Source organism: Cynocephalus volans, chromosome Y (genome assembly GCF_027409185.1).
Source record: "Cynocephalus volans isolate mCynVol1 chromosome Y, mCynVol1.pri, whole genome shotgun sequence".
Taxonomy (NCBI): Eukaryota; Metazoa; Chordata; class Mammalia; order Dermoptera; family Cynocephalidae; genus Cynocephalus; species Cynocephalus volans.
The window spans coordinates 2,130,115-2,202,203 of record NC_084479.1 but is presented as its reverse complement, the minus strand read 5'-3'; the positions used below and the strand labels follow the sequence as shown (position 1 = coordinate 2,202,203).

Below are 72,089 nucleotides of genomic sequence, written 5' to 3'. Positions count from 1 at the left end.
TGGTTATGTCCAAATGTTCAAAATCAGAGATCTGAATGGAGGTCTTTTACTTTTTGGAAAGGCTGCCAATAGCTTTTTTGAAGAAATTTGCTACCTACACATAATATTATTTTCATCATCTACTCATTTGAAATAAAACATATTCATTTGGTGTCTCAGGGCGTGTCTAAAGCTTATTCTCGTATTCTCCTCTTCTGCTCCAATCTGCAAATCTATTCCTTTCTTTGAAGCTTTTTACTTGCTGAAATCTGGAGGCGAATATCTTCTATACACACACTGTCAAAATTCAGAGGCAGGGAAAGTACTGGTATAATTCAGGTCCGCATCAAGAAACACAACCAACTCCAAGATGAATGAAAGTTTAGAATAAGCTCACATGTACACACAGGAGAATATTATAGTCATGTTTAGGGCTTAGAGATCTTTAAGACCTTATATTTGGTTAGGTTGGAGCGTGGTTTCTTAAACTCAGCGCTATGGACGTCTTGGGCTGAGTTCTTCTGGGGGTAGGGAGGCTCTACGGGGCACTGGAGGATGTTTGCAGCATCAGGGGCCTCTACCAACTGGATGACAGTAGCATCCCCTCTTCTCTCAGTGGCAACAAACAGAAATGTTGAGACTTTTCCACGTGGCCTTTTCCAAAATTGCCCCCAATTGAAAACCACTGGGCTAAATGTAGTCAATGACCCAGACTAATGGATGTTATGGTATGTTGAGAGGATTGTGAGAAAAACTTTATCAACTAAAACTGAATAAGCTCAATACAGCACAGCATTTATGTGCCTGGGTCAGTGGCTGCCTTTAACTCGGTGGCCTACTGGAGGTGATTTTGCTTCGTTTCCTAGGGGACATGTGGCAATGTCAATGTCAATGAAAAATGGAATCTCCAAAGTGCTGAAGGAAAGTAATAATAGACCAGTAATTTCTATATCTACTAACCGATCACTCAAGAATAAGGACAAAATGAAAGCAGTTTCACATCAAGAACTTACAGAAAAGAGACACTTGGAAAAGAAAATAATTGAATCGGGAATGAGGTTGGATCCAGAAGCAACGATGAGCAAAGAAACTGATATGCTGGTAAATCTAAACCAGCACTGATTATAATTTGTAAGTGTCTGTGTTCCACGTTCACATATAACGTGTAAAGTAGGAGAGGGATAATCAGGGCCAAAGCTTTTTAATGCCCTTGCTTATTGTGGGCCATTCATCGTCTTTAGATTTTAGGTGAATAAATATGTTAAAAATTTAATGGTAACCACTAAACAGACACAAAGAGAATGAAAAGAAATTGAAGGTGGAAGGATGAAAAAGGAAGAAGCAAAACGATAATTTCTCAAAGGCAACATGATTGTCTCTGTAGAAAACCCACAAGAAGACTCCAGAGTCATGATCCCTTTCTAAGAATCTTCTAGAAAAGGCAGCATGACACAGACAGAAACCGAGCAGTGATGGCCTGGTGCTGGGAGTGGAGGGAGCACTGAGCTCGAGGGGGCACTAGGAGACATTTGGGGGGACAGGCACGTTCTAGAGCTGGAATGTGGTCGGGGTCCCACGATAATGCAGTTTACTAAAACTCTTCAAACCGTTACATCAAAGAGACACCTGCACTCCCATGTTCACTGCAGCATTGTTCACAATAGTTGAGATATGGAAACAACAGAAGCGTCCATCAGCAGAGGAATGGACCAGGAAAACGTGGTGTACACGCACGATGGGCTACTAGTCAGCCTGAAAGACAGAAGTGAATCCTGTCATTTGCAACAACGCGGATAAACGTGAAGACGTTATGTGAAGTGAAATAAGCCAGGTACAGAAAGACAAATTCTGCACGATCTCACTCATCTGTGGAATCTAACAAAGTGGAACTCATGGAAGTGGAGAGTAGAATGGTGGTCACCAGAGGCTGGGGAGTCAGGGTGGGGATGTTGGTCAAAGAGCACAAGATTTCGGTTAGGACGAATCAGTTCAAGACATCTGTCTACTGTACAACGCGGTGACTATAGTTAATAACAACAGGTTGTATTCTTAAATATCACTGACAGGGGGCGGGCCAGTTAGCTCAGCTGCTTAGAACGGGATGTTACAACACCAAGGTCAAGGGTTGGATGCCAGTGCCCACCAGCCACAAAAAAAGAAACAGGAAAATCACTGAGAGTAGATTTTGGGTTCTCACCACACAGAAAAAGTGATAAATATGTGAGGTGAGGCCTATGTTACTTACCTCCTGTTAGCCATCCCACAAGTTATACATATTTCAAAACAACATGTTATACATAAAATTTTTGTCAGTTAAAATAAATAATGAAAGAACGACTCGGAATTGAACACACACACACACAGCCCTTGAATTCCACCTCGCAGATATATCCACTCTTAATTTGGGGGCACAAATTTCTTCTCCACTCTTTTTAAGATATACACACATGCACATTTTTACAGAAATGAGATCACAGCATGGAAGCAATTATGCACTTAATCCTATATCACACACACACACACCCTGCACATTTTCCTGTTAGTTCATATACTTTCATTTCATGCGTATTAACAGCTGAGTGGAACTCCCATGCACGTGGTTCCCAGTGGGCTTGGGATCAAACTGGCCGTGTTCAAATGCTGGCTATGCCACAGTGGAAACAGAAACAGTAAATGTAAAAACGTTTGGCTTCAGCCTTGGCTTAGAGCAGGTCTTTCAACCTTGGTACTATTGACATTTGGGGCCAGAGAATTCTTATGGGGGCTGTCTTGTGCCTGATGGGATGTTTAGCAGCTTCCCTGATCCCCACAAACTAGATGCCAGTAGCACCCCCCAAGTTGTGATAACCAAAAAGGTCTCCAGACATTGTTCAATGTCCCCTGGGGTGGGGTGGGGACAAAGTCATCCCTGGTTGAGACCAATGCCTTAGAGTCAAAGGGGCTGCAAGTCACAGAGCTATTTGAGAAAGCCTCGGAGAGAAGCAATATTATGCTGAGTGTTTGAAGTCAGGGCGGGAATCTGAAGAACTGTCACATGTCAGGGACAGAAGGACCGAATAATGACATCCCTGGGAATGGAGTTATCTAGATATACAATGTACGTGGCTCTCTCTGTTCTGATACAGAAACGCTTCCCAAGATGGGCCCAGGTTTCTCCCAAACTGTGCAAGACGGAGGTCTTGCTGGGGTCGTCATTCCATGCTGAATTCAGAGGTCCTGGGATGTAAACTTCTAGTTTCGAAGCCACAGACAACATTCAGGGCTCATTTGTATAATATGCGGTAGAAAATGGAAATCCCATGTTAGGGAGGAGGGAAGTGTTTGGGAAGGAATAGGTCACGCAAAGGGCATAAAGAAATATCACGATTTGTAAGAATGAATACGCTAATAATAAATATTAAAAAAAGAAATCCCACGTTAATGTTGTAAATGAAGCGTAGCAAGCAGACCCACGGTTATATAACCTGCAAAACCCTCTGACAAGCAGCGGTGGCCTGCACCCCAGCGCCACCCACGGCCGGGGTCTGTGGTGTTTCCTGCTGGCACGTGCATGAAGTGAAAGGGCACCAGACCCCGACATAGGGCGGAGCTTGGGATCTTCAACAGCCACGAACGTGTCCTCTTGGCTGCTTAACTCTGTCCCTCGCTTTCTCCATTTGCAGAACTGGAGTAGTAATTGTTTTGTCTGCATAAGATTGCTGAGAGACTAAATGAAATGACACGTAAAGTTCTTCAACACTTCATGGCACATGCGAAGCTCTCGACGCATTTTTGTTTGTGCTACTGCCACCCTCGCCACTGCTACCACCTGGACTGTTACCATCATTTATATACCCAATCTTCTATCCATAGATATTTAATGGTTTTCACTTCTCCTTCATGAACAATGCTGGCCGAGCATCCTTTTATTTCACCTGCAAAATATTAGGATGTGATAGTAGATACACAATGTATGAAGTCCTAGAATCATAGCAATCTTCAGGATCCTACATGAATTTTCTAGGAACAATCTAGCTAATGAGGTTTTACTTTTCCTTTAGTGTACCTGCTGCTTAGCAGGACTGGCTTTGCAGGCAGAGGGGGTTGCAAGGCATTCTGGGGTGCGGTGGCTGTACCACTGGGGAGAAGGGAGGAGACCAGCCCCGGCAGAGTGAGGGCTGGGAGTGGGGTGCAGTCCCCAAGGCCAGCTTTGGTGGAGTCGGCAGAATTCTGTGAGGTCACTCTGTTCACCCAACAATGCAGACCTGTGGCCAGAAAAGAGCCCCCGGGAAGAAGCCTGTCACCGCACAGGGAGGTGTGGCAGGGCCATGAAATGGCGGTGCATGGCTGCAAGGCTGCCTCGGGCCCTACTGGCAGTGGCAGAAGCTGCCCTGTGAGTCCCCATATCAGGACTTGCTTCCACTTTCAGAGCGGCAGCCCTTGCTCCTGCTTGAGAATCATGACCCCTCGGATCCTCGACAGGAATTGCTGTGAATGTCACCCTCAGACCGAAATATGGCTGGAGTGTTTTAGATGGAAAAGTTACTGCCCAGCCAATTTTGAGACCCTCCTGAGTAAGAGAATCGTGTCTCCCAGAATCTCTGGGGCATGCAAGGGACGTTGAGACTCTTAATTACAAATAAGCCAAACCAACTTGAGTTAGGCTGTCAGTGGTTCTCAACTGGAATGATTTTTGTCCCCCCAGGGGACATCTGGCAATGTCTGCAGACATTTTTTGTTGCTACTGCTTAGGGGGTGGGGTTGGTACAGGCGTCTAGTGTACAGGGGCCAGGGATGTTACTAAACAACTTCTGAAAGGACAGGCAAAGGACAGCTCCCACCACTAAGAATTATCCAGCCCAAAATGCCAACAGTGCCTGTTTGCGAAACCCTGGCCTAAGCCAGAGAAGTAAACAAACTAAACGGCACCTATTACAGGAATCCTGGGGTACTTCACAGAACATAAGGAGAAGTCGAATCAGTCTCTGTAGCGGATTGAATTATGTCCCCCCAAAACTCCCTGCAGCTTGAATTGTGCCCCCTAAGTTTTATGTATTAGAAACTTAGCCCCCACTGTAACTGGTAAGAGGGTGGGAAATCCTGTTACAGTTATTGGAAGGTGGAGCCTTGAAGAGGTGACTGGATTGGAGGGCCGTGCAGTGGTGGATGGATTAAAAGTAGTGGTCAGGGGTGTGTTTCTGAGGGCTTTAAAAGAAGAGAGAGGAAAGCCTGTCTTTCTCTCTCTGTGCTCTCTCTGCTTCCACCATCTTGCAATGTGACCCCTGGGTCACTTTCACCACCACCAGACGGACTTTGGACTTCCGAGCCTCAGAAACTGTAAGCAATAAATTTCATTTTCTTTAGAAATCACCCAGTTTGGCTGGCCCGTGGCTCAACTGGGAGAGCATGGGTTAAGTCAAGGGTTAAGATTCCCTTACTAGTCATCTTTAAAATAAATAAATAAATAAAATAAATCACCTAGTTCAGTGTACTTTGTTAAAAGCAAAAACAGACTAATAAAAAATTTTTTAAAAGAACCAACAGACTAATACAGTCTCCAAAGAAGAATATTTTTTTATATTTCCATTCCTTATCCATGATCCTGGGCAATAGAAGAAGTTCACGGACATTGACCAAGTTCTCCTGTATTGTATATATGACTTACCTCCCCAATTCCCAGTCTCTCAGGAAAGATTAGATACGTCCAGCTCTGGTCAGAGCCTACTCCTAGGCTGTGGCCAGAAAAGCAGGGTCATGTGGAACAAAGTTGGCACACAGAAGACACTCAATAAACATCTCCTACGTGAATGAATGACCATGGCTGCCGGCGGCCACTCCTGTGAGGTGTGATTGTGTTTGTAGGGAGGGGGTGGAAACCCACAAAGAATCCCTCACATACGGCCTGCACGGTTATCTGGTGTTAATTCAGGCTCATCCTGTCTGCTTGGTCACTCTCCCCTGCCCTCCGAGCATTCCCGTGAACCCCCTGCACCAGTCATACAGGCAGCCAGGAACACAGGCTGTTTGTGCTAGTCCATTTCTGTTGTTCATAACAGAATATCTGAAACTAGGTAATTTATAGAGAAATGAAATTCATTTCTTAAAGAATTGGAGGCTGAGAAGTCCACGGTCCAGGGAGCACATCTTCTGAGGGCTGCCTTCTGTGTGGGAACTCTACAGGGTCCCGTGGTGACCAGGGTGTCACATGGCAAGAATGGGCTAAGCAAGAGAGAGCTGACCTGCTCACTTGCTCTCCTTGTAGAGCCATCAGAACCGCATCTCTTACTCCATGAACAGCTCAATTCATTCACAAGGGTACAGCCCTCACAATCTAATCATGTCTTAAAGGCCCCACCTTTCAAATATCACAATTGGATTTCCTATACTCAGCACTGTTACAATAGGGGTCAAGTTTCCAATACATGAACTTTTGGGGAACACATTTAACTCGTAGCACTCTTGTCTCCTGCAATTTCAGCAACCCCCTGATCTCCTGAAAGCCAGTAGCCATGTTCTTTGACCTTCATTCCCCCAGTCAGCCCATTCTTCCAGCACCTAATTCCCTGTATTAAATCCTCCCTGTTTGAGACCCCCAGAGTTTTCCTGATTAAAACTGACTGACATAGCAGAGATGGTTTCTGACACTCCTGATTACACACTTGATGATCTCATGTGTGATGACCTGTTGGAGACTACCTCAGATCCCAAAGGCCTATCTGCTTCCTGCCAGGCCTACAGTCTCTGCAAAGCAGGGCTTCTCAACCTCAGTGTGCATCCGCATCCCCTGGAGGGCTTGGTACAACACGATGTCCTGGGCTCCAGTCCAGCGTTTCTGATTCAGCAACTGTGAGCTTGGAATGTGCATTTGGAACAAGTCCCCGGGGACCAACTGCTGGAAATCATTCCTAACTAGAGTCTTCCCACTTCTACCTAAAGCACAATCACTTTAAATACCTGAAGGAATTATCAGTACTTTAAAAAAACAAAACACTAACTCTTCAGTGATTACAGATAAAGTTTGCATCAAGACTGCTACAACTAAGGCAGCAGTGCCGTACCTTCCCATTTCCTAACATGCTACCAGCGCCGATGGTTTTCAACATCGCCTTTGCACCTCCCGTGTTAATGATGGCATGGGAACATTTGCAGGCACAGGATAAATGGACTTTTCAAAGTCAAGTGTGATACTTGATTTTGAAGTAGGAAAATTCAGCATAAATTCACCCCATCCAGGCAACTTTTTAGTTGATATTTAATGGAGAGCAGCAAGAGGATAGAATCAGGCCAATCCATGGTGGGAGAAACAAGAAGGTTGAGATGAGGCGAGAAAGAAATTCAGTTTCTAGTAAATGAGCAGAACAAGCCCTGCACTGGAAACACTGTATGGAAGCTTGAGATCAATGGTCCATGTTCAAACAAAGTCTACTTTACCACAAGGCACTTTTCTCAAAAAGCCTGGTTTTGGAGGCAAAGAGGTTGGTTTCTCAGCCAATCTGTTGGCATAAAGCTGTGACATGATCAAAAGAAGACGTCCAGTCAAAAGGGAAAATCCACCAATCCAACCGCTAAACATGGCATTGCCGTATCCCCACTGGGACACGTAGGTGGGGAGGTCAGAGCCCCAGGACCTCTGCACAGTGGCATGGGCATGTAGGACACGGGCACTAAAGTGGTGAGACTGGCCAGGAAAAGCAGAGCTCCCCAGTGACAGTTGTGCTTCTCCCCAAGAACTTCCTCGGTGGCCCCAGTACCCCAGCCACGTCAGTCCCAGGAGGCCAGCCACAAGCCCCAGAGAACCAGCAGCCCCGGTGATACACAGGAGGATGCGAGCCATGAAGAGTCAGCAGCCAGTTTCCATGGGCTGCTGTGGCACACACGGTCACCTGTGTCTTGAGTCACACGTGTTTCCCAAAGGCCCAGCGTGTACCTCTCACTCTCCAGGAAACCCAAGGAGGAAGTCAGCTTCTGAGGAATGCACAGAGTCACCAGGGAATAGACGTGGCCAGCCACGGAGACCGAGAGCCCCGTGTTTTGAACCAGGTGAGCACCCCACTTCCCATCTTGCTCTCCAGGCCCAAGTTATTCTGGCGGAAACGTGTCTCTCAGCGAAGACAGAGCTGTCTTGGTAGATGGAAATCTTGAAGGATTTGCCACAGGTCATGCCAGCCCAACTGCAAACATGAGTTGACTCCTTTGTCAACCAAGCAGAAGACAGCTGCTTGCTAAATCGGGTCACTTGATAACTGGGCTGCAATTTTTCACCCTTAATTAATGCAGACGAATACCTACCATTAAAGTATGCCCGACAGAAACCTGTGGCAAATGCAGGGCCAGGTGGGATGACCGGCACGTTGTGACAGGTATGTGGGTGTTGGAAAATTCTCGCCAGTTGGAAAAGTATTTATTTTTGCAATTTTATTTTCAAAAGGTAAACAGTTTGAAATATAAAATTATTTGGTATTAGAGTCATTGATCAAGGGTTTTTCAAAGCAGTATTTCTTCATTTTCAGTTATTTTAAGTTCTCCATAGCACTGTCTCTTACAAGCCTTGGCATCCGGTTCCGTCATTCCTAAGCCTCTCTGCGTGGGAAACCTCCCATTACCCCCACCTTCCGTTAACACAGGAAATTGGGATCTTCCTGAATAAAAGAGATGGACGCTTATGATCCAGCACTTGTGCTCCTTGGTATTTATCCAAACGAGCTGAAAACTTATATCCACACAAAAACCTGCACATGCATGTTTAAATCAGCTTTATTCATAGTTGCCAAAACCTGGAAACAACTGAGACGTCCTTCGGTGAGTGAATAGACACACCGTGGTACACCCGGACAATGGAATGTCGTTCAGCGCTAAGAAAAAATGAGAATGAGCTCCCAAACCATGAAAACACATGGAAGAACCTTACATGCGTATTAGTAGGTGAAGGAAGCCATCTGAAAAGGCTACATACTGTATGATCCCAACTCTAGCACATTCTGGAAAGGGCAATATGTCTGGTCTGGAGTGGTGAGTTACCTCAGTTGTGCACAGTCAGTCTCAGATCAAACTCCTTGCTCTACTCTTTACCCCCTTCTCACTACTGCACTTGAGCCATCGAAAAAAGAATGGAAAAGGCAAAACTATGGGAAGAGAAAAAGATCAGTGGTCGCAGGGGTGGGGGGAGGCAGGGATGGACAGGTGGGGCACAGAGGACTTTTAGGGCAGTGAAACTGCTCGGCATGACACTGTAAACGTGGGTACATGTCATTATGCATTTGTCCAAACCCAGAGAATGTGCAACAGCAAGAGTGACCCTCATGTCAACTATGGACTTTGAGTGATGATGGTGGGTCAACATAGGGTCACAGATTGCAACTAATGTCGCCCTGGTGGGGAACGTTGATAACTGGGGAGGCTGTGCATGTGTGGGTGCAGGGAGTCTGAGGGGACTCTCTGTACTTTCTCCTTAATTTTTCTATGTACCTAAAACTGCTCTAAAAAGGAGTCTATATTTAAAAGAGAGAGAGAGGCAGACAGACAGACAGATGCCGTTATCTGTCACTCCAGCTCCCAATCAGGCACGCCATAGCAAATCCAAAGGAGAGTCATCCAGGACCTCTCTGTCGGGTCACAGTAACGTTCAGAGCGCTACACCGGCCACTGCGGCCCTTCATGACGCGCTGCCAGCGCCCCTTCCTGGGCTGGATTCTCTGCACTCCGCCATGCGTCTCCTCCGCACCAGCCAAGCCCAGCCTTCGGGTCTGCAAGTTCTCCACTCTGGGGCTCGTCCACACACCGTCCTCTCCTGGAATGCTTCACCCTCATCTCTGCAAGCGGAAACCTTGCCCGTTCTGAAAACCCCTCTCAAAGGCCACCTGCTCCAAGAGATGCTTCCTGCTCTACCTCACCCACCGCATCACCCTTCACTGGGAGGGTCCCTGCACATGTCACATTTTATTCTACAGAATTGTGATGAGCGTCCCTGTGCCCTGGTCTGTGAACTCCTCCAATGCTGGCAGCACAAAGCACTCATGTTCCCACATGCGCACCTTCTTGCAGCCCCTTTGCATTTCCAGGACTTTCCTGGCTAGCCCCACTGCTCGCACAAAACCCTGAAAATACGCCAGCATTTGGGAGGACAGCCAGCAGCGAGTGGGAATGGCTGGGGGCCTCAGCCGTGCCCCCTGACACCCGCCACCAGTCCCAAGGATGGGAGGTCTTGGGCCTCGGCCACGGCCCACAAGCACCCACGACCAGGCAGCGACCACCACTGAGTCGCCACAGGAAGCACCCCAGGCTCCCAAGCTGGGGCAGTGGGAAGTGAGGGCTTCAGCTACACCCCTCTGACATCTGCACCCAGCTCAGCAATGACTGGGCCACCGCTGGAAGCCCCCTGGTGTCCCCAGCATGAATGACGGGGGTGTCACAGGCCTCAACTCTGCCCCTCCCCCTTCCACCCTCTCCCACCTCATTTCCTTCCCCTTTCCCCTCTCCCCCTCCACCCAGCTGCTCCACAACAACATTATAGAATGTAAAAAAAATAATAATATTAATAAACTTAGTGGGGAAAATCAATCAATAAATAAACGTTTTTCTTATATTAAGTGATATTTATCCAGAAACTGAAAAGGAAAGATTGACACATTTTACCACATATTAATTTAAAATTACTGCACAGTAAAACAGCAAACAAACAAAAACAAAACCTTAGAGTGATACCATCAAGATGGTGGAATAGATGGTTCCCAGCATTGCTCTCCATGCCCCCCACAGGAGATCAACTTACAACCATTAAAACACGAAAACTGCCATCTTGAGACCACTGGAAATTGGGGGAAGAGGAGGGCAGACCCACTGAGTCCATGAAGGCATGGAAAGCCACAGTGAGTGGCAGGAGAGGGTCACTTGAGTCAGTCCCAGCCATTCTCTGGGCCGGTGTGGCACAGCACACAGAGCAGCTACCTGGAAATGACAAAGCCACCGCAGTGCCCTTTGCATAAAGCTCCTTGGAGTCTGCAGGGCAGAAGGGTGCCATGACTGTTGGGGGGAAAAAGTACGTGTGAGTGTCCACACACACACACACACACACACACACACAAACACACACACATCTCACTTTGGAGTGCCCCATTCCACTTCATAGTCCAGCAGAGCAACTCATAAGCTTCCCCTGCACCCACACAGGAAGGAGGGGCTGCAGCTGACAGGAGAAAGGAGTCACTTCAGAGAGTGCCATCTCCCACCTTCAGGACAAGCACAGCACCGTACACTGACAGAGCCACTGGATCTGCTGTCTCATAGGTGAGAGGAGAGAGTAGGAGGTGGGTGTCTAATTTGCCCAGAGGTCTGTGAGTGTTTGCAGGGGACTCGTGAAGGGCCTGCCCCATGGGAAACATTTGGAGTGCCAGGGCATGGGGGGTGGTGATCAACCGGGGGAGCATTGGGGTGCGGCATTGGCAGCTGATCTGCCTCCTGATCAGCATGGGCACCACAAAGTGGACACTCGTCAGTGTGATAGAACTGCAGGGGGCACAGATCCTGGGAATGACTCAGTCCCAGACTGGATTTTCCACACAGTCCAGTTGGGTTAGTGGAGACCCCACATGACCTGGAAGTGACTAAAACACTGACAATTAAAATCCAGTTTGCATGAAAAATTTCCCCCAGTCTGAGAAACAACAGCAAGAGAGCCATTTAGCCTAAGCACAGCATTCAACTACTGGTCCCCTAAAGGAGTTTCCCCCAATCTGGGACTTAACAGCATGTATTAGTCCATTTATGTTGTATATAACAAAATACCTGAAACTGGGTGACTTATAAAGAAAATGAAATTTATTGCTTACAGTTTCTGAGGCTGGGAAGTCCAAACTCCATCTGGTGGTGGTGACAGTGACTCAGGGGTCTCACATTGCAGGATGGTGGAAGCAGAGAGAGCAGAGAGAGAGAAAGACAGACTCTCCTCTCCTTTTTTTAAAAAAGATGACCAGTAAGGGGATCTTAACCCTTAACTTGGTGTTGTCAGCACCACACTCTCCCAGTGAGCCAACTTGCCATCCCTATATGGGATCCAAACCCATGGCCTTGGTGTTATCAGCACCACACTCTCCCAAGTGAGCCATGGGCCAGCTCACTCTCCTCCTTTTAAAGCACCCAGAACAACACCCCTCACCATCATTTTTAATCCATTCACTACTGCATGGTCCTACAACCCAATCACCTCTTCAAGGCCCCACCTTACAATTACCATAATAGAATTTCCCACACTGTTCACAGTCACAGTGGGGGCTAAGTTTCTAATACATAAAAGTTGGGGTATACCATTCAAGCTTCATTGAGTTTTGGGGAGATGTAATTCAATCCACTACACAGCAGGACAGCAAATTAGTTCCAGTGCAGTGATGAAGTGGTGATGGTTGCTATTGATTCACCACAGAACAGAAAAAACAGATGAGAGGCAAAATTCTGATACTGAGCAGTAAAGGTATAACACCACCTAAAGAACACCTTTAAAACCTGAAAGAGGTAGCTGTCTCCTCAAATGTGCAGACATCAATGTAGAGACACAAGGATCAAGAAAGGACACAGAAATATGACACCCCAAAGGAAACCAACAAAGTTCCAGCAATGGACCCAGAAGAACAGAAGATTTATGAAATGTCTTGATAGAGAATTCAGAATAATCCTCTTTAAAATGTTCAGGGAGTCACAAGAAAATACAGATAGAAAATTAAATAATATTTGGAAAACAATCCAGGAGCAAAATGAGAAATGTGACAAAGAAATAGCATCAATCTTTAGGGCTGGCTGATTAGCCCAGTTGGTTAGAGCACTGCCTTGTAACTCCAAGATCAAGGGTTCAGATCCCTACCAGCCAGATGCCAAAATAATAATCATAATAATCATAATAGTAATAATAATAATAATAAAGTAAATAAATAAATAGAATCAATTTTTAAAACCAAATAGAACTTCTAGAAATAAAGAATATGCTATCTGAATGGAAAAACTTGATAGAAAGCTCTGACAGCAGACTTGATCAAACACAGGAAAGAATCAGTGAGCTTGAAGACAGAATCTACAAAATACCCAATCAGAGGAGTAAAAGGAAAAAAAGAATAAGAAAAAAATGAAACAGAATTACAGTCACTACGGGACACCTTCAAGCAAAATAACTTCCATATGCTAGGTGTACCCAAAGGAGAGGAAAAAGAAGGAGACTTAGGAAGCATATCTAAGGAAATAATGGCTGAAAACTTCTCAAGTATTGATAAAGATGACAGCATCCAGATACAGGAAGCTCAGAGGTGACCAATCAAATTCAATCCAAAGAGGAGCAGCACCCCAAGGCACATCATGGTCAAATCCTCAAAAACCAAAGATCAAGAAAGAATACTGAAAGTAGCAAGAGAAAAGGAATCTATAACATTCAGTAGAGCCCCAATACAGCTCTTAGAAGATTTCTCAGTAGAAACCTGCAGGCCAGGAGAGAGTGGAATGATATATTCAAGGTGATGAAGGAATAAAAGCTGTCAACCAAGAATTCTCTGTCCAGCAAAACTAAACTTCAAATATGAAGGAGAGAGAGGCGGGGCAAGATGGTGGAGCAGAGGTGCCCAGGGTGCATTCCCCCAACAGGAAAGGACCAGAATGACTAACAGCTAAACATTGATGGGCACATCTGTGGGAGAGTGTAGGAGTACAGCAGAGACTGGTGAGATCCACATTGAGCATGAATTCCCAGAATGGCAGCAGAGAGAGCAGAGAGAGGCACATGGCCGCAGCTGCCATGTCTGTGACACAGGATGAATTTTCCCTTGTGGGAAAATCATAGGCAGAGGACCCACACCAACCCCCACCCTTACCACAGAGGCCAGAAGATCCTTTGGCAGGAAAAGCCTGGAGCCAAAATGTAGAGAGCTGCCTAGAATACACACACTGCATCACTGTAGAACACTAGCACAGACTGTGCTCTCCCACCCCATCCTCATGACCCAAGCCAATGCCAGACAGCAGCATCTTGAAACCAGAACCCTAATGAGAGCACAGCCTGCCCTGGGGCCAGTAGCCACAGAGCTTTCCCAGCCTTAAGGCTCTGCCCTTGTCCCAGAGCACTCACAAGAGAAGCTACAATGCCCTGATCCTGGCTTCAAGACTGGGCTCACAATGGCGGTGACTCTAGTTCTGCAGTCGGAGATGCCAGCCCTAGAACTGCTGAACGGATCCACCCCCACATCACCAGCCAGAAATAAGATGGGCAGACCCTCCTCAGGTGTACCATCCCCTATTTCTCCCCCTCACCCCCAGCCCTGCCAGCTGATGGAGTTGTGTGCATCTGAACCCCCAACCTGGAAAACCAGCTCATTGATCTCTACCCTAATGAATATGCCCTTGGGCTGGTGGAAGTAAAGTGCATCCATGCCCTCCCAGAAAAAGTGGCCAGGCAGTTCTTTCCTGAATAGTCTCACCCAGCAGCCTTGCCAACAGTTCCAAAAGCAGCTGGATGAGCCCCTTCACTGCAGGCCATCCTAGTGGCCCCACCAACCACCCAGGAAGCAGCTGGGCAGGCCTCCTCCCTGCAGGCCTGCCTAGCGGTCCCACCCACCACTTGAGAAGCAGCTGGTTGGGTCCCCTTGTTGCAGGCCTGCCTAGAGGCATTGCCAATTGTCTAAGAAGTAGCTGAATGGGCCCCCACAGCAGCCCGAGTTACTGGCCTCGCTCACTTTCTGAAAAGCAGGTCAGAACCTCCACCCTTGGCAGACCAGCTCCTGAACCACCGAGGGAAGCATGACCTCACATCAGGCCCCAAGAAATGACATGGCAGAAGAACCAATGGGAGACCGACATTCAGCTAGTTGAGGCAAAGCACATCCATGCCCCTGACTGAGAGAAACAACTCAGCTGTCATGTCCCTGGAAGATCCACTCCTGAGTCTTTGAGCCATCACATGCACGTGCATCTGACTGACAAACAGTTGGCTGACATGCCCCCTGTGGGCCCACCCTGGGTCAGAGAAGAAGCACAGAGACCCTGCCACTGGCAAACCAGTGTCAGAAACCCTGACACACCCTATGCCCACACCCCCATCCTGAGAATCAATCCAGCAACTACATCCCCAGTGAGCCAGCTCCTGAGACAACTGCCCCACAGGGTGCATGTGCACACCCCCAACCTGTGAACTAACCCAGTGATATCTCCCCAAATAGCCAAAGCAATCCCAAGCAAAAAGAACAATGTGGGATGGATCACACTCCCTGACTTCACAATATACTCCAAAGCTATAGTAATCAAAACAGCATGGTACAGGCACAAAAACAAACACACAGGCCAATGTAACAGAATAGAGAATTCAGAAATAAATCCATGTACCTACAGCCAATTGATTTTGACAAGGGAGCCAAGAACACACATTGGGGAAAGGACAGTTTCTTCAATAAACGGTGCTAGGAAAATTGGAGGTCTATATGCAGAAGAATGAAAACTAGACACCTCTCTCTCACCATATACCAAAATCAACTCAAAACAGATTAAAGACTTAAACCAGAATCAACAAAACTTCTAGAAGAAAACATAGGGAAAACACTTCAGGACACAGGTCTGGGTAAAGATTTTATTAAAATACTTCAGAAGCACAGGGAACAAAAGCAAAAATTAACAAACGAGATTATATGAAACTAAAAGCTTCTGCAGAGCAAAGAAAATAGTCAACAAAGTGAACTGACAACCTGTAGAATGGGAGAAAATATATACAAATTAGGCATGCAATAAAGGATTAATATCCAATATACAAAGAGCTCAAATGACTCAAAAGTAAAAAAATAAAGAATCGGATTTAAGAATGGGCAAAGGAACTCAATAGACCTTTTTTGGAAAGAAGATATACAAAAAATGCTCAACATCACTAATCATCAGAGAAATGCAAATCAAAACTACCATGAGATATCATCTTACCCCAGTTAAAATGGCTACTATCAAAAAGACAGAAAATAAAAAATACTGACTAGGATGTGGAGAAAGGGGAACTCATTCATTGTCGGTGGGAATGTAAATTAATACAACCATTATAGAAAACAGTATGGAGATTTCTCAAACAACTACAGATAACGCTACCACACAATCCAGCAATCCCACTGCCGGATATGTGCCCAAAGGAACGGAAATGAACATGTTGAAGGGACACCTACACTCCCGTGTTTATCGTGGCTATATTCACAACAGCCAGGAGTTGGAACCAACCTAGATGTCCTTCAACTGATGATTAGATAAAGAAAATGTGGAATATATACACAATGAAAATCTACTCAGCCATAAAAGAGAATGAAATTCTGCCATTTGCAGCAACATGGATGAGCTTAGAGAAAATTATATTAAGTAAAATAAGCCTGGCCCACAGAGAGAAAAAAATACCACATGTTCTCACTCATATGTGGAACCACAAGTTGATCTCACAGAAGTAGACAGTAGAACAGTGGTTACTAGAAATTGATGGGGAAAAGGGTCAGGGGGAAGGGGAGAGGGTGGTCAGTGGATACAAAATAGTATAGAGTTAGGAAGAATGGGATCTAGTTTTCTATGGTAATATAAGGAGACCATAGTTAACCACAAAGCAGTGTGCATCCTTGAATAGCTAGTCAAGCTGATGCTGAATGTTCCTAACACAAAGTAATGACAAATGTCTGAAATGATGGATATACTAAGATCCTGATATGATCATTGCCCACAGTATGAATGCACCCAAATATCATTTTGTATTCCATAAATATATTCCATTATCTTGGATCAATTAAGAAAAATAAATTAAGGAGGCTGGCTGGTCTGCGTATTTGGTTAGAGCATGGTGCTGACAACACCAAGGTCCAGGGTTCCATCCCTGTACCAGCCAGCCACCAAAAAGAAAAAACAATATTTTAAAATAAATAATGAAAACAAAAAATTGAAATAATACCAACTATTTTGTCCAACCACAATGGATTATAACAAAAAATCAATAACAAAAGGGGCCCTGGAAACTGTACAAATACATGGAACTTAAACAACTTGTTCTTAAACAACAAATGGGTCAAAGAAGAAATTAAAGAAGACATTAAAAAATTCCTGGAGACCAAGGAAAATGAAAACGCAACATACCAGAACCTATGGGATACAGCGAAAGCAGTTCTGAGAAGTTTTCAGCCAGCAGCCAACAAAACAAAACAAAAAAAGCAGACTTTATACTGAAAGAAGTACTGTACCTGCCCAGGAGTTCAGAATCTTGAGTTAATGGTAAAGTGACATTTGGGTGGTTTTGTTCTTTCTTTGTATATTTATGGATTTTCTAATTTTTTTAAATGATGAGCATGTATTCATTTTTACAAATAATAGTTATAAATATCTTTAAAGAACACATCTGAATTTTATAAATTACTCTACATTCATAAAACATTCTTCCATTTTTCCACCAGGTGACAGCATAAGCACATCAAATAGTAGCAAAAATACTTTCAGAGTATTTGGTCTGGAATTGAATACTGCTGCTAATTGCTCACATGTTTATTTTGACATGTTACTGCACAAATGATTCACTGGATTGTTTATTTTTCTGGTAAAATGACTATATATTCATTGTAAACTTGGTATATGGGAGAAAAACACAAATCACCTATGGTGGCACTACTCAGGTATAGCCGAGGTTAACAATTTGACATTTACCGTCATGGTTATAGATATGTGATGGAGAGCTGGCTGGCTAGCTGAGCTGCTTAGAGCACAGCATTATAACACCAAGGTCAAGGGTTCAGACCCCATACTGGCCAGCTGCCAATAAATAAATAAATAATATATATATATATATGTATATGTATATCCTGATGGATAAAGAAAAATATCCTGCAGGACAGCGGTAGGGGAGTGGGAAATACCTGCAAAGGATGCATGGTGTTCCATCCTGTGGGCACATTGTAACTTGTTTAACTGATATAAATAAGTACTTTCAGGTGTCTTTATAATTTAACTGTCTTTAAATTATAAAAGATTTCGCATATAGAAAATATACAGAGAAAAATGTTATAGTCACTCAACTAATCACTACCCAAAATTGATACTTGTTAATTTTTTGCCATCTTTGCCTCAGATATTCTAAAGAAATCATGGTTTACAGGCAGAATTGAAGGGTCCCTCTATTCAACTAATTCCTATCCTTCCTTTCCAAAAGTAAAATATGAAGTTGGTATTTATCCTTCCTATATTTGATCTCAGATTTTAACTAAAAAATATGTTCCATAAACAATAGAGTATTGTTTTGAGTTTTAAAATTCCACACGTAATCATAAGTGTATATCCTTTATTCACTTAACATTATGATTTCGAGATTTACCCATGATCATATAGATTTAGTTAATTTTACCTGCTCTAAGGTAAATTCATAAATATAATTTATTAACACATTCCCCAGTTGCTAAGCATTTAGGTCGTTTCCAGTAGTTGGAGATCAGTGCTCTTGTGATGGAGCAGTGCGGGCGCGTTCCTCTAGGGGGCGCGCCTAGAGAAGAACTGAATGTGAAGGCCTGAGGCGTTGGGATTCTCAGGAGTGACTGATGGAAAAGGATGAGGCTCCTCGGTTCTATGAGATACGGCCGAGTTGTCCTCCCACATCACCCCGCTTTCCAATTCGGCCAGTAGTAAACGAGAGTCCCACTTCCTCACATCCTGGCCACCACTGTGTGGTAGGAGACGTGGCTTAAGCACCTTTGAGGTTGAGCATCTTTTCGTGCTCACTGGCCAGCAAGGTTTTGTCTTTTGTGAATTTCCTCTCCAAAGCCTTTGATTATCATCCCGTTGGGTTCTTTGTGTTTTTCTTATTGATCTGTACATTTTTTGTACATTTTGATTCAGATAGGGTTTCTACAGGAAGCACGTGGCATGCCCAAACCAGGTAATTTAAGAAGAGCTTAATAAAGGGACTGTTTCTAAAAGCATGGGCAGGTTCGGTACCTAAGGCTGGCAACAGTGGCAGTGCTCAGCACCACAGGCCTGAAGTGGCAAGGAGTGTGTGGGGTGACAATTCTCCCTGGATTTGTCAGCATTCCTGCAGGGTCTGGGTGTTTGGAGCAAAGGCCACTAACGAGCTTTGCTCGAGGCACAACCAGCCTCGGGAGCTAGACATAGGGACCTAATAAAGATAGGGACAATCTCCCTCTTCAGAGGCATTCCAAGCCTCTAAAGCCTGCTCCTTCCCCTCCCGGGGAGACTTTGGCTTGCCTTCCAGTGATGCAAACCTAGAGACCTTTCTCCTCAGCCCCTGAGGGGTTTAGTGGCATTCCAGGTAATGAGTCCTCTCTGGAGGGAAGGACCTGCAGGCCATTAGTAGCCCTGACAAAAGCTCAGTTCGGGGTTCTTCTCCAGTGGGGCAACCTGTGCTCCTGCAGGTGAATGCCTGGCCCTCCTGGCATGGCCTGTGGGAACTGGGATGTTGGGTACCAACCCAAGACGTTGCTTGGGCTGCTGCTTTTTGCTGTGAATAATAAACAGTCTGCGTCTCTGACCAGGGCTACAGGGTCCGGACTCTGGACATGAACATGAAACCGGGCCAGGCTACCTTGTTAGCTGGCAGGTGGGGAAAAGCCTCAGCCCTTCACAATTTCTGACTTCACGGGACTGAGCAGAGCCCTGGAAGTGAATGTACTAACAGGAGCTAAGCTTTGATGGAGGGACATAGCCAGCAACAAGCTCATTTTTATGAATCCGGCAACACCCTGATACCAAAGAGAATAGAGGTTACCAGGGCTGGGAGGAGGGAGAAATAGAGAGATGTTGGTCAGGGGGTGCACAGTTCCAGTTATGCCAAATGAGTAAGTTCTGGAGATCTAATGTACAGCATGGTGACTATGGCAACAATACTGTACTGTACACTTGAAATTTGCTAAGAGGGTATATCCTGAGTGTTCTCACCACACAGAAAATAAAGTATGTGAGGTGATGAATATTTAATTAGCTTGATTGTGATTATTTCACATTATGAAATTTCGATCACAATGTGATTATTTCACAATGTATATCAAATCATCAAGTAGTATACCTTAAATATATACAATAATTTTTTAATACAAAAAAGCTTTTAAAAATCTCCCAAAGAGTGGGCAGCACTTTTTCAAACAAGACTACAAAGGCACAGGCAACTAAAGAAAAAATACATAAATGGGACTAATCAAACTAAAAAGCGTCTGCACAGCAAGGGACACAATCAACAAAGTGAAGAGACAACCTAAAGAATGGGAGAAAGTGTTTGCAAATTGGAACATATAAGGAACCTTTAAACAACTGAACAGCAAAAAACCCAAATAACCAATTAAGAAATGGGCAAAGGACCTGAACAGACATTTCCAAAAGAAGATATACAAATGGGCAACAAGCACATGAAAAAATGCCCCAAATCACTAATCACCAGGGAAATGCAAATTAAAACCACAATGAGGTATCATCTCAAACCAGTTAGAACAGCTATTATCAACAAGACAGAAAATAACAACTGCTGGCAACGATGCAGAGAAAAAAAAAGTCTCCTACATTGTTGGTGGGAGTGTAAATTGGTACAGCCACTGTGGAAAGCAGTGTGGAGGTTCCTCAGAGAACTGAAAATAGATCTGCCTGAGCACCCAGCTACCCCACTACCGTGTATATACCCAAAGGGAATGAAATCAATACATCAAAAAGACACCTACACTCCCATGTTCATCACAGCACTATTCACAATGCTCAGAGATGGAATCAACCTGAATGTCCATCAGTGAAGGAATGCATAAAAAACAAACAAAAAAACCCTGTGGTATACCCACAATGGATTACTACTCAGCTATTTTTAAAAAATGATATCCTATCATTTGCAGCAACATGGATGGAACTGGAAACCATCACTTTAAGTGAAGTCAGGCACAAAAAGATAAATACTGCTTGATCTCACTCATGTGGAGTTTAAAAAAAAGTGGTTCTCATAGAAGTAGAGAGTAGGATAATGGGTACCACAGGCAGGGGGGTGGGGGGTGGAGGAAGAAAGGAAAAATGGGGGACTAATGGGTACAAAACTATGCTGTCTACCGTAACTGAATCATTGTGTGGTATATGCGTGTATTGAAACATCACACTGTACCCCAGAAATATGTACAAATAAATGTTTAAATAAATAAATAAATAAAATATGCAAAAAAAAAAATCTCCCACACGTCATTCTTTTGCATTTAAATGTTGATCAGCCTAGAGTTTACTTAGCTGAGAAGTGAGTTAGGAATCTATGTGAGGTAGAGTGAAGGCTAGCCTGTTTTAGAAATGAGATTCCAAAAATTCAGTGACTTACATTACAGATCTCACAAAGGGACTAAGAGGGACATTCCAGACCAATGGGTGCCATGGTTCCAGTCACTCAGGGATTCAGGTGCCATCTTGTTTCTCCTCTGTCTCCTAGGGTGTTGTCCTTGTCTCTAGCTTGATGCTGGGGTGCCCCACGTGGAAAATACATTCGCACTCCCGCTTTATCACATACCAATTCCTCAAACTATGTACAAATTTGAGTCCATTTCTCCTTAGTCCATCTGCTTATTAATGCTTGACTGATACACTTTTAAGATTATGCTAGCTTTGCAGTGTGTTTTAATATCTCACAGACCGAGTACTCCTTCCCCCACTTACTCTTCTTTTTCAAAATGTTTTCTGACGCTTTTGCATCTTTCATTTTCCACATGAATGTTAAGATAGCTCATCTATTGCAGAAAATATGTTTTCAGATTTGAGATTTTGTAAAATTTGTAGATAAATCTAAGGATTTCGTATTCAAGCTTTTCCATCCGTTCAAGATTTCTTTGAGTCTCCTAGTAGTGTTTTAAGTTTATTAAATATACATTTTGCCTATTTCTCCTTAAATTTTTAAGTGCCGATTTATCTGTGTACAGAATTTTATATGATCAGGTATTTCCTCTTAGCTGGTAGAAGATATTATTTCACTGTTTTTCTGCTTTTTTTTGTTGCTTATGTGATTCCTCTTGTCAAACAACTTCATTTTCTTCTGTAGGTGATTCTATTCTCTCTGTTGCTGTTAAATTTTTCTCTTGACTTTTGTGTTCTGAAGTTCTAATATGATATATACAAGTGCATATTTGTTTTTGTTTATCTACTCTGAGAATTCACATCTTTCATCAACTCAAAAAATCATCAGCTGCCATCTCTTCTCTATTGCCACTTCCACATTCTCCCCATTCCTTCCTTTGGAACTCATTAGACATGCATTGGAACTTCTCATTTTATCCTTTAAGTCTCTTCACTTTCATCTTTCCCACTTTTTAATCCCTCTGCAGTACATTCATGGTAATTTTCTCTAATCTATGTTTCTAGTTCACAAATTTTCCCTTTAGCTCTTTAACCCATTCATTGAGTTTATTTCAGTGACATACTCTTTTCCCCTGCTAAATTTCTCCTTATTGTTTTGTTGCTGTATCCTGTTATTTTATTATGGTTTCCATTCCTTCTTTCATGTTTGGAATCAACTCAAACCATTTATTTTATTGTCCTTTTCAGATGGTTTTATTATCTTAATTTCTCAGGCTACTAATCCTCAGGTGTGTTTTGGCCTAACTCTCCCTTATGGTAAACCATTTCTTAATTTCAGCAGGACTCTTCCTCTTGTGGGAGCCCTAAATGACCTGGGTCATGGAAGAGCCCTTGCTATGGGTCAAATGTGGACCCTCAAAGTTCATGTATTGTAAATTTGATCCCCATTGTAACAATGCTAAGACAGTGGGAAATCCAATTACGGTATTTGAAAAAAGGGGCCTTTGAGAGGGGTTAGATCATGAGGACTGTGCCCTTGTGAATGGATTGATCCATTTATGGAGTGATGGGTGTGGTTCTGATGGCTTTATAAGGAGGGCAAGTGAGCAGATTAGCTCTCTCTTGCTCAGCCTATTCTTGCCATGTGACACCCTGCATTGCTGCAAAGAGTCACCACCAAGTAGAAGGCCCTCACCAGATGTTTTTCCTGGACCCAGGACTTCCCAGCCTCCAAACTATAAGAAATAAATTTAAATTCTTTAGAAATTATCCAGTTTCCATAAAAACAGACACACTGACCAATGGAATAGAATAGAGAATCCAGAAATCAACCCACACACTTACTGCCATCTGATATTTGACAAAGGCACCAAGCCTATTCACTGGGGAAGGGACTGCCTATTCAGCAAATGGTGCTGGGATAACTGGATATCCATATGCAGGAGAATGAAACTAGATCCATACCTCTCACCGTATACTAAAATCAACTCAAAATGGATTAAGGATTTAAATATACACCCTGAAACAATAAAACTTCTTAAAGAAAACATAGGAGAAACACTTCAGGAAATAGGACTGGGCACAGACTTCATGAATACAACCCCAAAAGCACGGGCAACCAAAGGAAAAATAAACAAATGGGATTATATCAAACTAAAAAGCTTCTGCACAGCAAAAGAAACAATTAAAAGAGTTAAAAGATAACCAACAGAGTGGGAGAAAATATTTGCAAAATATACATCTGACAAAGGATTAATATCCAGAATATATAAGGAACTCAAACAACTTTATGAGAAGAAAACAAGCAACCCAATTAAAAAATGGGCAAAAGAGCTAAGTAGGCATTTCTCTAAGGAAGATATACAAATGGCCAACAGACATATGAAAAAATGCTCAACATCACTCAGCATCCGGGAAATGCAAATCAAAACCACATTGAGATACCATCTAACCCCAGTTAGGATGGCTAAAATCCAAAAGACTATGAACGATAAATGCTGGCAAGGTTGCGGAGAAAAAGGAACTCTCATACATTGTTGGTGGCACTGCCAAATGGTGCAGCCTCTATGGAAAATGGTATGGAGGTTCCTCAAACAATTGCAGATAGATCTACCATACGACCCAGCTATCCCACTGTTGGGAATATACCCAGAGGAATGGAAATCATCAAGTCGAAGGTATACCTGTTCCCCAATGTTTATCGCAGCACTCTTTACAATAGCCAAGAGTTGGAACCAGCCCAAATGTCCATCATCAGATGAGTGGATACGGAAAATGTGGTACATCTACACAATGGAATACTACTCAGCTATAAAAACGAATGAAATACTGCCATTTGCAACAACATGGATGGACCTTGAGAGAATTATATTAAGTGAAACAAGTCAGGCACAGAAAGAGAAATACCACATGTTCTCACTTATTGGTGGGAGCTAAAAATTAATATATAAATTCACACACACACACACACACACACACACACACACAAACTGGGGGGGGAAGAAGATATAACAACCACAACTACTTGAAGTTGATACAACAAGCAAACAGAAAGGACATTGTTGGGGGGGAGGGGGGGAGGGAGAAGGGAGGGAGGTTTTGGTGAAGGGTAGCAATAATCAGCCACAATGTGTATCGACAAAATAAAACTTAAAAAAATAAAAATAAAAATAAAAATAAATAAATTGCAAAAAAAAAAAAAAAGAAATTATCCAGTTTCAGATGTTCTGTTATAAGCAACAGAAATGGACTAATACAGCCTTGTAGTGTAGATGGTCTTTGTTTCTGTCAAATACACCAGGGGCTGGATGGGGCCAGTTTTTCCATTAATTTCCCACATTGGAATTTCCATGCTGCAGGGATAGTGTGTGTTCAGACTCCACAAATGTGTTGCATAGGCTTGAGATTTTGTTTTCTCATAGGATTGTTTCCCATACCCTCCCTTGGAGTGTCCACAAGAAACAAGTTTTTTGCTACTTTCCTGTGTAGATGAGAAGTTTAACTAGTCCTCCCATTCATGAAGAAGGTAGTTAGCCCATGTCCCAGCTTTATGCTGGGATCTCAGCTTCATCCAGCTTCCCATTTTGGGGGGTTTTGTGGGGGACGGGGTTGTCAATGTTATATCCTTCATTCCTATACTGGGTATTAAAACCTCGGCCCCTAACCGTGAGTGTCTATGTTGGGATACAATCACCTTGTGACCCAGGAATGTGTTGCTTCTTTCTAGCTAGTGTGTGTATTTCATATTTGTATTATATTTTATACAGCATGTGTATGTGTTTGGAGGAATACGGGGGCCATGGAATACATTACCTCAATCTGGCCAGTTGCTAGAACTGGGAGTGGAGTCTGTTTTCAATTTTTCAATCCTATAAATAATGCTATGATGACTCTCTTTGCCCATTAATCTTATACATATCTCTGTTTATTTTCTTTGGAAAAATGCCTAGAAATGGTCAAAGAGTGTGAACACTTTTAATATATATATTGCCAACCCCAAAGAATGCGCCACTTTACATTCCCTGAGAATTCCTGTTTTTCTGTGCCCTTGCCAACATTTGAAAACTTAAAAAAAAATCACTTAGTTAGACAAAGAAATAGAATCTGAAAACAATATTTTTTTTACATTCTTAATTGGTTAGAAAAAAGTCCAAAGAAGAATAAAATTTTGTTACGTGAAAATTTTATGAAATTCTACTTTGAACATTTATAAAGATAGTTTTTTAGAGCACAATCATATACGTTTGTTTACATATTGGCTATGGCTGCTTTCAAACTACAGTGATAGAAATGAGTCATTGTGACAGACACCTATGACGTGCAACACCTAAAATACAGTCATGTGCCACATACCATTTTGATCAACTACAGACCACATATATGACAGTGATCCTATAAGATTATAGGGTGTATTAGTCTATATCATCTAGATTTACGTAAGTTCAGTCTATGATGTTTGCACAAGAACAAAATCACCTAACAACACATTTCTCAGATGTATCTCCTACAGTGATGCATGACTGTATATACTCTCTGACCATTTATGGAAAAGGTTTGTCAACCCCTGTTTTAGGTAAAATAAGCCCATACACAAATAAACTGTGGTATGTCATACAGTGGAAGACTAACCATCATTGCAACCAAATGTACTACCACTACACACAATGACACAAACGAATCTCACAAACGTCAAGTGGAGAGAAAGAAGCCACATACAAAAGAATACAGGTAGCATGTTGTAGTGGAATGAACGTCCCTCCAAACTCATTGAAACTTGAATCATGTCCCCCAAGTTTTATGTATTAAAAACTTGGCCCCCATTGTGACTGTTAAAAGGGCAGGAAATCCTATTACAGTAATTGAAAGGTGGGGCCTTGAACAGGTGATTAGATTGTAGGACCATGCAGTAATGAATAGATTAAAAATGGTGGTCAGGGGCATGGGTTTGAGGTCTTTTAAAAAAGAGTGAATGAGGAGTTTAGTCTCTCTACTCTCTTTGAAATACCATTTTTGCAATTTGATACACTGACATCACTGCCGCCGCCACCAAGGCCTTCACCAGCTGTGTTCCCTGGACTTTGGATTTCCTAGCTTCTGAAAGTGTAAGCAATCAATTTTGTCTTCTTTATAAATCACCCAGTTCTGTAGTATTTTGTTATAAGCAACAGAAATGGACTAATACACGTGTCCCCTTGATATAACGTTTAAGAACAGACATAAGTGACCTCTGCTGATAGAAGTCAGGAGAGTGCTAATCCTTTGAGGATGGGATAGCAACTGGAAGAGGCCTTGAGGGAGCATCTCAAGTACTGACCCAGGTGCCAGTTATGTGAGTGAATTATACCTGAAGGTAAGTTATAATTCAACAGAAAGTATTGAAAGAAGAAATGTTGGGGGTGGGGTGGAGAGCACTGCTTGGCCACATCTGACTCCTGAGGAACTCCTCTTAGCTTTGTTTTGTGATGAACAGGAAATAGGTTGACATCGTAAAGGCCTAAGTATCAGTTTCAGAGACTTATTTCTGTGTAACAAATCACTGCCAAAATTAATGCTTAAATAACTCTGTAGTATTATTTACTCATGATTCTGTGGGTCAGGAATTCAGGCAGGGCTCAGCTAGTTGGTTCTTCTGCTCCATGGGGCATTGATGACAGTCGTGCACAGGGCTGCACAACTGCCTGGGATGAAAGGTGCAAGAAGCCATAAGTTACATTGTCTGACACCTCAGCGTTCCTTTCCATGTGACTGGCTTCGGCTGCCTAACAGCATGGTGATCTCAGAGTAATCAGACTTCTTACATGGTGGCTGACCTCCAAAAGCAAGAAAGTGGATGCACCCATTCTCTTAGGCCTGGGTATGGAAGTCCTGCAACATCACTTCTACCATGTTATATTGGCCAAAGTAAGTCCCAAGGCATGTCCATTCAAGAGGGGAAATAGACTCCACCTGTTGATAAGGGGAACAGAAAAGCATTTGTGGCCTTCTTTGATCCACTCAGGACTTCCATAGGGTGATAGCTGAGCTAGTTGGCTGGAGCTTATCCCACTTCCTAGGGCCCCTAGGTTGCTAGGGCCTCCACTGATTGCTGCAGATACCCCCTGCCCCTTTCCATATCATGGGAGACTTGTGCTGAACCATTAATGTAACATGTTCGTGTTCCCCTCACCCAAGTGCCATTTCCATTAACTCAATAACAAATACAAACATAATTTAATAATTTGAAGAGACAATTTTAAAAATAAATTGAATTGGAAACTGTCAGCTTTTCATTTCAAACAAATAAATGCTACTGTCTACTCTTTTGAGCACGAAATTCAAGCAACACATCACTGAAACAGTAATTACTATCACCTGCACCCTTGTCTAGATGTTTAACGGGCATGGGAATCACCTGAGGATTTTGTTCTGTAGGTTTGGGTGAGGCCCAAGACTCCCCTGAGACTCCCCATTTCTAATGTGGATGCTGATGGTGCTGCTCTGTGGAAGCTATTGTTGGGCACAATCAGACCACAGTGGACTTCAGCCGGTCAAAGCTCAGTAATTTCCAAAGCACATACTGGCTGCAAACAGGGTTATTTGGACCTGCCAACAACACATGCTAGCTAAATTGGCATAGAGTTAAGCTAGTCCATCATGTTTTTATTTTTGTTTGGTGGCTGGCAGGTACCGGGATCTGAACCCTTGAGCTTGGTGTTATCAACATCATGCTCTAACTGTGTGAGCTAACTGGCCAGCCTTTTGGTCCTTTATAAGGAGCAGAGATCAGTTGGTTATTGAGGAAGTAATTTATTCAGATGACAACTAATCTCTGTCTCCCTCTCTCTCTCACACACACACAAATCTATAAATGGGAAAGAATGTGACAAGGGCAGAAAATTAGATTCAGATTATGCAAAAACAGGAAGACAAACACTTTAGGAAGAATGCAACTTGTATCATATCAGGTCTTGTCGGCTCTAAGCAGGCTCTGGAGAGCTGCCGAGCAAGGTTTCTGAGTTTGAGTAGAATTTATCTGGTAGACAGTATTGGTATTTGATCATATTATTGACACAGGGTTGCAAAGATGGATTTGTGTTTTTTTATGTGAGCACATTAATTTGGACATTGTAGAGCCCTTCAGAAGCGTTGTTTGTGTACCTCAAGAGTGTCGTGTGTGTATGTGTGCACAAAAAAGATTTATTCAATTTCACAAATTTGATAGCCTATTTATCTGTTACAAGTTCAATGCCTACTTTTTCTTTAACCTTAGAATTCAGCCTAGAAACCTTGTTATTCTTTTCCTTTTTTAACTATATTGTAAGTCTAGCAAATAATAGCAACCACTTTTAAGGAGCCTTCAGAAAAATGTTTGATCCTGTTTGCAAACTTAATTCAACACCTTCATGCATTCATTTAAACTTAGTTTAAATGCAGTACATTTAAAACTTAGCATACTGCTTTTGGTTTTGTTTTGTTTTTTTTCTCTGACGGGTAAGGGGATTGCAACCCTCAACACGGTGTTGTCTGCACCACACTCAGCCAGCGAGCGAGCGAACCGGCCATCCCTATATAGGATCCGAACTCGAGGCCTCATTGCTACCAGCGCCACACTCTCCTGAGTGAGCCACAGGGCCGGCCCCGGTTTCTTTTTTCATCACCTCAGTTGTCTCAGTTAACAGATACATTCTCACGTACACAAATAACTCTTTAAAATCCAATGAACTGCGTTGACATAGTAAAACTTAAGTTCCTTTACGTGTTCCAATACTGCCTATAGAATTAGTTTTCAACTAAAGTCATAAGTTTAAATTACTCAATTATACATTTTACAGTGACTCCTAAAGCTCAGAAATTCTTTTAAACTTTAGAAATGCATCAAATATAAATCATACACAGGTTCCTTCTGCACCCAAAATATGAATCCTATAGTTTTGATTCTCTTGAATGTTTCTATACTTTTCCTAAATCCTCCTAGAGCTGAAAGATTCGCCCCTATTCCAGATGATAGTTACCATCCCAGTAATCGAGTCTGTGGGTGCACACAAGATTTGGGCCAGACCCTGACTAGGTTCTTAACAGTGACCCTAATGGGATACTTGAGCCCTATTAATAATTGCTCTGTCCATGATGCCATAATTCATGGGAGGTGGTTTCAAGGCCCCTGACCCTTACACATTATTGATTCTTCTAGGCACCCAAGGGCATTTATAGGGCTGACAGCATTGATCACTCGAATTTGGCTCTCAAGATATGTACTTTTCCACTAGCTCTAAAGACCTCTGCACTTAAAGGAATCTTGTGGTAGGTAAATGTCCTTTCTAACTGCTCATAATGACCTTTGGAATCCATGAAATCTTTCTAGAGGCTTTGCTTAGATTTGGGCTTGGGGCAGGCTTGCCTCAGAAGTGGTGGTGTTTTTTCTCTACAGGCACATCAAGTGTGGTGTCTCTCTTTTTGTGATGTCATCAAGAACGTAATTATTTTTGGATATTCCAAATAATATTTAATTTTGGGTAACTCACATGGCTTTGTCTAAGCTGTGGTCACAGATTTTGAGGTTATTTGATTGACAAGAAGACGTGATGTATATGATTAACAAGATAATACCGTATTCATTCAGCAAATATATCTTATCTGCTCTTTGCAGATATATTGTGAAGAATAAAACATGTTTTTTTTCCCTCTGTTGCTTCTTGCCCAGGGTTTCTCAGGCTCAATACTGTTGACATTTTGGGCTGGATAAGTCTTGTCGTCCAGCGCTCTGTATGAGGCTGAGCAGCCTACAATCAGTGGCCTCTGCCCACTGGATTCCAGTAACACCGCCCCTCCCACCTCCCTAGTCTTGACAATCAAAAATGTCTCCAGACATTGCTAAATGTCCCTGGGAGGCAAAAATCACACAAATAAGCACAAGTACAAACTTGATGGGGGCTATTAAGGGAAACGGTGTAGTACTATGAGAGACAGCAACAGACAAATCCTGGTGTCTTCATTCATTTGGGCTGCTATAATAAAGTACCATAGACTGGGTAACTTATAAACAACCTGACATGTGTCCCTCACAGTTCTGGAGGCTGGAAGTCTGAGACCAGACTTCCAACCCTCTTCCGGGTTACAGACTGCCAACTTCCCACTGTATCCTCACATGGCAGAAAAAGAGAAAGTGGTTTTCAAGTTCTGATCCAGCCCAGGAGTCACCAAATGTTTTCTGCAAAGGGGCAGATAGTAAGTGTCAGTTTTGGGGACCGTGAGGACCACTGTTGTCTGTATTTCCTGGAAGCTGGTAATCAGATTCACAGGCTTTGATCCCATTCAGGTTGGACTTTTTCGCGAGACTGCATCACAAGTGCTGTGTCTGTCCATGGAAACACATCAGGTCTGGCCATCCCTCTTTTGTGATGTTGGCAGACATTTATGCTCACAGCTGAAATCCAGTCAATCCTTGGAAGTTCTATTCCTTTATTTTAATCCTAATTCCATCACTCCTTTAAAACATCTAGACTTGGTTATTCAAAGGTGAGTATATACTGCAAAAAAAAAAGAAAAAAGAAATTAAAACAAACAAATTTAAGTTTTCTAGTATTGGAATAATAAATAAATAAACAAAATAAAATGATCTCGAATGCTTCTATAAAGAGATACTTCCCTCATCTACATACAGACTGGGTAGTCAGGAGTCCAAGGCAAATCAGCACATGGCAAATATGAACATTGCTGGTTTGTCTGGTCTATACTGCTTGTTGGCAGTTACACTTTATGTAACACACTCATGGAGTGAAGCGTGCCATACATGGGGCCTATAGGTTTGGCGACATTTCTGGGGACTGCCGTGGTGGGCATCTGCTTTGTGGGATTTCCTGGCACTGACTGGGACTCTGTGAACAGAGTGCTGTAGACTCAAGCCCCAACTGAAGCAGTGGCAGGAACCTGGGAGCAAGTTGCCAGGTGTCCGAGTTTCCCAGGGCCACTGAAACAAAGTACCACAAACTGGGGGGCTTGAAACAACACGGCTGCATTCTCTAATAGCGCTAGAGGTCAGAAGTCTGAACCCAAGGTGTCAGCAGGACCACGCTCTTTCTTAAGGCTCTAGGGGAGAATCTGTTCCATGCCGTTCCCTTAGCTTCTGGCAGTTGCCAGCAATCCTTGGCATTCCTTGGTTTGTGGCCCCATCACTCCAATCTCTGCCTTCATTTTCACATGGTCTTCTCCCTGGGTCTCTGTGTCTCTTCTCTCCTTCCTATATGGACACCAGCCACATTGGGTTAAAGGCCCGCCCTACTGCAGTATAACCTCATCTTAACTAATTACACCTGCAAAGACCCTATTTCTAAATAAAGCCATATCCACAGGGGTTAAGACCTCAACCTACCTTTTGGGTTGGGGCACAATGTAACCCCCAACACCAGGGAACCCGGGCAATCAGGGTGAGTGGAGGTTCTCCCCACCAGCAGGGTTATGCTGACCCTGAGCAGATAACTGGGCTGCCAGAGAAGGCTTGGGCAACACCTGGTTTGATTTGCACAGATCATTTCCCCCAAAGGATCCCCTCTGCTGTTGCTGAAAATTGCTGTCCTTTTGGAATTTTCAAAGGACACAATGACTAGAAGTCAAAGGTATAGAGAGGGCTGGGTTCACGGGCTGCCACCTGTGCAGTCACACAGGGCCCCATGGAACAAAGGGCCTGCACTTATGTTATTGCTCTGCTGTCGCCATCTTGAAATTCTTCAGAGTGTTTGAACAAGGAGTCCTGCATTTTCATTCGGTACTGCAAAACGTGGTCCACAAATTATGTAGCCAGTCCTGGCTAGGGACACTGGGCAGGGGAGATGCATAGGAAATGAAGGCAAAAATCATGCTCTGCCTTCAGAATGGTTGGCCTGCAGCTGGCTTTTTCTCCCGTTCTACTTCTGTGCCAGGGAGTTCAGATGAAACTTCACAAGGACACAGCTTAAAGCTGAGTCACAAAAAGAACCAGGCTCTTCAATGTGTTTATTATGCAGAGCAAGCGTGAAAGCAGCCTAGTGGCTGGCGTAGGGTTCATCACCTCTCAAGTGATAAAAAAAATTCCCTACTGATTACGAGATGAGGCAAGGCAAACACTATTCAGACAGCTCTTTGCATCAATATCATAAAATCAGTTTTTCTAGAATGCCTGCACCCCCATACCTTCCCCTTCTGTGGGATCTAATACAATGCTTCTCAGCCTACAGGGTCTGGGGTGGGCGTTCCAAGGAGCCCTGCTGTGACACTGCTGCTCCACCCCCACACTGCGAGCAGAACCAGGAGCAGAAACAAAGAGTGACTGCTAATAAAGTCAGGCAGTATGGTGGCTAATTTTATGTGTCCACTTGACTGGGCCATGGGGTGCCCAGATATTTGGTCAAACTTTATCCTGGGTGTGACCATGAGGGTGTTTGGGGTTGAGATTAACATTTGAATTATGGACTGAGTAAAACAACTGCCCTCTCCAATGTGAGTGGGCCTTGTCCAATCAGTTGAAGGCCTGGATAGAACAAAAAAGCTGAGGAAGAAGGAACTCCTGCCTCCTGACCATTTGACATTGGTCTTTCCCTGCATTTGGACTTGAACTGAAACATCAGCTCTTCTTGAGTCCCAAGCCTGCTGGCTTTTGGATTGGAACTACACCATCAGCTCTTCGGGTTCTCAGGCCTTCAGACTGAGACTGGAACTACACCATTGGCTCTCCAGTTTGCCGACTGCAGAACTTGGGACTTGTCAGCTGCCATAATTACATGAGCCAATTCTTTATGATCTCAACCTCTCTCTCTCCTATTGCAACTCTTTCTCTGGAGAAACCTGACTAATACAGGAGGTCACCTGGGATAGCTGAACTTCAGTCTCAGGGCTCATGCTGTTTAGCACTATCTAGATACATTCTCTTGACCTTATTTCCCCACTATGAAGCCTAGGGAGTATAATATTATCATAAATTACACACATTCTATTGGGTTTCTCAACCTCAGGACCAGTGACACTGGGAGCAGATTGTTTCTCTGTTGTGTTGGGCTGTTGTGTGCACTGTAGGGCATGTGGCAGCATTCTGGCCATTACCTGCTGGATGCCAGTAGAACTCCTCTCCCAGCTGTGACAAGCAAAATGTCTCCAGACATTTCCAGATGTTCCCTGGGGGACACAATTGCTCCTGTCCCAGCTTAGAATCACTGATATATAACAACCATCTCAGGGTTGTTGCTCTGTGTGAGGATACCTGTGTTCAGAAACTGTTCCATTCACATTACAAAAGAGACTCATTTGTAACCCTAGTGTCCCTAAATGAAAACAACAGAAAAACGATTGCTCATTTCTGTGTCAAATAAATCCTTCTTATCTCTGCAAGCCTGAGCTGCTCTGCTTGACTCATAAAGCAGAGATTTGCAGTTTTAAGAATGTGTTTTTCTAAATGCACAGGAGACAAGAATCATAACCCTGAACAGGACAAAACCAGCTCAGAGGAAGCATCTTGCAGCATGGTGGCTCACGGCAGCTCCGTCTTCCGGAAATGACGGCTCACCTGGAATACACTTGAAGTTGCCTCATTAGCATTTTGGTGAACAGAACCCATGGGATGGGAAGGAAAAGAAGTAAAAGACAGTATTGGGAGGGGAGACCTGGAGAGGAAAGAAGTGGGGGACTCCAAGTTTTCTAACTTTGAGAGAGAAATTGGTCTAAAATTGTTTAAAAATCTGAACTTGAATAACTCAGGGACAAATCGAGCCTGCCTAAAACATGACAGCCATTCATCAATTCCAAGGAAGACGCTGTTTTGCAATGAGCACACAGACAGAGCACAATAAAGCACTAAAATGAAACAAACACAGACTGGCTGGCTCAGCCACACAGCTGACTCTCCGGGAATACCCCACATCTCTTTCGAGTGGAAGATTAGAAAATGAGAAAAACCTTCATCTCAAAACTGGATGCGTCTCCACAAATCAGGGAAGCCTTACTTGAGACAAGCGCTCCCAGGCTCCCTTTCCACACACGAACGCTAAACAAGGACTTTTTAGTTACATGTCAAATGAGTGTCTGAAATTTATGTTTTTTCATAAAGCAATGAAATAAAACATCAGAGGATGACCCCAGCCAACCCTCATTCCAATTCCTGAGCCCGGGGAGAGGTCTCTTCAGACATCAAGACAGGAATAAACAAGATCTTCTGATCTCCTCCAGGGATCGTGTATCTGCATTATTGAAATAAATGACATGCACTCGTAATTGAGTAATTATTTCAGCATTTAAAGAATGCCAAAAAATGAACCATTTTGTCTTCAGACCCAATCCGGCTGATTTCCGTTTTTCTCTTAGCACAATGTGACAATTACCCAACGGTATCACTTCCTAGAACATTCTGTGGTTTACACAAGGTGGGCAAGACTTCTCTGGCAGTATTTATTTTTCTCATTTTAGACTTGATGATTGCATCCTTCACAGATTTTCCTTTTCTAGAAGCTTCTCAAGTATTGAAGGTGTCTAGATCCCATTTTGTACCTTCCTTTTTAAAATAAGGTTCCCCTTTGGGGAGAGGAGTGGGGAAAGAAGGCAGAACCTAATAGAGTGAAAATTTTCAAACTCTGTCCTTGCATGTTGGATTTACTCCTTAACAGGCATTTTAAAGAAAGTATTCTGTGGGCTGGCCGGCTAGCTCAGGGGTTACAGTGCGGTGTTATCACACCAAGGTCAAGGGTTCAGGTCCCCATACCGGCCGGTAGCACAAAAAACCAAAGTATTCTGCAAGTTTCCATGAGCGCCTTTTAACAGCTTCAGAAAGGAATTTCCCAGCGAGTTGGGCAGGAAGAGAACAGAAGTATTTCCATCTCCTTTACCCAGAGCCTAAGTAGACTCTTTCCTGAGCTGTTTCTCCATCTGAGATCGGATGGGAGGATGGGTCACAACGACGTTCACACTTCGGTTGTCTGCAGGGCTGTGGTTTTAATGTGCAGGAAATAAAGAATGCAGAACTGTGCACTCAGTTAAGACTAGAGACTCCTTTCCCCAGCAGTGTTTTGTGTGTGCACGGGGTTTTCTGTCCATCATGGAAAGCCCCGCTTGACTGTAAGAAAGACAGGCATTATGCTCCCTACCAATTACACACACACACACACACACACACACACACACACACACACACACACACACACACACACACACACGACCTCCCGATTTACCGCAAAGCTAGGGCACCCTTTCATCCCCTACCAACTTCTCCTTCACAAGTCCACTCACAAGTCTTTAAGGACACTCAGCAGACGCCTGTTCCAAGTCAAAAAGGGCTAATGGTGTAATAAAGAGGTCTCGGTCACCCCAAGTGCTGGCCTCTCGCTCTCTGCTTCAGCTCCTTTTAGGAAGACAAATGCAACGACCCCGCTCCGGTTATCTCAGGCAGAGTGGTCCGGGGGCGGTGGGTGGGCATGTGGATTAAGCTTGTTCAGGGAGGGTCTCCACTCTGTCTGCCTCGCATGCCCCATCACACTTTCTCCTCTACTAATGTGCAGATGAAATTAGGAATACCCACAGATGTTGTCGTGACGACTAAACGAGCTCGTATTTGCTAAGTGCTTAGCCCAGAGCAAGCACATACGAGACTATCTTAGGTCGGGCTCCCTACAAGGGGTGCTTCTAACAGAGGTGGGGGTTCTCGTAGAGTGACTGATCGTGTACATGAGGCAGGACAGGGCAGGTGAGGAGCTGGCAAAGCTACGATTTCAGGAGAAGTCTAGCCTCAGTCTGATCCCATGGGGACCGCTGGAGTGTGAAGGGCACTAGTGTGTCCCAGCAAGGCAAGGGGGCTGGACTGTTATACTGCACAATCAATCCCTGGGGGTGGGTGTAGCCTCTCAGACATCTCTTGTCAGTGCAGGGTTGTCCTCATTATCCTCTGGAAAAGGCAGCCTGACACAGCCAAGGGAGTTGGGGGGTGGGGGGGGGGGACTGGAGCATCTGCTGCACAAATCAACAACGATTGGATGACAGCATCTCTGCATGCCAAGGGCCAGAGCTCAGAACTCAGAAATCTGAACACTTGAGCCTCAGTTTCCTCATACAAACCATCTTCCCTTTGGTCTCACAAAGCCTCCTGAGTCCCAGCTTGAGGTTGGCACCCTGGTTTCATTTGTGGACAAGTCACAATTGTATTCTAATTGCACAGACTCCAACCTGTTCTCTGCAGCAGCCCAACTCCACAACGCACATTTGCCACCAGTGTGAACATGTAGAGAAGATCTGTCAGCTTCAGGGACCCTCCCCTCTTTGGACTCCTAATTGGATGCAGTGTTCCTGACCCCTGTTCTTCATCTGATGCTTTTCTTACCTTGTCTTTCCTTCTGTGAGTCCTTTGACGTGTGGTGGACGTGTTTCTCCCGCTCTTCTCACCCCTCTCCATAGAGTTTGGTTTCACTCCAATATGCTCCAGCCCCATTCAGGATTTGTGATAGATCTGTGCCCTGATCTGTGACATTCTGAAACAACAAGGTGCCCGAGAGGGTGGGAATGCAGCTTCACAATGGCCATGTTGGATGACTACTCAGTGGGCAGGAAGGAACAGAAAAGACAGCAGTGGCAGCCTCATTGGCGATAACTCATGCCAATCAGAAGGGAAGGTGTCAGAGCAGGGACATCCAGCCCTTGGGACATACACTGGCACATGCAACATCACAACGTATTTGCTTTTGTGACTTTCCCTTGGACGCTTAATTGTTCATGTATAACTAAAAGAACTCACGTGGTGGAATTTCTAGCACAGAACATGCAGGTAGGGGTAGGTGGTACTTGCGGAGCAAGGAAGTTTCTGTGTTGTAGCGGGATGTGAGGAGGAAAGATTCCTTGGATAGTCTCCTGTCAGCCTCACATTTTTCCATCTTGTTTTTCTTGGGGTTTTTTTGGTGGTGGGCGGGGAAGAGGGATCGAACCCTAGACCTTGCTGTACAGTCTTCTTTACTAAAACAACTTTTCCCCTTGTAAAAGTAATATTACCATTTTGCAAAGGCTCTGGAAAGTAAATAGCTTTTGCACAATCCCACCTAAGGAACGCAAACTACAATGAGCATTTTGGGACATTTTCTTCGAGTCTCTTCCCCTATGTATCTGCATTTGGATCACTGTTAGACTTTTTCCTAGACCTTTTTCTATCACTTCAACAGTGTTTGAAATCCTCTCTGATACTTGCTGGCATTTCCTGGCATAACGTCTTACCTCCAGGGCCTGGAGCACTGCAGGAGCTGGGGGATCTGGAGCAAGACACAGCTTCAACTCTGGGCCTTCAGTGTCACCAGCTATGCGACGTGAGGGGAACAGAAGTTACCATACAGGTTTAATGTTTTAGGAGCTGACCTCGCTTCCTCCCGAGCAACGGCCTACTTGGATTTCTGCTCCAGCTGTCAAACTCTGGGATCCCACAGACTGAATGCAAGAGCTCAGGGAAGGTCGAGGGGCTCCCGCCCAGAGTGGGAAACCCGGGCCCGCCCTTCTGGGGCTCTCCGGGCAGGGACGCGACGTGGCCACCTGCCCAGATCCTCGCTTCCAGGTGCGTCCTCTCGCCCCCCCCAAGAGGGCCGGCTGCGCGTTCCTCCTGCAGCTACCGAGCTTCCTCGGCCTCCCCTCAGGGACTTTACCCACCTTCCCAGGACCAGCTTGGGGGATCGGGAACCCCAGGGCTGAGTCCCCGACCTCCACGTGCGCAGAGGGGAAGACCCCAAACATCCCCGGCCCGGGAAGGGGTCAAGCGAGGTGACCGCCCTCCCCGCCGGGAATTGTTTCGGTCCCAGGAATCAGCCCGCGTGGGGCGCCGTCCTCCCCGCCCTCCTTCCTGTCCGCGGTGGCCCGGGGGCGGGCGGACGCGGCGGCGCCCATCCTGGCCCGCGTGCGGTTTCCCGAGGCCGGTGGAGGGGGTGGAGCGGGAGGGAAGCGGGAGGAGCGCGCGGAGGAGGAGGCCGCGGGAGGAGGAGCAGCGGCGCGGGAGGGAAGAGGGTGAGGTCGGGCAGCGGGGAGCAGAGGAGGAGCCCCCCAGGGCGGCCGGAGGAGGGGCGGCTGAGGGCGGAGGGGTCAGGAGGAAGCGGAGCAAGGGCGGGGGAAGGAGCCGGAGGCGGCGGGAGGAGGAGGAGCGGCTGACGGGGCGGAGCGGCGGGGCGGGGCGGAGGTGGAGCCTGCGTGCGCCCGGCCCCGCCCACCCGGCCGGCCGGAACGAAGATGGCCGGTCGCGCGCGGAAATGGAGGGGCCGGCGGCACCGGCGGCAGTGGCGGCAGTGGCGGTGGCTCGGAGGCTGTGACTTGGCGCGCGGCGGCGACCCGGACGACCCGGAGGGCGCGGGTTCCTTGTCCGGCCGACTCAGCCCGGTTTCCTTCCAAAGCCTGGTGCCAGACGGGCAGTTTAGGGGTTCTCAGCCCTTTTGGAGTTGGGAGAGCCTGTTCCCAAACTCTGTTGGTTGCTCTTTAGCGCCGTAAGAGTCAAGTGAGTTAAAATTTTGTTTGAAAAAACACTCGTGTAGGGCGGCCAGAATGGAATATGATTAGTCCCATATGTTTTGGGCGTAAAGGAAAAACAGAGTTGTATTTTAAGTTTCCTTTTTGTGCAAGCGATGCGTGGGGCACGGAGTTGTCTTATTCGTGTAAATAAATACGATCACAGTAAAAAACCTGATTCTTCTAAAAGCACTAGCAGATTTCATTTAATGAATTTCACGAGATGAAGCTTTTCCTTAACTTTCTGCTCTCCTGTCTATGGATTTCAGTGGTGCAACTGCTATTAGAGAGTTGTATTTTTGTGGAATTGGGAGTTCTGTTGAAACCAAGCGTTTCCACTGGTTATCTGATATCTTGTCCTCCCTAGAGCAATTTCTCTCTCCCGGGGCCTGAGTGCCAAAAAGGAAATACTGCAGGCTTCCCAGTGATTTCAAGATTTGAAGAGGCGCGGTGGGGTGACATTGTGCCTGCTTCCTCTACCTGCACAGGAAAGGCAGCGTGCATGGCATTGGCATTTGAAAAGGAACTCTTGAGGAGGGACGCTGTGGAATCCTTTGAAGGTTTATCTGGGTTCAGATAGGGAAAAACGAAAGAAAACAAAAGCATCGTGATTCCCTACCATTCTCTCCAAACATTGCAAACCTTTGGACTCAAAAACTAATATAAATCTTAGCACAGTTTTGTGGGTTAAAAAGATGCTTAGTTATTTTGAAAAGCAGGTGAGATCATATTAGAATTTTAACTGAAGGCTAGAGCCCCAGCTGGTTGATCAAGCCTTGGATGGTTCTAGAAATCGTTGAAGTGCTTGGAAGGTGGTGCCATTTTGTACCGTATGTCTCTTAAAAACCCAAAGGACTGGAAAATGAACCAGTTAAAATTATTGTTTTGCTTCGAAAAGGCAGAGCCCCGTTTTATGAGGGTAACGTAAAAGAGTTGTGGTTATAGTGGAGTGGGGATTCGTGATGAAAGATCTAAATGTAAGTATTTTCATTTTAATGGTGTAACCTGCAACATAGGTGAGCAGACCCTACAGAAACCGGTTTGTAGAGTCTTCATTTCCATGTATTTCATCAGCATTTCATATGCTTCCCCCCCCCAGAAATCAGTTTGTTACTGAATAACATTTTTCACTCTTTTCAGACATAACTTTGTTATAGGTTTTCAAAAGGTCCTGCTTCTAGTGCTAAAAGTGTCAACTGAGTGAACAAAAGTGGATATTTTACATTTTTTGTAAAGTAAAAACGTGTGTACTTTTTGGAGACACTGTTTTTATAGTGAGAGAAAATTCAGCAGGGGACACCTTGAACTTCAGCTCCCATAATACCTTGCCTGAAATATGTATGGAATGTTCAGCAAGCCACAGACATGTAAGTGGAGGGCCAAAGGCTGGAATAGCCTTTCTCCGTCCCCTTTCAAAACAGAATGTTGCCGATTTTTACAGGTGACCGGCTAGCCTTTAAAGTTGTAATTAACATTTATTGTGTGGAAAGAACTGTATGTCAGAGTGCAACGTTTTCTCCATGTGCATCTGACAGTCAAAACCCTTTTTGTGTCACAATTGATTTGAATATGTTATTGGGGAAATAAGGACTTTTACCCAAAAGCTTCCAAATAGAGAACTGACAGGAGAGGGGCAAATGAACAATCGATTTTTGAAGAAACTGAAATTATGAAGGAAGAAATTAATGTAGTAGGTTTGGCAAAAATTGTTTTTGACTTTAAACATCATTTTCTGTATAATTTATTACAAACTGTAATAGCATAACACACGCTGCTGCATGCAGAGTAACTGAAGGGCAAGGGTTGTAAACAAAATCTCTTCTAGGCTTTTACAGTAATTCCATTCAGTGTTATGTTTAACAAGAACGGATGCTACCGGCTCAGGGCTCATTGGTGAATTGCTGTAACTCTACTTTTTAAAGTGACAACAAAGAAGATGCAGGCCTCCAGAAACATCTTTAAAGATGTGGCTACAGATGTGTTAAAAAAAAATCAGTATTTTAAAAACAGAATTTTGTAGTTTGACTATGAACCTACCTTAGGTTTAAATTCACTATTTCTGTAGATTGACACTGTGCATATAATTTTCATTGTTTACTGTGACTGATACCTGAAAACTTTGTTAAAAAACAGAAAGCTGACTCACCATTTCTATGGCTGGTAGTTGCCTTGCATGAGTCTTGTGTGGTTTACACTAGTGACACACATGTATTCTGCATATGTTAACTCAGAGTACAGTGACCACCATATAAAAAGGTATTTGCCATTTGGGCAGAAAGTGTAGGAAGAACATTTTTGCCTCCTTTGTAAAGTTTCACTGGCTTCGACAGTCGTGTATATGTGTGCTTCCAGAAGGGCTGTTTTGATATTAATCCTATAGATGGACCGAGTGGCTGAAACTTAATGTTCTGTTTCCTGTAGTTCGGTTGGAGTTGTACGGTACTGGACGTGCCAGCCACGAGCAGCTTAAGAATGGTGGATGGTATCACATTTGAGATCAATAATCGTGACGATAGTGGAAGACCAAGATTATGTCACGGCATGAGCTTTCGGGGACCCATTTGTACACTAGATGGGATTTGACCTGCACTGTATGGAGAAGTTCAGTGGTATATTAAAAGTCCTCTGAACATGGTTTTGCTTAGAGGAGAAAACAGTCTATACCTCTGGAATCTGCCAGGTTGGAACCTCACATAACAGAGCCAGATAACATCATTACCCGCTTCTTGAAACCTTTATTCAGTTAATAAGTAGGTTTACTATATTTACTCCACAGAGCCTATTTCTGGATTATATAAACTGTCCTGGTTGAGCTTTGTGATAAACAAGCAATGATTTCTCAATTTTTCATTTTTTAAGATTATAGACAGTGTTTATATGAACATGGGAAAGTGTCTTGCTTTTAAGGCCATAAGAGGTCAGCTCCTGGAAGAATCTTCTCTTGCTTCCATTGAGATCAGGAACAACTATTTCTTGGTCTAATGTCTTTCTTTTCCTTTCCTTCCTTTTTTTTTTTTTTGTTTTTAAGAAAAGTGAAGTGGAAAAGTCATTCATTTCCAAAAATAGCTTGCGGATGTTTGGAAACCTCCAGGTTTCATTCTCTGTCCTTCACTCTGATTTAGGAAATGGAAATAACATTTATCACTGTCTGCGGTAGGTTCTACTTCAGGAGCCCATAGGTCAAATGACATGTTCAAGGTCACCTGGTGAGTTGGGGGGGGGCTTCTTGACTTCTAGCCCAGGTCCTTTTGCTAATGTTGGCTGCTTTTCCAAAAAATTCTGTGAAATTAATCTGGTGGAATAAAAGCAAAGTTAAATTTTACTGAGTTCAGCTATCCCCACTTAAATCTAATAAAGTGAAAGAAACTCCCTGTCCATCAGCACTCATTCCCTGTCTTCTCCCGGGCCCCTGCAGCCACTCATCTGCTTTCCATCTCTATAGATTTGCCCAAACTGGAAATGTCACAGGGACCACTCTGTATATTTCTTTACAACTTCCAGTGAATCTATAATTATTTCAGAATAAAAAGTTTTAAAAAAGAAAATTGGAGAATGAGGGAGCCAAGCAGACATCTGGTTATTTGTAAGTTTTTAAAATTTAGCATGGTGCTGATAACACCAAGGTCAGGGTTCAGATCCCCCTATGGGCCAGCCGCCACACAAACAAACAAAATTTAAGTCAACTCCTTTCCTTGCACTCATTTAGATTTTATTCTTTGTCTACACAGTACCTCTCATAGAGTAGGTCCCCAATAATTGTTTCCTGAATGTAATTATGTGTGTAGAGACAGGTTTTATTTCTTTATAATGATCATTTTGTATTTCTGTATTTCACTGAATTTTTTTAATATATTCTAGAGTTCTCAAGAACAGTCCCTCCTTGTAAGCCGTCAGAGCCCCCATTTTGTTGGGGTTGCCACTCCTAGTTTTGAATCAAGGGATGTGACCCTTTCTGTACATCCTGTTGAAGTCCTGGTTGCTGTATGCCAGTGGGTCTCAACTGGGGTGGGGGGTGTGGATTTTGCCCCCCAGAAGTTATTTGGCAACATTGGGAGATATTTCGTGTTGTTACAAGTGGGGGTTGGCTCTCTCGGCATCTAGTACACAGAGGCCATAGGTGCTGCTAATTGTTCTACAATGTACAGGACAGCCCCCACCACAGCGAAGAACGGCCCAGTTCCAAATTGCATTAGTGCCTGAGATTGTAGCCTGTAGCATGTAGGCCTGCAATTGGCTGAGGCAGGAGCACGTGACCCAGAGCTGTCCCGTGAGCTGAGAGGGGAGGTGTGTGTCAGGCATGGTTGGGGAGAAGCCTCCTTGTCCCCGTAGACCTACAAGGAAGGCAGTCCTTCTGCTAATTAATGTCCTGTCTCGACATAAACCTGGAGCTGGGCAGCCTTGTCGCTGCTCCAAACACCAGGAGCGAGCTGGCTCAGAAGCCGAGGGTGGCAGAGTGGAAAGACTGCATCTTTAAAATGGTGGATGGATGGATGCATTAAGCTTCTGGAGCTGTCTGCCCTCAGCACTTTTTTTTTTAATGTGAAATGAGAAATAACGTGTCCTTCTCCTTTTAAGCCGTTGAATTGGAGTTCTGTCATTTGCAGCCAGCGAAGACATCACCCTGCAGTGTTCATCATTAGCGTTCTCATTGGGGGCGTCGGCTGCCACTGAGCAGATATATTATCGCTTATTAAATATTCCTCTACTTAGTTTGCCCCCTGATATTTATGATTAAATATGTATTATAGTTATAATGCTGCTTATATCCAATTAATTTCTCTGTAGTCTTTTGTGTTTTGGGTTCTTTGGCAGCTGTCCAGTATAAGGATCAAACCCTGCACCTTGGTGTTATCAGCCCCACGCTCTAACCAGCTGAGCTCACTGGCCAGCCCAGTTTTATTTTTTTTCATTTTTGTCTTAGGAGATTGTTCTAGGCATGGGGTGAATGCAACCCAATACCTTTTATTTGTTTGTGTTAATACACTTCTGTTTTGGAATGTTTTAGAGTTACAGAAAAGTTGCAAAGATTGGACAGTTTCCCCATTGTTAACATCTCACATCAGCATAGTATATTTGTCAAAACCAAGAAGCCAACCTTGATACATTACTATTAACCAAACTCTAGAGGTTTGGGTGTCACTAGTTTTTCTACTAATGTTCTTTTTCTGTTCCAGTGGTGCTTAGAACTGTTAAATTGGTGATATTTGCACAGTTCAACCCAATATCTGTAAGTGTGTCCTCCATCTGTGTTTTGTGAGTATTTTTCAATACAGTTGACAACCTTGTTAGACTTGCTCCGAGGCTTCACTGTAGAGTGCAGGGATTCTACAGGATTTTGGAATCACAGACCCTGGGAATTCTGACACAAGGTAGGGATTCTCTGTTTGGAAAATGGTGTCAGCACGTGGAAGCTTTCAGGAGGATTACAGAGCTCTGGAAGCCCACTTGTGGTTCTGAGAATAATGGAGGCTTGATTTCAAATGGGCAGACACCCCCAGAGATGCCTGCCCCACATTCGCTCTATACGTATCACTGAGTGAGTGAATGCACGCTCATGTATTTTACTATCACTAGCCTAGGTACGTCATAAAGGATTCATTCAACAGTGATTCATGGGGAACCTTCCATACTTTCTTCAACTCCTCCTGGCCTCATAACCATCCAAGTGCGGGTGGTCCTGACTTCAGACATGAGCCTTCAGTCTGACTCCTGGCTCTGCCATTTGTTGTGTGCTCCAAGGCATGTTATTTGGGTTCTGTGAGCCTCAATTTTTTCTTGCATAAAATGTTAACAAAATATTTGCCTTTGACATTGCTTTGAAGACTCAATAAGACGAGGTAAAGCACTTAGGGCAGTGTCTAGTGCAGAATGGGCATTCACATTTTAACTTCTCATCGTCATGTTACATAGTCAGTCAGTTTTGTGATTCTTCAATATCTTTACTCTTCTGCCTATCAAAATGTTCTCCCTCCATCATGACACTTCTGTTCTGAGTTGCTTCCTTATTTTCCACGTGGTTGGGTAGCATTGGAGGTTCACCAGTGTCAGAAGTGCTCAGAATTTGTGGTAAATTCTTCCTCTCTACTTGTTCTTTGCATTGTCTTGGTTTTGTGGCTGGGCGAGTGAAGTTGCTGGAAATGAAATGTTGTGAAAGAGAGAGAACCGGTTAGAACAAAGCCATGGAGCTTTTTCTGTCAAAGGCCAGCTAGCAAATATCTTAGGCTTCGCAGGCCATAGGATCTCTGTTGCATCTGCTCCACTCTGCCCTTGTAGCACAGGGGCAGCCATAGACAACATGTAAGTGAATGGGCCTTGCTGTGTACCAATAAAACTTTATTTACAAAGACAGGAGGCAGGCCAGATTTGGCCTGAGGGCAGTTTACCCCTCCAGGATTGATGTCATTCCTGTTTTGTTTAACATGTTAATACAGCCGAAGCTTTTGTGTCATAAACTTTCTTTACTGTTGCATTTGCTTGGCTACAAATCTGAAAATACCCTGAATGTGTACAGAATTATTAATCTCCAGGTGTGGATGCTATCATGTTCTGGAACTTGAAATTCATAACATTCAGTGATGTTAGAGACTTAAAAAAAATTCACGTCATATGATTAGATGTTGTTCCGTAACTGATAGTTCCTTAATATTGGACAGATACTAAGAACAGGTGAAGTAGATTCAAGGTCAAGATCTTCAGCCACATCTTCTCAGCACCCTTGTACGATATTCTACAAGGCAGTTTTCATACATGTCTGAGTAGCTTTTGGATGTATGTTCAGATGCTCGGATGAACTTACTTATGGGATGAAATGAACCTGGCCCAGATCACTGTGCTGTTTGCAGTTCGAGAGTTTCCTTCCAAGACCCAGAATCGAGGGAGGCGTGGGCAGCCTGTTCATACTGACCCCTTGGAGAGTCCCTGCTCCTGCGGGGCTCACGTGCCAGTGGTGGGAGATGGGAAAGTGGGTGAAAGGCGGTTAGAGAGAGGCAGCAGAAAACAGTTAACAGTTAACTGCAACATCAGCTTAGGTGTGTTCCCAGCAGCATGTGACTGAAGCTGTAAAAGATCTTCCCACCGTTAGGCTCACTACTTCCACTAAAATAGTGGTGGTTCTCAGCAGGAGGCAATTTAGCTCTGCAGGGGACATGTGGCAGTGTCTGGAGACATTTCTGGCCATCACTCCTTGGGGATTTGGGAGTGTGTTCTAAGGGCATCTTGTGGGTAGAGATCAGAGATGCTGCTAAACGTACTTCAGTGCACAGCCTGGCCTCTGGTGCTGGAGAATGAGCCGGCCCCAGTGTCAGTAGTGCGGAGGCTCTGGGGTTCCAACAGTGAACCATGCTTGGACAGCCCTTGCCCACATGGGGCTTCTATTGCAAAGGTGGCAGATAGCCATAACTGAGCATGCCAGTGCCAGATAGGGCCAAAAGCTGGCAGGATGAGGCTGATGGGGTGTGGGCTGGGGTGTGGGTGGCTGTTTTGTGCAGGGTGTCAGGTTGCCTTTGAGCCGATGCCTGCAGGGGGTACGGAGGCAGCCTAAGGTATCCAGGGATGGGGGCTGTCTGGGAGAAGGAACAACAGGTGCTGAGGTGAGAGTGACGAGGTGGCCCTTGGAGGACCTTGCAGGCCTTTTCAGGGACTCAGATTGTGATTCTGAATGAGACAGGGAGCCATTCTATTGGGAAGACAACTTTGTATTGCAGTCTCTCTGACTGCTGTGGGGGTCTAGAGGGTGGAAGCTGAAGCAAGAAGACTGGTCAGGAGATGGCTGCTGTCCCCAGGTCCAGGTGATGGTGGCTCAGGCTGAGGAGGAGCAGCAGGGGCACCCCAGACCTTGACCTAGTTTCTCAGGGCCCTGGACACTGTGTCTTGGTCCTCGTCTGATTCACCCCTGCTCTTGAGGCCTCCCCTCAGAATCCTTGCTGGCTTGGGGATGAGCTGTTCTGCCAGAGTGGCTACCAAGGCTGTGTGCTTGGGTCAGCACAGAGCAGCTGGGGTCGTTTGCCTGCCCTCTGCTGAGCTTTGCTGCTGGGGCTGCAGCAATTCCGTGGAACAGGATGCGCTATGCAGCGCACACAGAATGTTCTTGTCATTTGAGCAGTTGGCTGGGTACCTAAAGACGGCGTCTTTGAAGATTTATATATGCCTTTTGAATGCCCATATAATGTTATAAGTTCCTGTGTTGAAACAGGTATTTTATTATTACTTTTTTAAAAAGTAGCAATCAGTTAATTCTATATTTGATCTTAGCCAAAAGTCTGAGAAACGATGTGATCAGTTACGTTCTGATGGCTGGGGTGGATTAGAATCTAAAATGGCTGAAGTCCATGGGTGCCAACTCTACAGAGCTTTTCACATTTTCCCCCAGGAAAGCACTGTGAATGGTCTTCAGAAGTCCTATGGCACTGTTTTGTTTGCTGTAGATATACTGATTCAAAAGGCATCCCGGATGAATCATTCTGTTATTGATCTGGCCCGGGTTGACCCAAGATTGTCTGTTGTTAATCTCAGTATTAAAATCCAAGGCCCCAGAAACCAGCCCTCCCCCCGCCAACATGCGTCACAAACCTCCAAAATGTCACCATGTACATGGCATATTGACAAAAATGTCAAGGATGACCAAGAATAGCTTCTTGCACTCACATGTAGTTACAAGAGAAGGACAGAGTTGCTTTTGCCGTGGCCAGAACCACAATTGCTGTTTGAATAACTCTCAATGCTCAGCTTCACCTGGAACTTTAGACCTACTTACTTTCAAGTTAAAAATAAGAACACACGTGCTCATTATACCTTCAAACTGATAGAATTCTTTTTGTTATGCCATTTGTCACCCAGCTCCTTTTAAAACATAGATGACTATAAAGTTTTACATAAACATGTGACCGATAATATACTTGTTTTTCCTGAGTCATTGTCAGTGTCTCAGCTTTAAACCTAATGCCAGCTCAGTAAATATTTGACGGAATTCAAAGTCTGCATTTCCCTCAGATGGGCTAATTTTTCGCTTGTTATGTAAAATGGAGAAACAGGTCACTTTTTCCCACACACTTAGAACTGGTTAGTAGCCCTCTTTCATCGATTGGAGTGGACGCAGTCCCTTTTTTGCACCAGTGAAAATAACACCCTGACATTTCACTTCGGGGACAAGTGCTACTTTTGTCTCATTTTCAGAGTTATAAAACCTTGTGGGTTAATCTCAACGAAGTGGTGGAGAGCAAGAGCTAAGCTGTTTCTTGCACCCGCATGAGCTGTGTGATGGGTTTGTGGGAGAACGCTCTGCAAACCCATGGCTAGTTCAGACAGCCTGGACTCTGCGGGGGCTCTTCATTGCCAGTGCCGAGGTCTTCATTGATGGTGTAGTGGAAAAAGCCAGCACGCCTCTGTGTCTTTCCTCTTTTCCGTGGTCTTTTTTATGTCTCACTGCTGTTGGCTTGCTTTACCTCTCCACCCAGAATTAAAGAAGGTGCCGAGGCATATTCCAAACTACTGAAATAAATGAAAATCAGGAAATTTTCCATGAAGCAAACCAATGACATAAGCATATGAGTTACTGGAATTGGTTTTGTGGAGCAGTTTGCCGATAATGTTTGCAAAGCTGGGGTGTGTAAGAAGAAGAGGAAAATTAAATTTTTAAATTCTTTTTATTTTTAATTTTAGTTTTTATTGAATCATAATTGATTATACATACTTGGGGGGTTCAATGTTGACATATGTTGATCAAATCAATATTGCTAGCATATATACTGTTACAAATTGTACTTAATCTTTATGTCCCTTGTCCAATCGCTCCTCATCCTCCTCTCCCTACCCCCTCCCCTCTCTAGTTAGTTACCCTAGATTTCTTCTCTTCCTCTAAAAGACTAATGGTTCCTCTGTTGATTTGTTGCCTACAGGATCTGTCCAATGCTGAGAGTCGTGTTCAGGTCCCCCAATATTACCATAGAGCAGATGCTTCTTCTGTCAATCTGGAATGGGTTTTGTGGTGAGAGACATCCTCTTCTTTTCTTTGGTCTCTGCCGGTGACTCTCCTTGTATCAATGCACTCCTGTGGCTGGTGGGCCATCTGTGTGGTGGTTGTGGTGTTTAGCCGCTTTCATAGCAGCCTTGGTTACTGTGGTGGCTGTGGCAGGCCACCCACATGGAGGTGATGTGTTTGGTATGCTCCTTATCTCTGGCAGTGTGCCTTGTTGTGGGGGATTCCAGTCCCCGGCTCTGTGCCTCAGGAGCCCGGGTGGGGCCCAAGGTACTGGTGGTGTGCCTGGTTGGGGGGGTGGGTCTGGTCCCTGGTTCCATGCCTGGGCCAGAACTAATTTTTATCCTTTGCTTACTTCTAAAATGGGGGAACTTCCTGTGGGAACCAGTAATTGAGCTGTGTTGTTGAGCTAAATTGCTGCTTTGCTGCTGATTCCCTAGGGAAGTCTTTTTGTGGAGGTCCAGTTTTAATGGTTGACCTTATAGGTACTTCTGGCTCTCTAGAGACTGGGTGCACCTGGCTTGTGTAGAAACTCTGATCTGGGCCTGAGTGTTTTCATCAAACTACACTCCTTGTAATCCTATATTCCTGACCAGTCTCCTCTGAGTGGTCCTATGCTGATTGGGGGGCAGATCAGCTGTCCTTGCTATGCCCCAGTGTTCCCCTGGTGGGCCCGTCTCCCCCACCACCAGTGCTGCAAACACTTCCCATGGGACAAGCCCTGCGCTGGTCCCTTGCACTGACTCACTGGCCTCTGAGTGGCTCCTTTTTTTTCAGTTGTTCTGGTTCCTCACTCCTGTGTGGGTCCACAGGAACACCGTTAGTGGTCCTGCTCTCCTTGGGGCCACCAAGGCCCTCTTCTCCCCTGCCGCCTCCAAGCAACTCCATCCTAAGGGCACAGCTGCAGCTTTTACCGGCTCCTACTCCGTGCACTCAGCAGCTCCATCTTTAAAGTGGCCGCAGCACGAAATGGTCAGAGTGGTTTTTTTCTTACTCTTGTCGTGGCTTCTCCCACCTTCATGCACTCCGTAGGTCTCTCCTCCTCTTCCCTTGAGCTCTAGCGGCCACATCTTGGCTGTTGTTGCTTTTATATAGTTGTAGATTGGTTGGTTTGTGGGAGAGAGTGACCCTGGGGACTGTCTATTCTGCCATCTTGACCAGAAGCCTCTATTTTTACCTTTAAATCCATCCCTAATTATTTTTCCACTCTGCCACAGCCTTAGCTCAAGTTCTAATAATTCGTTGCCTTGATCTCCACTATGGGATTCTCAACGTAATCCAGTTTCCTCTAATTCTTTTCATTTCTGAGATATCAGACATCCTGCCCTTTATTACAGGTCCATGAAACCTCCTTAATATTGGTAATGAAATGGCTAAAGAAAGGCAACCTGTCACCTACCTTACTCAGAGAAGGATGTTGAAGGATGCCAGAAGGTTAAGTCATTGTGCCCACTTTTATAGAAAACAGTTAAATCCATCTTTAACTCAGAATTAGCCCACTCTCTCCACTGAAAGAATTTATACATCTCCCATCTCTATTCCAGTTAAATACCAATTGCAGCAAATGACCCAGCAAACAGAGGTTAACAGACCACTTGGATTAAGACAGAAAATAATAACGTCATAAAAACCATTCCTGATATACCCAGGACAGATGCTCCTTGACTTACCGTGGAGTTACATCCTGATAAGCCCATCGTAAGTTGAAAATAACATACGAAACATCATAGCTTAGCCTAGCCCATCTTGAATGTACTCAGAACACTTACATTAGCCTACATTTGAGCAAAATCATATAACACAAAGCCTGTTTTTTAATAAAGTGTAGAACATACCATGTAATTGAATACTGTATTGAAAGTGAAAAACAAAATGGACGTATGGGTACCCTAAGTACAGTTTCTACTGAATGCGTGTCACTTTCACACCATTGTAAGGTCGAGCCATCCTAAGTTGGGTGCCATCTGTATATTGAATAAGCTGCACTTGGGGGCCGGGGCCATGGTGAAAAACAACTTTATTGGTTTCCACCAATGAATCTGCAGATCCTGGAGCCCGGTATAGCCTAAAAGCAAAGCTAAAATATCTCATCCAATTCAACGATGACAATGGTCTCAAAGCATACACCTGACTCAGACTAAAAAGCTTGTAGAAGGGGGTGGGGCATGGTTGGCGTCTTTAATTTTTCTCCACTTTATTCTCCTACTTTCAGTCCCCTACCCTGCTGCTTCTGGCTACTCCAGGGTGGGTAGGAGCGAAGCAGAAGCGTTCAGGAGGGTAAAGGCCTTACTTGACGGTGTACTTGTATTCTGGTGGTATAGCAGGTGCACAAAAGCTGGCCCATTCTCTCACAGGATGCCTTGCTGTGTATTTCAGTGACCCACTGTCTTACTCCATTTGTGCTGCTATGACAATATACCTGAGACTGGGTAATTTATGAACAACAGAAATTTATTTTTCACAGTTCTGGAGGCTTGGAAGTTCAAGATCAAGGTTCAGTGTCTGGTGAGGTCGGGGTCTCTGTTTCCAAGATGGCACCTTGAACACTGTGTCCCCACATGATGGAAGGGATGGAAGGAAAAGACTTGCCCTCTCAAGCCCTTTTGTAAGCACTAATCCCATTTATGAAGGCTCCACTCTCACGATTTAATCACCTCCTAAAGGCCCATCTCTTAATACTATCACGTTGATGATTAAGTTGCAACATATGAATTTGGGGGCCTTTTTCATTCAGACCATAGCACCAGCCATCCTTTGGTAACTTCCCACTTCTCCCTCCCTTGCTTTGGGGATACAGTCTCCAGAAGCCACCTGCCACCTCATCCCCCCTTGCAGGATGCTTTTGCCTGGACCCTCTCTCCTAGGCAGGCAGTCTTCTTGAGAGGGGTCCCTTCCTAAGTACTCAATCCACCCATCAGAAATCTGCCTCTTTGCTGAGCCGAACTTCAAACTTCAAGCCACTCCTCTGGCAACCCTCTCTATTCTCTTCCCTCACAGAAATTGCCAATTTCCAGACTTTAGACATGTGCAGGCAAGTATCAGACAGCAATCTGTGTGCCGTCTGAACTCTGGGAATCCTTTCCCAGGTTTTCCATGGACTTTCACTCTGGTCCCATGGCTATAGCTGGATGATGTGTTTCTACCTCCAATCAAGCATCCAGAGGTGGTTGTGGGGTAGAGGTAAGTTCCACCCACCACTCAGTCTCTTCAGTTTCTTCAGCCTCCTTCACACACTTTTGAGGTTAGTGACAGGCTAAAGGCCCCTGGACAAACATAATACCCTATTTTACCCGAAATACCTGATATAGTTCTCTCTCTAGAATGTGGGAACTTGCTACATATTCTCAGTGTTGAGGCCTCAGCTGAAATGGGAAAGAAGAAATGTCTCATTTAATGTTGTATTACACCAGATTAAGGAGTGAATCAGGCTGCCAGCATTCGTCAGGGCATAGTAGAGACATCAAACAACCTTAATGCAGCGATAAAGATTCTGTACTTCAAGAAAACTTTGTTCAATCACAGGAGCAAATAATGGGATTCTATAAATAATAGACTGGGTCTTCAGACAAGAAAGCATCCATGCCCGATACAGAATGGAATGGGTCAAGACCCGTTTGGGGCTCAGTCGGAAGAGCAGCAGACTGATGTGCAATGGGCTCCCACATGAAAACCACTCTGGTAATATTACCTGTTTGTTAATATTCCCAGCGATATATGCAGCACCAGGCAAACAGCAAGTGCTTCTATATGTAGTTTAGAAATGGAGGGATGGGTAGGTGATAAGCAAACGCTGAATCCAACACGCTGGGTCCCTTGGTCAAACAAACAAACCAAATGCTCTTATCAGCTCCTTAAGAAGTAACTGGAAGTTATTATAGAACCCCACAGTATATTCCTTGGAATTTGTAGTAAATATTTAGTCAACTTAATATTAAAATGGGTGTGGTTCTCTTTCCACAGCACAGTTCATCTTCTCTCAGCTAATCCTTTTGTTATCTTCAAAAATCCCAGGTTAAAGAACCCCTCTGTCTATGTTATACATCGACATATGAAGTGAATGATCTTTACCTGTCTATTGAAATCAAAATAGGTATAGTGTGGGGCAAAACAGGTAAGCAACAGCCCTTGCATATTTTGTCTTCACTGGGTTTCTTTCTGTCCAGGTGTACTCCACTTCACATCTATTCTTCCTAGCGCAGGGCCATCTCAGCTAGTTGTACCTGCAGGTCATCACGTTGTCTATAGTGAGTGTTAAATTATTTCTCAAGAAAAGAACACTTTCTAAGAGCAAAACAAACAGTGTTTTAAATGCAACTTGATTGAGTTTTCCTACAGGTAGTGGTTTCTGACCACTGCATGCCCCTGAGAATAATAGTCTTTCTCAGACTTCTTTGAAAGCCATGTTTCTACTTTCATGACTTAAAACAAGACAGTGAACAATCCCAAGGGAGACTTTACAGTTCTTTCCCTAACCAATCAGAACTTCACAGCTATGAGTCCTCCTGATTCAATTATCTCTTGCTGCTTGACAAATCACTCCAAAACTTAGTGGCTTAAGCCAGCAACAATTAGGGGGTATTTTTGTGATTCTGTGCGTTGATTCAGCAGGAAGTTTCTCCTGATCCATTTGGTATTAGGAGTCAACCACCCAGCTGTATTCAGCTGGCATCTGTGCTGAGCAGAAATGTGCAAGAATGTTACACTTACATTTGGTGCCTAAGTGCTTCTCCACGTGGGTTCTCCCCTAATAGGCTTGTGCTCTCTCATAGCATGGTGGTCTCAGGATAGTCAGAATTCTTATATGGCAGCTGGCTTCTAAGAGGGAGGATGTCAAAACAGCCATTCCTCTTAAAACCTGGGCTGAAAAGTCCGACAATGTCATATTCTCCACATTTTATTGGTCAAAGCAAGTCATAAGGCCAGTCCAGACACCAGAGGAGGGGAAACAAACTCTCTGCCTTGATGGGTGGAGCAACATGCACGTGCAAGAGAGGAATTGATGGTGACCATCTTTGGAGACTATCTACCCCACTTCCTAATATAGACCAAATCCCTCTTTTTCCCTAAGGTTGTCAAGTTATACCATTAAAATAATTTCAGTACTGTGTCACAGGTTACATAAGAGAGGTAAACATTTGTTACCATGTTGTCAGAAAAGAGGAAATAATACTACCTTTGGAAGGACGCATCTGGAAATTCTTCACGAAGGTGGTAATGCTTTGTGGTAACCCTCAAATCCTTGAGCTTTACAGAGGTATTTAGGGTACATAAAGAATTGCTTCATATAGTGCACATCTCTTAGAAAAGAATAAACTGTGATTGGCTAAGAGGTCTGTATGAGTCAGGGCAGGTTAACTAATGCAGCCAACAAACACCTCCCAAACCTCAGTGGTCTCACACTTTAAAGGCTTATTTCTCACACATATCACAGTTCAATGCAGGCCATCAGGTAGGCTCTGCTCCACACAGTCATTCAAGGACCCAGGCTCCTTCCATTTAAATGGCTCTAAATCCCTGGGGGCTGTCTCCACTAAATGATCTGCATTAGGTCATCCTTCAAGGAAAGAGAAAGAATATGGAGAATCACATGGAGACTGTTGATGGGCCAGGCCTGGAGATAGCATACAACACCTTCACTACCTAACTGTAAGGAATTCTGGGAAATGTAGTCCAGCTGTATGCCCTAGAAAGAGAGGAAAATAGTCAGACCCTGCCATAATCTCTTGCAAATGCATCCCTACTTTTCTAAAATGTAAATATCCTCTATTACAAAAAAAATGGTTAATTTGTACTTAATGCCTGCTAGCAGCTATTTGAGAAGAATTGGATACAAGATAGAATTCAGAAGAAATATCTGAGCAGGGTCTTATGAAGAGCTTTAGCTCTGAAAGATGTGGCAAACTTTATCCACATTCAACTCCCTTCACAATGTCAACCTAAATAAAAACAATACTGAGCCTCCCAAAATGTAAGGAAGCCCAACCAATTTCTGATTTTTCCCATGATTATTGGTTTGTTGTTTTTTCAAAATATTTAATACCCTCCAGAATGATTTGTGTGTGTGCGTGCACACTAGTCTTCCTATTAGATAATCAGATCTAGCCCAGTACCTAAAGAACAAATGCCACAAGATAAAAGGACAATAATACAGAAAACTTTGGTGAATGCACAATTTTCCATAAAGCCCTCCATTTCCACCCCTACCAAAGATACTCCTCAACACTGGCTAACTCTGACCCCTCTTGTAAATAATATGCTTGAAGAGATAGTGCTCCACAGTTCTGCATTGACAAATTACATAACTTCTGGGATTCTGGGTAGTTTGGAAGAGGAGACTATTTGAGCAGAAAACTTGGGATTGTATTTGCTTGTTTGTTTTTATTTAGTTCAAGTCCTAAAGGAGACTAACCAGAGTGTTTCTCCACGTAGTCTATTCTGATACTTCAGATACTGAGTCTGAGATCTCCTTATCTTTAATAGATTTGTAATCCATTCACAGAGAAGGCAGTGTGTATTTTTACAAAAATGTGGAAATAAGTTGTAGTCAGCACAGGATTGGTTATGCTACAGTAACAAAAATCACAAAGGCTTCGCACAACATGTTTGTTTCTCACTTACAGGAAATCTGGGGCAAGTTGGCAAGAGCTCGCCTGCGTCTGGTGACTCAAGGACTGAAGCTTCCTCCATCTGCTGAGGCTGCCATCATGATATGTAAATTCCCAGGTTGCCATGGTGGGGAAAGAGGGGGATAGAGAAAGCACACCAGCTCTTCAATTCCTCAGCTCATAAGTGACACATGCCATTTCCATGCAGAATTTATTCAGTAGTGGTTGTCACATGGCTTCCACTTCTATTTGTAGGAAGTGGGGAAATATAGGGAAGCATGTTGTAAATCTGATGAGTATTAACCACCTTTGCCTTCTAAGGGAAATAAGATTACCTTCAGGACGTTAAACAGGCAACATTCATATACCATGGATGAAATTAGAAATCCAGGAGCATGTGTGTAAATGCGTGATGAGAGTCTGATATAGACATCCAGCCCTCCACGAACACCATGCTGCTATAGAAAATCATTGGCTAATCTAGAGATTAACAGGCATGGAGCCCTCGGGTCGCTGGCAGTGTGTCAATTTTTCCTTCTCCCTGTAAAGAACGGATACTTTTATTTAAGGGATACTTTATTATTGCGAGGTGCTGCAAGACTCTTACTTCAACCCAAAATGTAATTTAGACAGTCTACGGAAAGGAAAGAGAACTGGAGATAGAAGTATAGAATTACGGAGATAAAGCTTCCTCTGTCCCAAAGTTATGACTTGCTATCTAAACTATGTTATTAGAGAAAGGGAGGAGGAGGCCGGCCTTTCGGTGCTTCCAATGAGGAGAGTAGTCATAGGCAGATACCACTAATTCCCATCATTTCTACCCCAGGTTAAACAAAGTCACTGGGTCATGCCAGCCATTCGTCCAGCCCTCCATCTCCGAATGGGCACCCTCTGCTCCAACACTGAAAGATAAAGAAAAATCTCACCAATAGGGGGCTAAAGAACCCAATGTGGTTAATATGTGATTATTACTCGATACTGTCATAGAAAAATTAAAGAAACTGTAGAAAAACTTCTCCTGTGTTTGCCTGCCTCTTGGGAGCTTTAAATATCCATCCAAACATTTTCACAAACCAATGAGATAATTAGGACTGTCAAGGAGAGCAAGTTATCCCTGATCTTGGTAAGATCCAGAATTACACTAGCATCATCGTAGAGAAGGAAGCCTAGAAAGTTATTGTAAACTATTTCATTGTGTTATATTTTTTTCTAAAGAACGGCTTTTTTTTTTCTTACAGGTGAGATAATGTTGGTCTACGTGGGTCTAGAAAAATGTGTTAATCTAGGAGAGAGGCATGTCCTGACCCTGAGAAATATGAATATTCTATTTTGGAGAGATAAATATCACTGAGACAGTTGTGTGATTCATAAGGAGTCACCATGGCCTGGACAGAGTAGCCCTTGGTACCATCTATCAGCCGAATTCTAGTTTTTTGCTATCCACCCAGTCTTCTCATTTCTAAGCCAAATTCCCAAATGTCTGGATACCAGGACAGAAGGCTTCAAGGTGGCTGACACCAACACGCCAGCCCTGAATAAAGTCAGTGCTTACATTTGTGCTCCGTGTTATCCCTCAGTTTTTTAGGTGTTTGACTAGCTTGGGTCCATTCCCAAGAGCTCGATATTTCTGATGACATGAAAAAAATTGGCTTTCTGTTTTTGAAAACCCAAAACCTAGTAACAAACCCTGCATTACCCAAATGGCCCACAACCTCATCTCGCCTTCCCTCTCTCTCTAACTGCACCCAAATGGACCCACACTCTCTCACAGCCACGGGGAAATTCTATTTCTAAAAGAAGAAATAGAGTTTCCTTAGAAAAAATATAACACGATGGAATAGTTTACAATCATTTTGTAGACGTGCCTCTCTAAGATGACGCTAGGGCAATTCTGTATCTTACCAAGATCAGTACAACTTTTACATAAGCTAAAATCATTCAGCTTTGTTGTGGTTTGTGATTGAACAAGAATGGACACAAAATGAGCTCAATTCTTTAAACTACCAAGTAGCAGTCATATAACCCTTTGCTTGTTAAATTTATCTAGCTTCAAACATGATTGTAACAGTGTTTGCCTTAAATTTGCCCCTGAGGACCACGGGAAAAGTTGTATGACACTGCCAATCATGTATACTGGATTTCCAGGCTGACGGTACCACAGAAAACCATTATTATTGTATTCACATCAAATCTCTGAGATCAGAAGTCACATTGCTGAACTAGGACTCTGTTTTGCTCCCTTGAATGTAGGACACAAAAAGTCACTGTGGGATAGCATTCGGATTCCTGTCTGTTCAGAAGAATAAGGATTTTGCTCATCTGTGTTTGCCTGCCAGCGAAAATAACAGCAATTTCAGCTCATTTTCTTCATATCATATGACTTGGAATTCATGCCTTTTACTTGGTGAGCTTATGATGGCCATTTATAGACCTATAGTTTTATGTGCCACTTTTCCATAAAATTCACTCCCACTTTGTAAACCCAAGGCCAATGATGCACAAACCAGGGGTTTGGAGACACATTACACACAATAGTCTCCAAGAAATGAGAACATTCATGTCTATGTCGATAGTGTGTTTCCTTACCCTTCCTTGGACCTGTATTTCCACTTGAGTAAGAACAACCCCCACACAAAGAGCTCCATTCCCTTCCCTAACGTGCCTGCTGGCAAAGGCGTCCTGTATGGAGGGAAGTCTTTGGAATTCATGTAGTTCTCCATGAGATGCTGCCCAAGATCTATGAGAAGTGGCCTTGCCTACATCTGGGCTGGCCCAGAGAATGTGTTCTCTGGATTTATCTCCCTGACTATGTAGCCCACTGTCTTCTGAAAGTGCAATCCAGGCCCTGCAGCTGATATGACATCACAACCTGAGGGACTAGATTTCAAATGTTAAGTCTGCCTTTTATTTCTTGGGCCACTCTCAGTGCTGTAGGGAGAACACGTTGGGAAGCGGTTCTGAAGAGAAGGACCAAAGAAGAGGCCATTGGAAGTCCTTTGCGGTACCCGCTCAAAACTTGGCATTTTCTCCTTCCTCCTCCCTTCCTTCATCTTTCAAGTTCTCTTATCCCTTGAGAAAGCACTGGGTTACTTCAGCTACCTGAGTGCTGGTTGGGTTCTCCAGGGAACCGGCACTGAGATGGAGTTAGGAATGCAGTAGGTGGACTGGAGAGTAGCAACTGCAAAAGAAAAGGACGGAAGAAGGATTGGACAGAGGAAGCTTCCAGACTGATGCTGACCTGGCAATTTCTCTATCAGCCCAACAGAAAGCTCCAGAACAAAGATGGCCGTTAGAAGAGGGCAGGAATAGCTAGAACCTTTGTAGCATTGCTTTGTTCAGTCCTGGCCGGGACTGCTCTAAGAGGAGCATGACCTTGGCTCTAAGGCTAAGGCAGTTGGCCAAACATACTCCTCGAAGCTCCGCTCCAAGTTTTTTCTGGAAGCTTGAAGGAGGATCTGAGCGGCACATCTTCGTGTCTGCCACAGCTAGCCACTCTTTCATTTGGAAATAGCCCCACTCCCAGTTGCATGTAATTCTAGCTGGGCAAAGAGACAAGACCCCTTGCTTTTCTGGTCACAGGCTGAGCATATGTCCCAAGGAAGGACCATGAGAATCAATTTTGAACATTAAGCATGGGGTGGCCAGGGTCTCTCTTTCTCTGTGATGATGAACTAAAGAACATATGAGGTGTCCTCAAGAAGATTATGGAAATATCCATATTTTCTTTTAATTCAATTTTTCCATGAATATTTTGAAGTAGCCTCATATAAGCTTGGAGCTTCCTGGGGATGTCTTGTCACCATGTAGATAAAGCCGTACGAGAATCACACAGAGGTGAGCAGACTCAAGAGATGGAGCCAGAGACATGCTGATGATAGATAAGACAGCTTTATGGCCACCTCAGAACCTCTTGGCTTCTGCCCTTACTCCGCCCACTGCTGCTAAGATCAGTTCCGTGCACGCTTTGACCAGCCTCTCGCACGTGCACCTGGCAGCGTGTTCCACCCTCCCTAAGACTTCTGTGAGGCTGCCATTGTTTGCTCTCCACCCTGAGACTTCTCTCTTGTGAAACGCCTATGGAAGCTGCTCAGCACTCACACGCACAACCCATCAATGTGGGGGACATCAACACCCACAGCCACACTAGACGGACAGGGGACAGAGCTGATGAGCAAATGCTTCCTCGTTTCGTCTCCTGAGATTCGTTCCATAGGCTCTCCTGAAGATGCTTCAGCAGCGTGATCCAGTTTCCCTTGGTGCCAGCCAACTCATTTTCGCACCCTTCTCTTAACTCTCCCACATCCCCTTCCCGGTGTAACTCCCAAATAAACTGCCCACGCACAATCCTTTGTCTCAGCCTCCTTTATGGAGGAAACTAGTCAGTGACAGACAGCACCATTTCAACACCTGGATCCAGCCGTTTCTGAAACTACTTCCTTCAACTTTTTAGTTCTTTGACCCAATAAAATTACAGAGTCTCTTTTTTGCCTTTTCTTGTGTGTGTGTGTGTGTGTGTGTGTGTATACGTGTATGTGTAAGGTGGTTTGAGTTGGGACTTTGTGATCTGCAACCAAAAAACTCACCAAACACAATCCCATTTTCCTCCTCTAAGTGGCCACTTCCCCCTGTCACTAGCGCCACCAGCTCTGTCTTCCCAGTCCCTCTCCACACCCCTGTAAGCCCCAGGAAGATGACACATCATCACTGGCTCCTCGTCATCCATCTCCTCCCACATGGACGGGCTCCCAAATCTCTGGCAGGTGACAAATCTCCATATAGATACCAGATCTTTCAACCTATCGGTGTCTTTGAACTTGCAGCTCATCTCTTGTAGACAGCACACTGAGCCTGAATTGCCTGGGGGACCTTCCACTGCATCCAAACAGGAGATGAGAGAAGCCAGCCTGGAGTTCTTGGACACAGACCAAGGCCAGAGATTGCGGAGTGATGGTCAAAACTGAGAGTTTGTAGAGATGAGAAGGCCAAGCCTGGAGCCCTGCAAGCCCCATATTTTTTGGGGGGTGAGGAGGACCTCGCTCATTGTTACTCTCCCCAAAGTTACAGGCATGTCACACAGGCCAGGAAGAAACCTCAGCAGCAGAATATCTGCTGCTACTGAAGGTGACGGAGGATCCAGAAGGTGGCAAGACCCTCACTGGGTGCCCCTTTCCGCACCCACAGACTCCCTCTGCCTCGCACTGGCGAGGAGCTGGATCTGGCGGGCCAGCAGGTCATTTTATCACCTTCTGCCACATCTCTGAGCATCAAGCTCCAGGATATTCCCTTCTGAGATATTTCCATTGTCAGCACCAATCGCGTCACTGAAGGCTCTTATTGACTGAGGCAGGAACCCGGGTTTGGAGGTCTGAAAACCCATTTCTGCCCTCTTTCCTAGACTCGAATCTCTCATTTGTTACCTTAGATTTCCCATTTTTCCATTCAAAACCTCTATATCTGGTGGTTATTGGTCACTTTTATGGCAGAGCAGCAGAACTGACGTTTATCTAGTTCTGAATTTGTGCAGTATTAAGGACTCGGGAAAGGTTCCCCAGGCTTTAAGATCATGCTCAAGCTGCACCAGGAGGGACTTTAAAGGGGAGGGGCAAGAGCTGGCATTCCACAAACCTGATCCAACTTGGCTCAGCAAGGACTGCCAGGTGGGCATCCAAAGGAGGATATATGAGGTTAGCTGGAAAAAAAAAAAAAAAGGAAGGTTACAGCTGGGTTTTGAGAATGCATTTTAATGCTCCTGCAATGTCTGCAGCATTAAAATGAAGTTTGTAAGCAAGGAAAGAATACTTGCTGACAGACAGCAGTCACTACTGTGCCCCCAGACAATTTTCTTGGGCTTTGACTCAGAAGACATGCTGTCTTAACCAATGCGTCCATATTGCAAGTGCCAAAGGGTGGTGCCTGCGGCACATGGCTCATGACATTAGACTGGCGTTTGTTGCTCTTTTCTTCATCTCAAACATACTGCTTCTAACATGTCTTCAAGGATGACATAGTAAAAGACAAGAAACATCAGTTTCCCAAAACTAAACCATATATCGCATGTACAAATAGAATCTGATCCCTGGAACCTGCATTTTTGAGGGATTATATATTGCAGTAAGATGGTTGGGGGTGTGGAAGGAGGAGAGGAGCTAAACTTCAAAATGCAAAGGGCAAGAACAGTCCTTTCAGCTCCCTGATCCTGGGTGTTTCTTTGGCCCGCATATTAATTTGCAAAGAGAAGCTTTGCAGCCCACATTTTTCTAAGCCTCAATATATTATTGATAAAAACCTACAGACTAACTTAGCACAGGTGTGTCAGATGGTTCTTACCTCTTTCAAAACGGTGCTTTTGCAAATGAGACGGGCAGTTTGTCAGGCCAAAAAGGACTAATTGGGCACTTTGTTATATGGTCAAACCAGGCACTGGCAAACTGACCCGCAGGCCAGATCCAGCCACCACCAGTGTTTGTATGGCCCACAGACATTGCTGGAACAGATTGGCACTCTGGGACATGAGACCAGCCTGGATATCGCCCTTCACCTCTCTTTTCCCCTCTGCTCCCACAACCTGCCTCCTGAGACAGTGGCCGCTGCTGAGGGCCCATACTGGTTGCCACCTACATGCTGCAGCCTCTGCTGTCAGCAAGTACTGGGTGCTGAGCAGTCCAGGACCCTCCAGCCATCTGCCCAAGTTGAGGTAGCCCAGCTCCCCAGGAGGGTGAGAGGGCGTGCCAGGACCTGGGTGTCACAGGGGCAGAGTAAAACTCATCAAAGCGGTGAGCCTCAACCTACCCCACCCCTCCATCCCCTCCCCGACATCCTACCCCCCTTCCTGGAGCCAAGCCCCAACCTATACTGGGAAATCACAGATTCTTAATATGCCCTTAGGAGAGAGATATAGACTGTATATTCATGTACCTGAACCTGCACACTTCTGGAAGTTGCATTTATTTCTTAACTTTTGGGTTATCTGCACATCAGTCTTGGTTATAAGGGGTATTTGAATGCCACCTACTGGGCACAGGGGGCCTCCTCTCATTGGCAACAATTGTTCCCACTCCAGAAAAATGGAGGTGACATCTGGCATGTGACAACATTGCTTGCACTGGGTCGCACAGCACGCCACAGCTGGCTGACGGGCTTGCAGCACAGTGAGAGGTTTTGTCTGCTGCAGTCAAATTTCTCACTCATGACAGAGCAGCATTTCCCAGCCTCTTTGTTAGGCGGCTGTCCTGTGCACTGAAGGATGTTTGTCAGCATCCTGGCTCCACTCATGTAGCAGGTTGAATAGTGTCCCCCCAAAATATACGTTCAAATTCTCACTCTTAGTACCTGTGAATGTGACCTTGTTTGGAATAGCATCCATCTTTGCACATGTAACTAAGTTAATCTCAGGGCGAGATCATCCTGGATTTATGGTGGGCCCTAAGTCCAATAACAGGTGTCCATACCAGAGAAATGAGAGGGAAATTTAAGACGCAGGGACATGGAGGGGAAGGCAATGTGAAGTCAGAGGCAGAAATGGGAGCGATGCTGGCACAAGCCACTGAATGTCAAGGATCGCCGGCCGCCACCAGAACCTGGGAGAGAGGCACGGAAAGAAGACTCCAGAAGGGCCCAGCCCTGCTGACACCTTGATTTTGGACTTCTGGCCTCCGAAACTGAGAGAGAACACACAGCTGTTATTTTAAGCACTAAGTCTATGGCAGTTTGATACATGCAGCAACATCAGGAAACTAACATAACCCACTAGATGCCGTAGCATCCTTCCCCCATTTGGACAATCAAAATGTCTCCAGATATTGCCAGATGTCCCCCGAGGAGCAAAATGACCCCTGGTTGAGAACCACTGTGTTAGCATGATGCCCTCCACTAGGAAGGGAAGGAATCCCTGAACTTTGTAAACGCTGCCCAGCCTCACACACACACAACAGCACACGAAGGCTGTCGACATGCAGGACAAATGAGGAACGAGACTAGATGAGGGAGAAATGCAGAAATAAGCAGCAACGTTCCTTTGCATTTTGTTCTTGTTTGTTAGACATTCTGTCTACACCACCATCGGACACAAGCGGGAGCACTTTTTAATTCATTTTGATCACTGAACAATAAAAGAATTATAATCTTTGCTTCTTTGCAAGGTGGAAGTGAGGTCCCGCTTCCTGGAAATAGAAAGGAGCCCAGCGACCATCACACACACAGGAAGTCCCTCCTGTCACGGAGGCATGTGACCAGGACAAAGTCCATCAGTGAACAAAGGGGCTGTTCTTGCCTCCTGACTCTCGGCCTCTTCCACTACCAGTTAAAATGAGATGCCAACTTCAGCTCTACTTCTGGGAACAAACTTGGGCCATTTCCAAAAACAGTGGACAGTGTCATCGCTGGTTGGAAGCATGGGCTTGAGAAGTAGGCCACCTGGTTTGGGAGTAGAGCTCTGCCGTGCAATTCCTGTGGGAGCTTCCTCAAGCCCCCACACCTGTCCAGCCCTCATGTAAGTCCACGGTGGACTCAGCTCCGAGTGAGCATTCAGAGACACAACGAACATAAAACGTGTGCGGCCTAGACCTTGGCTGGCATAGTAAGGTGTGGAGAAATCTTTACTGTCATGATTCAGATTGAAGCGCATTTGGCAATTAGCCAGTGCACTTGCTGAGAACATAGAAGTTACTGGGCTTTGAAGGCACTACTAGAGGAGCAGAGATGCAAAATCTTAGGATTTCGGTTGCCCCAAAACACAGCGTGTTTGGGCAGAAAATTTTCAATTATCTGGATGAAGGATTGCCCACAAAAAATAGCGTGGGTAATCAAAAGCAGCAGTTAATCCAGAAATAACTGGCCTGCCATCAGCCAGGGCCATGGTAATAGAGAATTTTGTTGAATGAAAGGATGTTAAAAATGAATGAATGTTAGACAACTGCCCAAGCCGTGCCCCGCAGGATCCTCGCACAGGGCAGACACACAGATGGCCTGGGGACAACGGTCCTACCCCATCCTTGGAAATTTATAGTCCCAGTCTTAATTTTTATTTGGTCGTTGCCCAGCCAGTCAAGAACAAAGGATTTGACGTCAACGAAGTCAACATCACATTCTGTGCAACAGTCTTAAGGATGGGTCTTCAACTTTCCTGAATACTTGAGCAAAGTCACCAGGACCAGTTTTCCAGAGGTTCTGAGGGGTAGAAACATACTGTGTATTCAGTATCTCTTCTATTTACAACATGCTTGTTGAGGACTCTGTGCTTATTTTATTTTTTAAAATAGAGTTCAAACATTTAATTTTTAATAAGATGCCAATGTTTACACAGAGTGTTAGGATTTAAAAAAACAACACGTTGCTATGTGGTCATTCCAACACCAAATGCGAATATATCTCATAAAAGTCTCATGTAGGCTCGTTCCCAGCACACCTAGGGTGGCCAATAAATAGTTATTACCGTGCCAGTGAAAATGGGGTCTGGTTAATGTTTCCCAAGTTGCACCCAGACTTTCTCCTCATGCAGCTCAGTTCAAAGGTTATAAGCTGAGTCTGATAAAACGCTGCCCATGTGAAATTAAAATGAAAGCATAGTATGACAACTCCGTGGCAATCCAATAGTTGTCCTCCTTGGGTTTCTCATCTTTTCCAACTCAGCATCTGATAATGAACACTGAGCAGAATTTCCACCTGTTGATAATTCAAAGTAATCAATTCTCACCCAAGTGAAACAAACTAACATTTTCAGTTTCTGTGACTTATTAGGATTCAAAATATAGCTATTTCCATGTCTTCTCCTTTGTGAGGTCTTTAGGAAGCACCGAATAGAGAACTTTGAGGCTGTCTGGTTCTAAGTAACAGCAAGTGCAGAGTATTGCCTGATTTACCTCCAGTGCATTTACCTTTCCCTAAAAGCCACACAAACATCGGCATTCCCAGGGGATGCACTGAAAAAACACTGAGAAGAAATGCACTCGTCACTTTCAGTATACCCTTTATTTGGTGTCTTCCTGCCACACAGTTCTTTAGTAATAACAGAGGGAGGGTAAGAGGTGTTGTGCATCATTACAGAATACCGTTTCCACTATGCATTTATGGTTTTTTACATTAAAAACTGATTCAGAAACAAGCCAGCAAGTTCTGCAAATGTCTAAAGCCTTTGGTTCTGGAAAAGAAGGGGAAAAAAATCAAACATTATTCCCAAAAGACGATTATTTCCCCTCCACATCCCCGTTCTGCTCATCAGATCATCAGGTAAAATGGATTAAAGCTGTGCATTTGGACACAGCAAGTACCCTCAGACTCTCTACCTGCACACTCTCAGGAGGATGAGGGGCAGTTTGCAGCTCTAAGTTCCCCACGGAGTCGGTCTGAGCCCCTGCCAGTGCTTCTCGTGCTTCTCCTCTCGGTGCTTCTCCATGGCTTCAGCTGGATTAGGAGAAAAGTCTGTGGTTTCACTGACCTTTGGCTATCTTTTCACTGTTTTCATGTTCCCTTTTGAAGCTACTTGTTTCAGCTGGAAGGACGTCCTGGATTCTGTAAAGCCAGGCTATGACCAGCACTCTCCCATTACAGGCCCACATGGGAATGAGAGAGAACTGCAGGAAGCAATCTTTAACACTTAAAGTCCAGGAGACTCCAACTTCACTTGCAAATATTCCGTGGAAACCCCGACAACACTAACATCAGGATCTGTTACTCAATACTTAAGTGCTGTGAATGAGACAATGAATTTCATTCTATTAAAGGATCAAAGATTAAATTCTCTACTATTGGCTGGATATTTCCACACAGAAGTGCTATGTGATGTTACTTTGGAGGGGGCCAGTTAAACACGGAAACAATTTTTCCATAGCATGTCAGCATGATCTGACTTAAAATATTTTAATCAAGGGAAAATATATTTTCCTACATTAACTAGAACTTTCACAGAAACCCACTTGTAGCTAGATTTTTATCCAAAATGAAAATTCTCATTAGGTTTAAGAAATGATGGATTCTACCAAGTAAAAAAATGGGCAAAGGAGTTGAATAGACATTTCTCAAAGGAAGACATACAAACGGCCGACAGGTATAAGAAAAAATGCTCAGCATCACTAATCGTCAGGGAAATGCAAATCCAAACCACTTTAAGGTATCACCTCACCCCAGTCAGACTGGCAATTATAAAAAAGACAGAGAATAACAAATGCTGATGAGGATGTGGAGAAAGAGGAACCCTCCTGCACTGTTGGTGGGCATGCAAATTAGTGCAGCGCTTACGGAGAACAGTATGGCCGTTCCTCAAACTACAGATAGAACTGCCATAGAATCCAGCAATCTCACAACTGGGGATATATCCAGAGGATTGGAAATCATCAGGTTGAAGGGATACCTGCACTCCCATGTTTATTGCAGCTCTATTTACAATACCTAGGCGATGGAACCAACCTGAATATCAATTGATGGATGGCTGGATAAGGACATTGTGGTACATATACACAATGGAATACTACTCAGCCATAAAAGAGAATGAAATTCTGCCATTTGCAGCAATGTGGATGATCCTGGAGAAAATTGTTCTAAGTGAAACAACCCAGGTACAGAAAAAGAAATATCACATGTTCTCACTCATAACTGGGAGGAATCCATAAAAAAACAAATAAAAAATAAAGAGAGACAGAGAAAGAGAAAAAGAAACAACCATCACAGTAATACACTGAACTTTTAGAGAGAAAAGGACCGTGGTTAGTAGAGGTGGAAAAAGGGAGGGGAGGCAGGGGAGGCTAACAAGGAATTGATTAATGGACCCAAAGAATAATTGTGTATTGTTATGATGAATAAGCTAACTAACCTGATCTAACCATCACACAATGTGCACAATTATAGAAAATCAATCTTGTACCACACGTGTATGTATAATAAACTATCTTTTAAAAAAAAGAAACGATGGATTCTAATTGGGAGCTTCAATGTCAAATCGGAGACCAGGGTTGGGCAGCAGGAAGGTTCGAAAAGCATTTGGAGTAAAGAGGACAAGAAGGACGATAACGGACATGATGATGGCATCCCATACAGCAGACATCAGCCCCTCCCAAGGACCAATCCCCCTTCCTTATTAAAAGAATCTGAATTTTGTTCAGAGAGTAATGTGCCTAATTAAAAATATTCCCTCCCACTCTCTGGTGGGGAGCCGTGTGATGGAATTCCGGCCGGTGGGTGTAAGTAAGCCAGGCATCTCTGGGAAAGCTCTGCCTTTTTCATATACACACTGCTTCTTCCTTTGTCTTCCCTCTTAGAAAGCAGACAGGATACCTGGAGGTGCAGCAAGTAGGAGGCAATAAGCCAAATTACGAAGGGTAAGGACGGTGGGAAAAATCCAGAAGTGTGGATCCTTGATGATATTGTGGAGACAGTCCCGGAGTGCCCACCTCCTACGTTTCTTATTTCGCCCTTCACTTTATGTTGGGTTTTCTGTTATTTGCAGCCAAACGCACACCTAACTGATACATCAATGTCCAATGACAATGAGATTGAAAGGATGAGGATGATTCAGTGAAAAGGAAGGGACAAAGACTAAAGTGAAAGGGCAAGTGGGATCAATCTTACACAGATTGTAGAGTGCCCCTAAAACACAGCTTAATTCCTCCCTGCAGAAAAAACAGAAGTCCTGACTAAAAGATTAAATGTGTCATTACATTCAAGTACGAAGATGCCCAATGTTGAAATTGGCCATCTGAAATTTAACTCTGTCTTTCTGTGCTGTGATTGCTAGTATGAAAGTGCATGCTTATACATTAAAACTGAAAATTTTGCATCCTACAGAGCAGAGAATGGAACAGATTTAGAATCAATTTAGTATTTCTCTTGCAATCCATTTGGAGGAGTTCCCACTGAGAACTCACATGCTTCACCCTCTGCAAAGCCATGTTTGATAAAGTATGGAAAAGCCTGGGGGCCCAGGCAGAGACCTGCTGCAGGGGACGAGCCACTGCAGAGGCCATCTATTAGAGCAATGCCAAGCAGGAAAGTGGGGTTGGAGCCCTCATGGAGAGCCCCCACCAGGGAAATGTCTAGTAGAGCCAAGGCAGCGGGACCACCATGGACACCCCAGACTTATGGAGCTACCGGAGTGGAACACCAGTCTGGAAAAGTTGCAGGCACCAGTGCAGCCCACTGGGCTGCACCTGGCAGAGCTGTGGGAATGAGGCTGCCTAATGCTTTGGGGGCCCAGATGCCCAAATGTGCCCAGAATGCAGGACTTGGAGTCAAAGGACATTATTTTGGGGCTTGAAGACATAATGTCTGCCCTGCTGGATTTCAGACTTGTTTGGGGCCTGTTTCTCCTTTCTTCTGTCCTATTCCTCCCTTTTGTAATGGAAATGTATACCCAGTGTCTGTTCTACCATTGTATCTTGGCAGTAGATAAATTTGGTTTTGTTCTTCAGGTTCACAGCTTGAAAGACTTTCGCTTTTGGTCTCAGATGAGACTTTGGACTTTTAAACTGGTGCTGGAGCAAGCAAAGACTTTTTGGGACTGATGGGATAGAATGATTGTATTTTGTATGTGAGAGTGACATGAGATTTGGGGGCCATGGTCGGAATGATGGAGTTTGGATGTGTTGTCCCCTCCAAAACTCATGTGGCAGTGTTGGAAACTGATTGAGTCATGGAGGCGGATCCCTCATGAATGGATTAATGCTCTCCCTGGGGAACGAGGGATTAATGAGTGAGTTCTCGCTCTATTGGTTCCCGCAAAAGCTCGTTGCTTGAAAAGACCCTGGCACCTCCTCTTTCCCTCTCTTGCTTCCTGTATCCATGTGATCTGCTTGTACCTGCTGGCTGCCTACCACTTTTCTGCCACGAGTAGAAGCAGCCTGAGGCTAATGCCAGATGCAGCTGTCCCAGCATTGTAAGCCAAATAAACCTCTTTCCTTTATAAATTATCCAGTTTCAGGTATTCTGTTATAGCAACACAAAACGGACTAAAACACCCATGGTGCTAGTCTTGCGTGGAGAAATGATTTCTTCACACTCATCATGGTGGGTGCCCTGATTTTGGTTAAGAAACTGATTGATAAGCAAAATAACAGTCTAAAAATAGGAGCAAGAGATGTGCTGGTTGTAAGTGGACCACTGGCATACTCGCAGTTTTCACTGGGTTCAAATTTAGTTTCTTTTTCTTTTCCAACAAAGTAAGTGCAAATGTCTTTCGTATGATGCAGTAACACAGCAGAAAAAACTTTGGGAACCAATAAGCAAGGACACTGACTTGCCAACACCCCTTTGCCTTTTGGACTCAAAGCTTCACGTGCTTTCGTAAGTGAGAAACATCAGCCTTGAGTAGAAGGGGTGAACGTTTCTTGGTTTGGCATTGGTGTTCCATGTCCTTGTACAAACCACATCAGTTACACCCACCCACATGCCCCCACAGCAGTTAGTAAACTCATTAAGAAACACAGCTTGAAACGCATACAGGGTTAAAGCTATAAAATGCCTACTCATTGATGTTTTGTTTTGTTTTTTTTTTACAAAAAGGTTTCATCCTTCTTGCCCTCCTTTCAAATAAAGCTTTTGTTTCAGCTGCCTCCAGTGCATGCACGATCTTTCCCTGGGATAATAATGTATCATTTATTTATTTATTTTAAAATAATACAGTCAGTGTTTTTCTCAAAATAATTGCCACCTTGTCGCTAATTAAACATGATGGATTCCGGGTCATGGTTTGCCATCTGGGCCATATGTCTCAGCACGTCCTTTTTTGTGATGATGCCAAGAAGTCTCCTGCAGAAGAAACAAAATAGAAAAAAAAGGTCAGCCTTGCAATATTGATTCAACCCTGTCCCTAAACCCCAGTGCCTTTCTACCCGGGCACAGGGATAGACAATGTTTCCAAGCCTCCTTTGCAGTTGGGCAGCCCAATGCAGCGAGCTCTGGGCGATGGCCTGTTGGTGTAGATGACAGACACCACTCCCAGGTCTCTGCACATTTCCCCACTCTCTCTCCTCATCTGGCAGTCAGAGGCAGAGGAGCTAGTGAAGGACTCTGAGTAACAGAAGACTGACTTAGGAGCCAACAGATTCAAAGACCTGGATCCCTGAATGACTGTGTGGTCTACAGCCCACACACGCTGCAACCCACAGTGGATGTGATGTGTATGAAAAATAAACCTTTATTACTTTAAGCCACTGAGATTGCAAGCTTGTTTATTATGGCAGCAAACCTACAATGAGTGAAATACTCTCTTAAATTTCAAGACTATAATCAATTAAAAAAGGGCTTATGAAAGCCATTGTCAGAAACTCGATCACACCACAGAAATTCCAAGTATAAGGTATTTTAAGTATAAAGAATTTAAAGTATAAGATAAAAAATGGATTCTATTTTCAATTCTATCTTACCGGAGGGGTAAAGTTTGACATTCATCTCTGACCATATCTGTAAATTAAATTCCCTCCCCTTTCAAAATTCCGTTGTTTTCAACTTATAAAAACAATGCCTGAGGTCAAGTGTTCAGATTCCCATACTGGCCAGCCACCAAAAAAAAAAAGTTAACATCTAAAAATATGTATATAGAATAACAGCAAGGTCAGTCAAGGGTTTGGATTCCCATACTGGAGAGCTGCCAAGAAAACCCAAAAAACAAAAAACAATGCCACTTATCAAGGTTCTTTGTATAGGACCTCCTAGACTGTACATTACATAACTCCAGGAAATACTGTTCACAAATACTACAGTGCTTCCTGTGGATTGGATTGTGTCCCCAAAAGTCCCATGTATTAGAAACTTAATCCTCACTGTGACAGTGTTAAGAGGGTAGGAAGTCCTATTATGGTCATTGAAAGATGGGACCTTTGGGAGATGATTAGATTGTGAGAACCATGCCCTAGTGAATGGATTAATCTGTTGATCGTTTAAGGATGATCATTGGCATGGTCCTGACGGCTTTAAAAGAGAGCCAGTGGGGAGGTTAGTCTCTCTCTTACGCCTGCCATATTCACCATGTCATATCTTGCTTTGCAGTAGAGTCGCCACCAAGAACAAGGTCCTCACCAGATGTGTTCCCTGGACTTTGGACTTCCCAGCCTCCCAAATGGTGAGCAATAAATATTGTTTCTTTTACAAATTATCCAGTCTCGGGTATTTCTGTCATAAGCAACAGAAACGGACTAAAACACTGCTCCTTGGATTGTGCAGTGAACATCTGCTCAACTGTTCACAGAAACCCTCAGTTCATCATTTTACTGAATACTTAAATGACCACCTATGGGAATAAATCATGCCCTCTGGGTAAAACAGAAGGTTTGAAAGAAGGGGACATGCACGACTTCTTTGGGAAAAAAGTTCCATTGCCAAATAAGTTTACCAAATACTGATCACTATATCTCCATCTTACCCAAGAAAAGGGAAAATGGGAAGCAAACTATGGCAGTCTCGTACTGGAATACTGTATAGCTATTAAAAATAACAGGTTTCTACTCTGTGTTTATGTAAAATGATGCCATACCAAAAACAACAACAATCAGAAAACACCACTGTAATACACTGCTGTTTATTTAATTAAAGCCAAATTAGCCAAACTCATCTCTTACTAACAAATAGTGAATAAGAAGAGGGCATGCAGGTATTCAAATCAGTTACATCTAGTGAAATGGACACTGATCAATGAAACTATCAGACCAGAATTCTAACTACTTTATCTCTGACCACACTGCACCTTAAACATCCTTGAAAAATGTGATTTATTTCTTGCGTTAGTTTCCCCATCTATCACACCCGGGGAGACAGCAAATATGCCCCTTTCCCTCCATCTCTCAGAAACATCATCAGGAAAGAGAAAAATAGCAAAGGGGCCTTTAAAAGCATTCTAAACAAAAATA

At 44.2% G+C, this 72,089-nt stretch overlaps 3 long non-coding RNA genes across 5 annotated transcripts; 2 read left to right on the top strand and 1 right to left on the bottom strand.

Annotated features, from left to right (window-relative positions):
• Positions 1-29,738: 29,738 nt before the first annotated feature.
• LOC134368930 (uncharacterized) lies at positions 29,739-38,264 on the bottom strand. Of its 3 annotated transcripts, XR_010022573.1 has the most exons (5): positions 37,840-38,264; positions 37,417-37,496; positions 36,536-36,683; positions 33,280-33,422; positions 29,739-30,734 (listed from the first exon to the last, which is right to left on the bottom strand). It is a non-coding gene; the product is annotated as an uncharacterized LOC134368930 (long non-coding RNA). The 3 variants fall into 3 exon arrangements; XR_010022575.1 differs by lacking the exon at positions 33,280-33,422; XR_010022574.1 differs by lacking the exons at positions 29,739-30,734; positions 33,280-33,422 and adding an exon at positions 34,423-35,278.
• An 82-nt stretch (positions 38,265-38,346) lies between these two features.
• Positions 38,347-56,256, top strand: LOC134368931 (uncharacterized). Its single transcript, XR_010022576.1, has 3 exons — positions 38,347-38,671; positions 55,276-55,366; positions 56,087-56,256. It is a non-coding gene; the product is annotated as an uncharacterized LOC134368931 (long non-coding RNA).
• Positions 51,747-52,764, top strand: LOC134368932 (uncharacterized). Its single transcript, XR_010022577.1, has 3 exons — positions 51,747-51,835; positions 52,178-52,333; positions 52,667-52,764. It is a non-coding gene; the product is annotated as an uncharacterized LOC134368932 (long non-coding RNA).
• Positions 56,257-72,089: the final 15,833 nt, after the last annotated feature.